Here is a 72,089-nt window from a genome sequence, read left to right as displayed (position 1 = left end):
ACAAAAAATTAAAATAAAAAAAATATATAAAAGTACATTCTCCCCCAACCTGGTGACCAGTCGCTATAGGGACATATTAATCCCAGCCATCTGGTCACCAAGGTACCGAGTAGCCTCCAGTTGCCTCCTGAGGCTATGTTGGTACCTCTCCAGAGCCACATAGTGATGGAGCTGCCGGTGATTGTGGGGGGCCAAAGAGTGACACAGCCTCCGGGTTACGGCATATTGTCTCTCTTGGACCTCCACAATGCGCCGCAGATAATCGTTCACATGTGGCTCTGGAGGGTGGGGATGTGTACTGGTTCTGGAGCGGGTGGAGAAGGATGCACTGGGGAGGAGGCACCAATGGGTGTGTCCAGGTGGGGGGATATTGATGAAGGGTGGAGGAGAACATGCCCTATAGAAACCACTGGGGAGGAAGGACAGTCAGCCCAACCAGATGCGGGCAGGTCCAGGCCTTCGTCCACCGGGTGGAGTTGAAGGATGAAGACTTCACCTGTGAAGAAAAGAAAATACATTAGATAGATAATACAATACACATTGCGTTTTCACTTCCATACCAGTTTTCCATTTTCGATATTTAGTGAGATGCACCTAATCAATTTGTGTGTAGGAGATAGTGGTGTCTGTGTCAATTCGCTGCGTCATACCAAGTTGTGCAGGAAGGTGTAGTACTACTTTACTGTACTCTGATCGGGGCGGAGCTGAGTGTCCTCCCCGGCCAAGTACAAAGGGATTCCACTCTACACATCGAGCAGTGTAAAGGGGAATCTCCCAAAGATTTTATCCAATGGTCGCACGGGCGGCTGGAGAAAATCTTAAGGTGTAATGTACGCCTAAGTGCTGACTGACCACTAACTAATCTACCTCATCCAGACTGACTGACTGTCGCAAATATGGAAGATCAGTTGCACTTGCAGAAAAACATATCAGCTATACCAGCTTTTAACATTACACTCACCAAAGAGAAGCCATACGATCTTTAAATAAAATCAAACACATCATGGTAAATGACTATGTCGCGTCGCATGCTTGACAAAAAAAATGTCCTGTACACAATGCAATGCTGACAACAACCTTGATGAGCCAGCAGCTAGCTGATCTCATCCTCCCCTACAGCAGCTAAAAGCTCCACCTCATGGGGGAGGAGAGGCACCTGCTTCCCTCTGCGCCCCCCCCAACTGCCTGCGCTTACGCGCTATGGAACTGCAAAACAAAAAGAGAAGAGAAACGGGTTCCACAATTAAACTACAATTGTAATCTGAAAATGACATCAACACATGAAACACATGTAGAATGAACCCTTAGAATGAAACAATGCAAATGGGATTTTTGGATTAGGCACATTTTTTCATGTACCACATTTATTTATTAACGAAATTTATGGTAAGAAAAACGTATGCTTTTTGCTTTTTTGGTGCACAATAAATAATAAAAGACAGAATTGGGATTGTGCCGAGTAAATGTCCATTGTCCACTCCAGTCCACCTTTCTAATTATTATTACGCGCTTGTGTGAACTGTGTATGGTGTAAAATTTCCTTTCTTGTTTCTTTTGCAAAGCATTAACCCACTTGCGGATGTGGACCCCCCATAGTAACTAAACATATGGCGGGTCCGCAAGCTGGTTAAGTCCAGCCACCGTAACACTTTTTTTTTTATATATATATTTAACTCTTTTTATTTTTCTTTTTTTTTTTTTTTTTTCCTTGTCAAAAGAAGTTTATTGAGTATACAATGTTATAAAGATACATAAAGTAAGTTTACAAGGATCTATAAAGTAAGCTCATTGTTTTACAGTAGGGTTTATATAGGTAAATATCATGAAATTTCAAATATTAAACATTGGGTTCACGTAAACCTAAATTAAAGATATATATCATTTCCTTAGTTACTTTTGTAGGTATTTAAATGATTTATACCTACTATACATATTGTTTACAAGTAGAGTGTATATAGGTCAAATAAATTCTGATAATGAGCTTTAATCGTAAGGTGGAGAAAAGGAAAGAGAAAGAAGAAAAAGGGTTGAAAGGTAGAGGTATGGTCCACAAGGTTGTCCCGCTCGTCAGTTTATTATTCTTTTTAGTTCTCTTTGAAGCCTTAGAATGGGTGTCTCTGTAAGTCATTTAATCTGTTACCATGGCAACAGGACAGAGTCATTGAAGTTTGACAGGAACTGTTGTTTTATCCAAGGATGCCAAAGTTTTTCAAATTTTGGAATTTGATTTTGATCGATGGCAACCATCTTAGCATGGGACATTGTATTATTCATTCTGTGAATTGTTTCTGCTAGTACCAATGTAGGAGATTTCCATGCCTTGGCCACTGTTTGTTTTGCAGCCGTTATTAGTTGGATCATAAGTTTGAATTGAGAGAGTGTTAACCATTCCGGTTTTAGATTAAGTAAAGTTAAATATGGATCTGGTTGTATTATTTTTTTAAATATTTTAGATGCAATCACGAAGGCTTCCTTCCAGAAGGTTTGGATTACTGGGCACGTCCAAATATGTGCCTATTTCTGGGCATCCTCGAAAACAAAGAGCTGAGGTATTAGGTGAATATTTTGCCACTCTAGCGGGTACAAGGTACCAGCGAGTTAGGACTTTATAATTTGTCTCCAGTGCTAAGATGTTGGGTGAAGATGACTTAGATGTGAGCCATATGTTAGACCAGTCCGTGTCTTCTAAAGTTCGTCCCAGGTCCTCCTCCCACCTCTGAACGTAAGAGGGTCTATTAAGATTTGCTACTCCATATAATTGATTATAAAGTGATGAAATTGTACCTTTAGCAAATGGATCTTTTGTACAGATTGATTCAAAAATGGATAATTGGGATAATGGTGTATCCCCCTTTAGGAATGGTGTATAGAAATTTTTGATTTGGAGATATCTAAATATCTCAGAGTTTGGTAGATCATATTTTTCTCTAAGCGATGGGAATGAAAGGAATGATTTAGATGCTATGAAGTCATTTAGTGTCTGAATGCCTGATGTTGTCCAAGCTTTAAAAGAATTTGGGTAGATCCATGCCGGATAAAAGGCTGGATTTCTGATGAAAGAAAGGAGAGGATTGTGTGGAGATTGTAACTGATATTTGGTTTTTAGTTTATCCCAGAGAGATAAGAAGTGTTTAGTTATGGGATTATGAATTTTAAAGCGGTCTTTAGGATCAAGCCATAATAAATTTGATATTAATAGAGGGTCATTTTCTGAAGCCTCTATAAATACCCATAATGGGATTTCCTGTTTTGCATGGTATTTGGACAGACTGGCCAAATGTGCTGCTCTGTAGTAGTTAGTAAAATTAGGGTATCCCAGGCCTCCTTTATTTTTGGGAAGATGTAGTGTGTGTATAGGTATACGTGGTTTAGAAGAGCCCCATATAAACGAAGTTGCTCTTTTTTGTACTATTCTCAAAAAATAGGAAGGAATTGGAATAGGGAGGACTCTGAATAGATAAAGCAATTTGGGTAGAATAGTCATTTTGATTGCATTAATCTTCCCTATCCAGGATAAAGGAAGTTGCGACCATTGTTTTATTAGATTTGTGATCTGTCTTAATACAGGAGGATAATTGGTTGAGAATAAGTCAGAATGAGATGCTGTTAAATGAATTCCAAGATATGGGATTGATTTTTCTGCCCATGTGAATGGGAGTGCAGCCCTAGCCGGGATCAATTCCATGTTTGTGAGTGAAATATTAAGCACTAGGCATTTCTTAGGATTAATCATAAGGCCGGATAGGGCTGCAAATCCATCAAGAGCTGGTATTAAGTTAGGACCAGAGACCTGTGGTGATGATAGAAAAAGTAATATATCGTCTGCAAATATACATAATTTGTGTGTAATACCTCCTACTTCAATGCCAGTTATAGTTTGGTTTGTTCTGATGTATTGGGCCATGGGTTCGAGTATAAGGGCAAATAATAAGGGAGATAATGGGCAACCCTGTCGGGTACCTCTTTCGATATTAAAGGTTTCAGATTTGTATCCAGCATATTTTATATAGGCTTTGGGTTTATTATATAATGCTTTGATCCATGTTAAAAAGTGGGGTCCAAAACCCCATTTTTGTAATGAATAATGCATATATTGCCAGGATACTGTGTCAAATGCCCTCTTAATATCGAGAGAGAAAACACAAAGGGATTTTCTGTTTTTTAGCAATATGTGCCAATAACACTGCCCTGCGTATATTATCTCCTGCCTGTCTATTTGGCATGAAGCCTACTTGATCTCTATGTATTAATTTTCCTATAATGCTATTGAGGCGTTTTGCTATTATTTTTGCTAATAATTTAATATCGAGGTTTAACAGAGAGATAGGCTGATAATTCACACAGGAAGTATCATCAGAAAGGGGTTTTGGGATCATACAAACAATTGCCATTAGTGTTTCTTGCCGAAAAGAATGTCCATCTAGAAGTTTGTTAAAAGTTTCAGTGAGAATGGGAGAGAGTATTTCTGAGAATGTTTTATAGTATAAAGCCGAGTAGCCGTCTGGGCCTGGTCTTTTGTTAAGTTTTAGGTCTTTTATGGCGTTAGCAACTTCATCTATAGTTATAGGCTCATCCAAACTGCTTTTTTGATTCTGAGATAACTCAGGTAAGGTTATTTTTGAGAAGAAGGATTCAGCCTCTGTATGATTAAATTCATTGTTTGTCTTGTATAAAGTTGCGAGATGTGAGTGAAATTCATGGACTATTTTAACTGGATTACAAGTGTAAACATTTTTTGATAATTTCAAACGTATTGGTTTGAAAGATTTGTTAGTTGAATTTAATGCCCGAGCCAAATATGTACCTGGTTTGTTTGTATTCATGTAGAAATTGTGTTTGGAGCGTTTGAGGGATTTATCAACTGACACAGTGAGAAATAGATCGTATTCCAATCTAGATTTTTCCAGATGAGATTTTGTACTCTGAGATGGATTATCTTGAAATGATATGTAGGCTGCATTAAAACTGAGTTCTAGTTTTTTTGCTAGATTTTTGCGTTCCCGTTTAAATAGTGCCATTTGTCTTTGTATTGTACCACGCAAGACAGGCTTATGAGCTTCCCACAGTGTTATTGGGGAGATGTCTGTTGTATTATTAGTTGATATGTATTCCTTTAAAGCTTGTTCAATGGCCATCTGATGTAGTGGGTGTTTGAGCATTATGTCCGGTAAGTACCACGTTGGGTCATGCGCTTTTGGTATGGCTGAGGCTATAGTAGTGTATACTGCATTATGGTCAGACCACGGAATCGGAATTATATCTGATGCAATAATTTCTGGTATCATTCCTATTGTTAGAAAAATATGATCTATTCTGGTGAAGGTTTGATGAGGGTGCGAGAAATAAGTGAATTTCTTTTTCATTGGGTTACTTTCTCTCCACGAATCTACCAGATTGTATTTGGAAAGAAGTTGAAAAAAAGGTAATCTAGAGGTTATTTTGGATGGTGTAAAAGGTGATTTATCTAGAAATGGGAGGAGGACCTGGTTTGAATCCCCACACATTATCACTGTTCCTATTTTGTGTGTATTAATCACTTGTAATATATGTGAGAGGAATGGTGTAGGTTGTTTGTTAGGAGCGTAGTAGGAAATCACCGTGATTGGTGTATCCATTATATAACCCATGAGTATCAGGTATCTACCTTCTGGGTCTTTAATTTCTGATGATAAGGTGAAAGGTGTGGATCGGTGAAATGCAATTAGTGTTCCCCTTTGCTTGGTACAGGAAGAAGCCATGTAAATTTGTTGAGAAAAAGGAGAAATATATTTTGGAGTAGAATCTTTGGTGAAGTGTGTTTCTTGGAGGCATACTATGTGAGCCTTTTTGTTATGGAAAGTACGGAAGGCTTTGGTCCTTTTTTGAGGGACATTTATTCCCTGAACATTCAGGGAAAGTATATTCAGTGGTGCCATGGCAATAGATCAAATAGTTTTGACTTACTTTTTGTTCTGCAGAGCTGACTGCGCAGATCAACCTGTGTGGACTGAAGAGATGAATAGATAGAAAAGAAACCAGTGAATTCTGGAGTAAAGAGTAAACAAAAAACATATGAGATTAGATGATACATTGTATAAATTATTTTTTGCAAGTAATCACAATTTACACGTGAAAGAGAATAAATATCTCTCTCAGGGGAATAAGTGCCTTCGTCACACTCCCGCATAATATGGTTGGGAGAATGAGGAGGGCTAATGGGGGTACACGGATCTTCCGCTTACAGGAGAGAAGTGCTATGTCAGACATCAAAATGATGTTTCATTAATTGGAGTGCAGAATATAGTTTTTGTTGAAATTATTTATTCCAGGGTGGTTGTATATGGTTAGTCTTGCCCTAGGCTAAATAATTCAGTTAGAAAGGTACTGTTAATAACTTTGGTATTGATGAAGATAGTTTGAATTATTTTGGGATTTTAACCCTTTTAGAGTAAACAATTACATATTTTATTCATATGTAACTGTTTAGATATGTTAACTCATAAAATTGAGGTTGTATTACTTCAGATTAGAATAAACAAAAACATAATTCTAGGAACTAGTTAGGTAATAATATATTTGTTTTAAGAAAAGAAAGAAAAAGCTTCCATTACTTCTGGGTTATTGAACATATTTGTCTTAAAAAGTAATAAATCTATTGTTATTACCTGATAATATATAACTGAACAAGAATTTCCTTATTTCACTTATATATTCTAAGGCTATATGAATCAGAAGTAATAAGAAATATAACTGGAATGTAACATGATCCCACACAGTGTGTGACTATCAGAATGCAGTTACATTCAGTTATAAATACAGGTTTTTTATAGAGAACCATCTCTTAGTATAATAAATGAAGAGATACCAGGAATTAGGATGTCAGTCCATTGAATCTTCTTGGTCCATGGATGATGTGGCATAACGGCCTCTTTTGTGAGAATGATGATTCCCATTTTGTTCTGAAATTTTCTGGGTGCTGCCTGAAGGTGAAGATGATGCCATTCTTCTGCGTGTGGGAGTGTTGCTGCTTGTGGGTTCTGTCAGATTTAATTTTAAAAGGGTTTGTTGTAGTTCATCTGCTGATCTGCTTCTGTAAATTGTACCTTGGTAGTTAAATCTGACTGAAAAGGGGAAGCCCCATTGATACATAATGTTGTGGTGTTGCAGTTCCATTAGTTGGGGTTTCATGGATCGTCTTTTAGTAATAGTAAGTTGGGATAGGTCAGCAAAAATTTGATAATTGTGTCCTTGAAAATTAAGTTCCTTTTTTTCTCTTGCAGCAATTAGTATTTGTTCTTTCGTTCTGTAATAATGAAATTTTGTGATTATATCACGTGGGGGTCCATCTTTCTTTTTGGCTGTGAGGGCTCTGTGTACTCTGTCCAGTTCTAAACGTTCAATAGGGATATCTGGCTTTAGTTCTTGTAATAGAGCAGTAATAGTAGATTGCAGGTCTGTCACAGTTTCAGGTATTCCCCTTATGCGCAAGTTTGAACGTCTGGCTCTATTTTCGTAATCTTCGAGCTTAGTTTGAAGTATTAAATTCTCTTTTTTTAATTGTTCCAATTCTGTTATATTTTCTTGGGTTGTAATTTCAATTTCATCCATTTTTATTTCTAAGGCTGCGGTGCGGTTTCCCAGCTCTCTTATTTCTTTGGTTAGGCTTTTTGTTATTTGGTCTGAGGTTTGTTTTAAAGCCTTATGAAGCATCTTTTCAAATTGTAATAATATTATTGGGGATGCTGAGGAGGCTTGTGGAGAAGTTTGTGAGAGGATTTGTTCTGTATCTGACTCAAATGGAGAGTCTTGCTGTGACATTTTCTGTCTGTGAGAGCGCCCTGATGCTGTATATTGTGAGGTGACTGGAGCTGCTTCAGCTGCAGTGAGTGCCTGTGAGCTCTTTGTGAGGTGATTTTTATTTCTGCCACGGTTTCCTCCCAGTACCATATTTCCTGCCCAAAGTTTCACAGTTTGTTCCCTGGGGCAAAAAGGTTCAAATGGATACCTTTTAAGCCTGCAGGCTCCGCTTTGTCCTTCTCTTCTCTCCTCAGCGGTGTGGAGCTCTAACAATGCATGTCTGCTCTGCTAGGCTCCGCCTCCTGCCCCCAACTCTTTTTATTTTTCAATAACAGAAAATGTAAAACCCAGCGGTGATCTAATGCCACCAATAAAAGCTCTATATGTAGCGGGAGAATAGCATAAATTTCAATGGGTAGTATATCGCAGGAGCGTGCAGTTTAAAGCTGCAACGCGCTAAATAGCAGAATATGGCCTGGTCAGAAAGGGGGCGTAACCTACAGGTGGTCAGGTCAAGTGGAACTTAAAAGCACTTACTGCTCAGTTTAGTGATAACTAAGAACAAATAACGGCCGTGGAAATATTCCTCTTAAAATGATCATGGCGATAATATATTTAACATGTGCAACTGCAAACTATGCTTTCATGTGTAGGCTAGGCACACCTATGCGCAAATTTGGTTTTTCACAGGAGGGAGGATAAATTGAAAAGGATTTATTCCTTTTTAAAAAAAAATTTCACTTAACTTTACTGACATCACATGTGATAGCAATAATATATGTTTGTGTGTGTGTCTTATTTTTGGGCATAATATGTGATTTCATTTTTAACCACTTGCCGACAGGCTCACGCCGATATATATTGGCAGAATGGCACGGCTGCGCAAAGTAACGTGACATCGGGAACCGCGGACTCGATGTCCGACGGGTGTCGGCGATCGTGTCACGGAGCTGAAGAACGGGAAGATGCCTATGTAAACACAGCATCTCCCTGTTCTGCCTAGTGACAGGACAGTGATCTTCTGCTCCCTGTCATCGGGAGCAGTGATCAGTGTTGTGTCACTGGTAGCCCATCCCCCCACAGTTAAAATCACTCCCTAGGACACACTTAACACCTTAAGCGCCCCCTAGTGGTTAACCCCTTCCCTGCCAGTGTCATTTTTTACACAGTAAAATCAGTGCATTTTTTGAGCTTTGATCATTGTATAAATGTGAATGGTCCTAAAATGGCATCAAAAGTGTCCGATGTGTCCGCCATAATGTCGCAGTCACAATAAAATTCGCTGATCGCCGCCATTACTAGTAAAAAAAATTATTAATAAAAATGCCATAAAACTATCCCTATTTTGTAGACGCTATAACTTTTGCGCAAACCAATCAATAAACGCTTATTGCAATTTTTGTTACCAAAAATATGTAGAAGAACACATATCGGCCTAAACTGAGGAAAAAATGTGTTTTTTATATATTTGTTGGGGATACTTATATAGTAAAAAGTAAATAAAAACCGCAGAGGTGATCAAATACCACCAAAAGAAAGCTCTATTTGTGGGAAAAAAAGGACGTCAATTTTGTTTGGGAGCAACGTCACACGACCGCGCAATTGTCAGTTAAAGCAACGCAGTGCCGAATTGCACAAAGTGGTCATTTGGCAGCCAAATCCTCCGGGGCTGAAGTGGTTAAAATGTAAAAAAAAAAATCAGACACGTTACTTACCGTTTTATGTCGCTGAATTTTTTGCGACAGGCAGTCGGGTCACACCGTCCTCAACCCTTCTGGAGATCTCCTCCCACTTCTCCCGCTTCCACTCCTGAGTGGTTTCCCTGGAGCGGGGGCCACACAGCTGCATCCAGCAAGGAAGCGTTTCCCTTACAAGGACCTGGGACTCAATGTGAGTCCACGTAAGGTTACGCTTCCTGCTGGTTGCAGCTTGTGTCCCCCTCCTGCGCCCATTTTTGGATGCTGGTGTTGGGGATGTTGCTGCTGCTGCTGCCTCCATAGAAGGCCCAGGAACTTCCTCCTCCATGTCTTCATTATGGGTTTCTGCCATATCTGAAACAGATACAGACACAGCGTCGGATTTTGCGGCCGCCATTCCACTTGCGATTGAGAAACGAATGTGAAAGTTTGGTTGGCTGACTGCTGGGGCAGAGTAGACCAATGACCATGAACGATGAAGATTCGACACAGAAACGAAAAACATACAAACGTGAATCTTTGGCTCATGGTGTCTGTCGAAAGTTATAAGATTCGACGGAGCAGCTAAACAAACTTTACGATGCTGCAATCGTACATTTCCGGTGAAATCTACGATTGCGGCGTCGTACAGTTTAGCTGCTCCGTCGAATCTTCTTTGAACATTTGACAGACACCATAAGCCTTCAATGACAGATTCGACCTTAATTTCGATTTTCGGATGAATGCAAGTTTTTAACGAAAAACGAAATAAAGAAAAACAAATTTCGGGAGTAACTAAATAAATTTATTTTTCGGACGAAAACGAAATTCCGAAACGAAATATTTCAGTGTGCACATGTCTATCACATTCTATGTATTTCATGTTCGCTAATGTATTGTATTAATTTCTTCATTCCATAATTACAATTATTGTAATATGCTGTGAACGTCCTCTTTGTCCCCATGCATGCTGTAAGCATTTAATGCTCCTTTTTTGTCCTTCATGCATATTTACCTTCACTAACCTCCCCAGCATGCTATCCTGGGCCCATACAGACCTAGCCTAGTAACGTAACTTAACTTGTATTTTTTCAGGTACATTTTAGTGCTTACCCTAAACACCCCCTAAAATGTGTACAAATGTTATTGTTGTCCTCAAATTCAGGCAGAGTGCAAGAGGCTATTTTTTTGTGGCCCAAACTCATTTTTGAACCCTTACTCCCCCCAACTGCTAAATGAAACGATAACAATAATCTATCTGCTGACTTTGCCAAACCCATACACACTGTAGCTCTTTTGTGGTCATATTTCTAGATTAATTCACCAAAGCATGTAGTGCAACGGCTTGCCTGAATACTTTCAATGGTACTGTTGAAAGTTTTGTTCTCCTATTATCTTGATATGTAATTTCAAAATGTAAAAATGTGCTTCAATTTGGACAGTGTGTATCAATATTTTTGGATTATGACACTTGTTACCTGTCCAGTGGGCTGCCAATAGTGTAAGTAAGGAGGGGCTGGCTAAAGTAACACACATTATGCATTCAGCTCTCATGGAAGTGGAGAGGGTTACCTGTCCAAAACATCTATCCACCCCCCCCCCACTATAACATTTTTCCAATGGGCCACCAGAGCGGGTGGGGAATCTGATAGTTTGACCTTATACTTTTCTCTTTAAATACTAATTTTAATAAATGTTATACTCATGTTGGCCAAGAATGTTTGTGTGTAATCCGCTTGCAATGTTATGTGCAAAAGTACTCATTTTTTTTCTTGTTTGACTCCACAGTTTCCTTCCAACCCACAGGAATGGCAGACTGTGGCTTCCCAATTTCACCACCAGTGGAATTTTTCACAATTGTGGTGTTGCTATTGATGGGAAGCATGTGAGGATTGTCCCACCACCCAACTTGGGCTCTTATTAATATAACTACAAGGGCTTTTGTAGTATTGTCATGTTGGCGGTGGTGCCGGCCAATTACGAGTTCTTATACCTGGACATTGGCAATAACAGCCGAAACTCTGATGGAGGAGTTATAGCTCAGACAGAGTTTTCCTGGCGGCTACAAAATGGCACCTTGTGGTTGCCACCTCCTGAGGAGAATGTAGAGGGCCTCAACTTTGTTTTTGTAGCCGATGAGGCCTTTGCTCTGGGGGAACATCTCATGAGGCTGTTACCCATGAGAACCTGACCCCAGAGCAGAGAATTTTTAATCACCGGCTGTCTCATGTCAGAAGAGTGGTGGAAAATGACTTTGGCATCATGGCAAGTCATTTCCGGATTTTCATGACCGCAATGAACCTCGCAGAATATAAACTTAACAATGTGGTGTTGTGCAGCTGCATTCTACACAACTATTTAAGGAAGAATGCAGCCAGCTATCTGGCCTCTGTTTCGACTGAGGCCGACTTTACAGCAGAAACAGTAAAACAGTAAAACAGTGATGACAGCTCTAGAAAGTGCCCGTGCTGTCTTACCCGCCCAAAGTGCCCACAAAGTCAGACGAAAATATGTGGATTACTTTGTGGGTAGAGTGGCAATTGCTTTACAGCAAAATGTGGCGGATGTCCGATAAAACTTTTTTGTAAAACTAAACTCATATTTCATTTGAATTACTGTTTGTGTTTCTTATCTGTCTCCTAGGTTCTCAAATGGCCTTTTAATTTTGGCCATTTTCTTCAATAGTGCAAACATAATTTATTTGATACATGAGGTGGCAATCTCTTCTTCAGCTAACTATTATGTTGTGCTGTGGGTCTGCTACACACACACAATGTTATTGTTGTTAATATATGTAATGCATTAATGATAAAAATATATTCATCCTTTTCAACTCCTTGAATTAATTGCTTGGAGTCCCTAAACTGGCCTGATTTTGGCACATTTTATAGCATATTGTCACTGTAACTACACCAACTTAACAAATACACTGTTATTGAGCAAATAAAAAATAAGAAGCCACACATTGTTGAGTATAAAACATTTTACTCCAAGCACATTCACATATACGTTATAAATGGTTTTTGAACAATCCAACATCTTGGTGTGTAGCAGTGATGGCGAACCTTGGCAGATGTTTTGGAACTACATTTCCCATGATGCTCATGCACTCTGCAATGTAGTTGAGCATCACGGGAAATGTAGTTCCAAAACATCTGGGGTGCCAAGGTTCGCCATCACTGGTGTATAACATGTATATTTGACATTAATTTGCCTTTTTAGGGGCTAAACAGGCATGTTTAAAAACATAACATACACATCCCCAACTCAGGAACTTACAAAGTTCGACTTTGCTAAAGTGAAGGCCATATGAGACATTAGTATGTCAAAACTGTGTTGATCTTGCCTTCATCAGATAGGGTGATCTCACCCCTCTAAAAGCCAAATTTTGAAGATGCGCACAAATTGGGATTAGGGATGAGCTTGATGTTAGGGTCGAACATGAGTTAGACTCGAACATCAGATGTTCGCCGAAGAATGAACATTATGGGGCGTTTGCAGCAAATTCGAGCATCCGCGGAACGCCCCCTAATGCACTGTGAAATCGCAGTGCATTGCTGTATGATGATTGGCCAAAGCATGTACCTGACCTGCATGCTTTGGCCAATCCCAGCGTCCTCTGCTAAGAGAGTCATATTTGGCCAAAGGCAGGGTGCCTTTGGGCAATCATGGCTCAGGGGGACTAAGTCGACGCCCTACACTATATAAGGCTGCCTGCACTGTGGTCCTGTGTAGTGTTGTTGGCATGGACGGAGACATAGCTTGATTTAGATTAAGCAGGCAGGTTATTCAGTTAGTGACAGTGTATTTGATATATAGATATATATATATATATATATATATATATATATATATATATATATATATATATATATATATATATATATAGTATCTCACAAAAGTGAGTACACCCCTCACTTTTTTATAAATGTTTTATTATATCTTTTCATGTGACAACACTGAAGAAATGACACTTTGCTACAATGTAAAGTAGTGAGTGTACAGCTTGTATAACAGTGTAAATTTGCTGTCCCCTCAAAATAACTCAACACACAGCCATTAATGTCTAAACCGCATTTTTAATCACACTGATCGCTGTATTAATGCTATAACTTTTGCGCGAACCAATCAATATACGCTTATTGCGATTTTTTTTTACCAAAAATATGTAGAAGAATACATATCGGCCTAAACTGAGGAAAAAAATTGTTTTTTTTATATATTTTTGGGGGATATTTATTATAGCAAAAAGTAAAAAATAATGCGTTTTTTTCAAAATTGTCGCTCTTTTTTTGTTTATAGCGCAAAAAATAAAAACCGCAGAGGCGATCAAATACCACCAAAAGAAAGCTCTATTTGTGGGAAAAAAAAAGGACGTAAATTTTGTTTGGGTACAACGTCGCACGACCGTGAAATTGTCAGTTAAAGCACTGCAGTGCCGAATCGCAAAACGTGCTCTGGTCAGGAAGGGGGTAAATTCTTCTGGGGCTGAAGCGGTTAAGGAGCGCTTGCAGAAGCATCCTGTACGTTTGTCTCCGAGCTTTGCAGCCCCACCCGTGCCTCCCTCACCTCCCATGACTCCTGGTACCGAGTCGGGCAGTGAAGGTGAACCCATGCACTTGAGTTTCACGCGTCTCTCTGCGGATGAGAGAGCCTTTAGAGGGAGGGAGAGATTGTGCCTTTATTGTGGAAAGGCAGGTCACTTTTTGAAGTCCCGTACTACCCATTCAGGGAACGCCCGAACCTTGAGGTCCTGTCACGGACAGACCTTAGGTGGCATTGCTCCATCCCCAGTTATCCAGAAGGATAAGCCCCTGGTTTTGGTCACCCTTTCTTGGACTGAGTTGTCCATCGAGATACAGGCTATAATCGATTCTGGGGCTGAAGGCCTGTTCATTGATTCTGCCTTTGTATCGAAGCACTCGATTCTGCTGCAGCCGCGTGACACTCCACTTGCCATTGAGGCTCTTGACGGGAGACTCCTACAGCCTGCCCATGTGACTCATGAGACTGTTCCGTTGTCCATGAGATAATCCAATTCCAAGTTATTTCCTCACCTAAGTTTCCGCTTGTTATTGGTTATCCTTGGTTACAGAGGCACAACCCCTCTTTTGATTGGCTCCTTGCTGAGGTTCTCTCCTGGTCACCACAATGCAGTGAGACATGCTTCCAGAAGGTAGGTAAGGTCCTGTGCACCTCTCCTCTCTCCTCCCTGCCGGAGGAGTACCGCGATTTTAGCGATGTCTTTGACAAAGGTGAAGCCGGTAGTTTGCGTCCACACCAGCCGTATGATTGCTCAATTGACCTTCAACCTGGTGCCATACCCCCTCGTGGCCGAGTTTACCCTTTGTCGGTCTTGGAGGATAAGGCCATGGAGGAGTATGTTGCAGATGCACTATCTCAAGGTTTCACCTGCAAATCCTCATCTCTTGCTGGTTTCTTCTTTGTGAAGAAGAAGAGTGGTGAACTGAGACCTTGTATTGATCATAGGGGTCTCAATCAACTCACGATTAAGAATGCCTATCCTATTCCGTTGATTTCAGAGTCATTTGACTGCCTCAAGGGAGCAAGGGTTTTCACGAAGCTTGATTTGAGAGGGGCATACAATGTCATTTCACACAGGGGGGGCCGGGATCTGGGGGTCCCCTTGTTAAAGGGGGCTTCCAGATTCCAATAAGCCCCCCGCCCGCAGACCCCCACAACCACCGGCCAGGGTTGTGGGGATGAGGCCCTTGTCCTCATCAACATGGGGACAAGGTGTTTTGGGGGGCTACCCCAAAGCACCCTCCCAATGTTGAGGGCATGTGGCCTGGTACGGTTGAGGAGGGGGGGGCCACACTCTCGTCCCCCCCTCTTTTCCTGCAGCCTGCCAGGTTACGTGCTCAGATAAGGGTCTGGTATGGATTTTTGGGGGGACACCACGCCGTTTTTTTTTTTTTGGCGCGGGGTTCCCCTTAAAATCCATACCAGACCTGAAGGGTCTGGTATGGAATTTAGGGGGAACCCCACGTCATTTTTTTTTTAAAATTTTGGCTGGGGTTCCCCTTAATATCCATACCAGACCTGAAGGGCCTGGTATGGAATTTAGGGGGACTTCCACGTCATTTTGTTTTTTAAATTTTGGTTCGGGGTTTCCCTGTGTTGAATTCCCATGCCGTTTTATCAATGAACTTCTATGTGTATTGTCGGCAATGCAATATCCGCGGGTAGTTTTAAATGGAATTTTTCCTTCGAAATGTCATTTTGCTGTCAGACTGTTCTAAACACGGGAAACATGCGCCCCTTTATAGGCATACTATAGACACCCCCTAGCTACGAAATTTAAAGGGATATTACACTTTTATTGTTTGACTTTAAGCATTATTAAAATCACTGCTCCTGAAAAAACGGCCGTTTTTAAAACTTTTTTTTGCATTGATCCATGTCCCCTGGGGCAGGACCCGGGTCCCCAAACACTTTTTATGACAATAACTTGCATATAAGCCTTTAAAATTAGCACTTTTGATTTCTCCCATAGACTTTTAAAGGGTGTTCTGCGGCATTAGAATTTGCCGCGAACACCCCAAATTGTTCGCTGTTCGGCGAACTTGCGAACAGCCAATGTTCGAGTCAAACATGAGTTCGACTCGAACTCGAAGCTCATCCCTAGTCCTCAGGAAGGATGTACTGGAAATGGAGCGAGTACAAAGAAGGGCAACAAAGCTAATAAAGGGTCTGGAGGATCTTAGTTATGAGGAAAGGTTGCAAGCACTGAACGTATTCTCTCTGGAGAAGAGACGCTTGAGAGGAGATATGATTTCAATTTACAAATACTGTACTGGTGACCCCACAATAGGGATAAAACTTTTTCACAGAAGAGAGTTTAATAAGACTTGTGGCCACTCATTACAATTAGAAGAAAAGAGGTTTAACCTTAAACTACGTAGAGGGTTCTTTACTGTAAGAGCGGCAAGGATGTGGAATTCCCTTCCACAGGCGGTGGTCTCAGCGGGGAGCATTGATAGCTTCAAGAAACTATTAGATAATCACCTGAATGACCGCAACATACAGGGATATACAATGTAATACTGACACATAATCACACACATAGGTTGGACTTGATGGACTTGTGTCTTTTTTCAACCTCACCTACTATGTAATTATGTAACTCTGGTTTCCTCCCACACTCCAAAGACATGCTGGTAGGTTAATTGGCTTCTGTCCAAAATTGGCCCTAGTATATGAATGTGAGTTGGGGACCTTGGATTGTGGGCTCCTTGAGGGTAGGGACCGATGTGAGTGTGCGATGTATGTGTAAATTGACGTCGCTATATGGGCACCTTAAATAAAAATAATAATATAATAGATGAGCATCCTAATGAGATGCAATGTACAGGGATAGGGATAATTGTAGACACGCACACTCACTCAGGTTGAACTGGATGGACTGGTGTCTTTATTCAGCCTTATTAACCACTTCAGCCCCGGAAGGTTTTACCCCCTTCCTGACCAGAGCACTTTTTACAATTCGGCACTGCGTCGCTTTAACTGCTAATTGCGCGGTCATGCAATGCTGTACCCAAACGAAATTTGCGTCCTTTTCTTCCCACAAATAGAGCTTTCTTTTGATGGTATTTGATCACCTCTGCCGTTTTTATTTTTTGCGCTATACACGGAAAAAGACCGAAAATTTTGAAAAAAAATGATATTTTCTACTTTTTGTTCTAAAAAAAATCCAATAAACTCAATTTTAGTCATACATTTAGGCCAAAATGTATTCGGCCACATGTCTTTGGTAGAAAAAATGTCAATAAGTGTATATTTATTGGTTTGCGCAAAAGTTATAGCGCCTACAAACTAGGGTACATTTTCTGGAATTTACACAGCCTTTAATTTATGACTGCCTATGTCGTTTCTTGAGGTGCTAAAATGGCAGGGCAGTACAAAACCCCCACAAATGACCCCATTTTGGAAAGTAGACACCCCAAGGAATTTGCTGAGAGGCATGTTGAGCCCATTGAATATTCATTTTTTTTGTCCCAAGTGATTGAATAATGACAAAAAAAAAAAAAATTACAAAAAGTTGTCACTAAATGATATATTGCTCACACAGGCCATGGGCATATGTGGAATTGCACCCCAAAATACATTTAGCTGCTTCTCCTGAGTATGGGGATACCACATGTGTGGGACTTTTTGGGAGCCTAGCCGCGTACGGGGCCCCCGAAAACCAATCACTGCCTTCAGGATTTCTAAGGGCGTTCATTTTTGATTTTACTCCTCACTACCTATCACAGTTTTGAAGGCCATAAAATGCCCAGATGGCATAAAACCCCCCCAAATGACCCCATTTTGGAAAGTAGACACCCCAAGCTATTTGCTTTGAGGCATGTTGAGTCCATGGAATGTTTTATATTTTGACATAAGTTGCGGGAAAGTGACAAATTTTTTTTTTTTTTTGCACAAAGTTGTCACTAAATGATATATTGCTCACACAGGCCATGGGCATATGTGGAATTGCACCCCAAAATACATTTAGCTGCTTCTCCTGAGTACGGGGATACCACATGTGTGGGACTTTTTGGGAGCCTAGCCGCGTACGGGGCCCCGAAAACCAATCAGTGCCTTCAGGATTTCTAAGGGCGTACATTTTTGATTTTACTCCTCACTACCTATCACAGTTTCGGAGGCCATGGAATGCCCAGGTGGCACAAACCCCCCCCCCAAATGACCCCATTTTGGAAAGTAGACACCCCAAGCTATTTGCTGAGAGGCATGGTGAGTATTTTGCAGCTCTCATTTGTTTTTGAAAATAAAGAAAGACGAGAAAAAAACATTTTTTTTTTCTTTTTTCAATTTTCAAAACTTTGTGACAAAAAGTGAGGTCTGCAAAATACTCACTATACCTCTCATCAAATAGCTTGGGGTGTCTACTTTCCAAAATGGGGTCATTTGGGGGGGGTTTTTTGCCACCTGGGCATTCCATGGCCTCCGAGACTGTGATAGGCAGTGAAGAGTGAAATCAAAAATTTACGGCCTTAGAAAGCCTGAAGGCGGTGCTTGGTTTTCGGGGTCCCGTACGCGGCTAGGCTCCCAAAAAGTCTCACACATGTGGTATCCCCGTACTCAGGAGAAGCAACAGAATGTATTTTGGGGTGTAATTTCACATATTCCCATGGCATGTTTGAGCAATATATCATATAGTGACAACTTTGTGCAAAAAAAAATAAAAAAAATAAAAAATTGTCTCTTTCCCGCAACTTGTGTCACAATATAAAATATTCCATGGACTAGACATGCCTCTCAGCAAATAGCTTGGGGTGTCTACTTTCCAAAATGGGGTCATTTGGGGGGGTTTTGAACTGTCCTGGCATTTTATGCACAACATCTAGAAGCTTATGTCACACATCACACACTCTTCTAACCACTTGAAGACAAAGCCCTTTCTGACACTTTTTGATTACATAAAAAAATAATTTTTTTTTGCAAGAAAATTACTTTGAACCCCCAAACATTATATATTTTTTTTAAAGCAAATGCCCTACAGATTAAAATGGTGGGTGTTTCATTTTTTTTTTTCACACAGTATTTGCGCAGCGATTTTTCAAACGCATTTTTTGGGGAAAAAACACACTTTTTAAAATTTTAATGCACTAAAACACACTATATTGCCCAAATGTTTGATGAAATAAAAAAGATGATCTTAGGCCGAGTACATGGATACCAAACATGACATGCTTTAAAATTGCGCACAAACGTGCAGTGGCGACAAACTAAATACATTTTTAAAAGCCTTTAAAAGCCTTTACAGGTTACCACTTTAGATTTACAGAGGAGGTCTACTGCTAAAATTACTGCCCTCGATCTGACGTTCGCGGTGATACCTCACATGCATGGTGCAATTGCTGTTTACATTTGACGCCAGACCGACGCTTGCGTTCGCCTTAGCGCGAGAGCAGGGGGGACAGGGGTGCTTTTTTTTTTTTTTTTTTTTTTTTCTTTATTATTATTATTTTTTTATCTTATTTTTAAACTGTTCCTTTCATTTTTTTTTTTTTTAAATCATTTTTATTGTTATCTCAGGGAATGTAAATATCCCCTATCATAGCAATAGGTAGTGACAGGTACTCTTTTTTGCAAAAATTGGGGTCTATTAGACCCTAGATTTCTCCTCTGCCCTCAAAGCATCTGACCACACCAAGATCGGTGTGATAAAATGCTTTCCCAATTTCCCAATGGCGCTGTTTACATCCGGCGAAATCTAAGTCATAAAATGCTCGTAGCTTCCGGTTTCTTAGGCCATAGAGATGTTTGGAGCCACTCTGGTCTCTGATCAGCTCTATGGTCAGCTGGCTGAATCACCGGCTGCATTCTCAGGTTCCCTGTTGAGACAGGAGAGCCAGAGAAAAACACGGAAGACGTTGGGGGGGGGGCATTCCCTCCCACTGCTTGTAAAAGCAGTCTAGAGGCTAATTAGCTGCTAGGATTGCTTTTACATGAAAGCCAATCGCTGGCTGAAAAGAATGATACCAAGATGATACCTAAACCTGCAGGCATCATTCTGGTATAACCACTCAAAGTCGTGAATGGCGTACCTGAAGACAAAAAAATGGTTAACAATAAAGCACAGTAAACGGTAAGGTATAAAAAATTGCATATCTGAAAAGCAAACATGATAAAACATAACAACAATAAAACATTGCAGAATAGAATACAGTAAAAAAGAGCAGAACAATAGAGAGAGAATAGAGAGAGAGAACAATAAAACGACAACTATTTTTTTTTTTATTTTATATTTTTGTTTGTGTTTTTTTTTTTTTTTTTACACTTTTTTTTGTAACTAACTTTTATAACTGTAACCGGTTCCAGGTTCGGGTCTCTCAAAATGTGATGGCATCTTGGGAGACCCTGTGAAAGTGTGCCTAGTCTGTGCAATGCTGTACCCTACGCTAATACTCAACTAGTGAATGGTAGTGTTCAAAACATTCACCAATGCAAAGACCAGGATTGTCAGGACAGGAGGGACAATAATAGCGGGTGTCACGCCTATATCCGCGCTTGCTGCAGACACGACATCTTTTTTGGAGGGGTTCGTTGGGTAGGGGTACTCGGGAGGACATAAAGAAAATGCCTCTCATGCAGCCGACTGCATTTGGTTGGGGATGTGAATGCGGGAAGTACGGGCGCTGCAGAAGTGGTGGGTTCCCAATTAGGATTGGCGAATGCAGCAGGAAGGGCACTATGGACACGACGGGCCTGTGTTTGTCTTCTTGGTGGCAGCGGGACACTACTTGTGCTTGCCACCTCACCAGCTTGAACTGCATTTATGGGACTCGCCATGTCACCAAGTGTTACTGCAGTGCTGGTTTGACTACGACCGGGGTGTACTAGGCTGCTGGTGCTTGCCAGTTCACCAAAACGCTACCAAAAAAACTGTTAGCGATCGCAGGGATCAGGCCTGACTCTGCGAACGCTGCAGTTATGCGTTTAGTGTTTTGTAAGTGTCAGTGATCGATCGATACTGCACTTGGGTGGGCTGGGCCGGGCGGAGGGGCAAAACGCAGGTGCTAGCAGGTATCTGGGCTGATCCCGCTAACACTGCGTTTGTGGGAACCCTAAACTGCTGGGGACGCTAGTATAGATCTGATCAGATCAGATATTGATTCGTTCAGATACTATACCACTAAGGGAGGTGTACGGTGTGTGCGTGGGTGTTAGCGGTACTGGCGCTAACCTGATGCTGCCTGGGGCTGGTGCTTGCCAGTTCACCAAAACGCTACCAAGAAAACTGTTAGCGATCGCAGGGATCAGGCCTGACTCTGTGAACGCTGCAGTTATGCGTTTAGTGTTTTGTAAGTGACAGTGATCGATCGATACTGCACTTGGGCTGGGCCGGGCGGAGGGGAAGAACGCAGGTGCTAGCGGGTATCTGGGCTGATCCCGCTAACACTGCGTTTTTGGGAACCCTAAACTGCTGGGGACACTAGTATAGATCTGATCGGATCAGATATTGATCCGTACAGATACTATACCACTAAGGGAGGCGTATGCTGCGTGCGTGGGTGTTAGCGGTACTGGCGCTAATCTGACGCTGCCTGGGGTGACGCATATCACTGCCGGGCGATCAGAGGGCTAAACCTTTATTAGGTAATAAACGGCGGGTCCCCTGACACTATAAAAAATAAACGAACTAACCAGCGTCACCCGTAACGGTTATACGGTGATCAGTGGTGAAAGGGTTAACTAGGGGGCAATCAAGGGGTTAAAACATTTATTAGGTAGTATATGGGGGTCCCTGTCACTATAAAACGCTGACAGCGAACCTAAATATTTACGTTCCTAACTAGCGTCACCAGCGACACTAATACAGCGATCAGAAAAATGATCGCTTAGTGACACTGGTGACAGGGGGTGATCAAGGGGTTAAAACTTTATTAGGGGGGGTTAGGGGGGTATCCTAGACCTAAAGGGGGGTAATATTCACTGCCCTAACACTGTAACTGTCACAAACTGACACCATGCAGTAATCAGAAAAAAAAAAAAAAAAAAACTGCTTGCTGTCAGTTTGTGACGGGGGGGGGGGGTGATTGGGGGGGGATCGGGGGGCGATCGGGGGGGGGATCGGGGGTGTAAAGTATGCCTGGCATGTTCTACTGTGTGTGTTTGTGTTGTGTGCACTTACATGTCTTCTCTCCTCGGCGCTGGGACGGAAACTGGCAAGCCGAGGAGAGATGACATCACATCCTCTGCCTGTGTGAAACTACACACAGGCAGGGGAGGATTCCGATTGGCTGGGAGCGATCGCGAGGGGGGGGCCACGATCGGATGGTCTCCCCCTCGCCTCCTGACGCTCCCAGTCAAATGCCGACCGCCGCTGGCACCGGGGGGGTCCGATCGGACCCCCCGCCCGCGGGAGGCAGATCACGTACAGGTACGTGATTCTGCCTGCCCGTGCCATTCTGCCGACGTATATATACGTTAGGCGGTCGGCAAGTGGTTAACTATGTAACTATGTAACAGCCACCCCACCCACCACAGCACCACAGCAGCATGGTGGAACGTGGCCAATGCAGCAACAAGGCCACTGGGCTGGGGATTATCACCACTATAATTTATCATTTTATTTTGGTTTAATTTTATTTTTTATTTTTTTTGTGGCAGAGAATGCATTTTTGGTTTCATTTCTTTAATTTGTGTTGAAGGAAGTGTTGAGAAAGATGGCCTGGGTTCGGTCTGATCTGGCAAAAAACACAGGCTGTGGTAAGACCACAGCCTGGGGACATATATGTCATCTGCTGCTGCTCCCGATCTCTTGGAGTCCAGGACCGTATTGTGCTCCCTATTAAATGGAATCCTCAGGTTACCAATTTTGAAATTCAAATAATTGATGTCTGCCTTGCGGTACAAACGCTTCACCAATTCCAACTGTTTCTCCATCCTCTTGATTTTTATAAGACCTTGTGCTCCCTATTGAATAAAACTATTTTTGTTTGCAAAATACTTGGCTATGTCTTTTACTTAAAAAAGGACAGTTTGTTTGTGAGTAGGCAGGTACATTTCAAAAATACAATGTCAAATTAACAAGGGACACCAACATAGTTGTATCTTTGAGCTTTAAAAAATAGGAGATAATAATGGTGATGTGGTAGCTTGACACAAAAAAAACAAAAAACAAAAAACAATTATTCTGGAGATCACTATAAAAAAAATAAATGAAATACATTTGTCAGAACTCTGTGAATATCACCAGCAAAGCAGCTTCATTATTATACCATTATAAAGAAGAAGAGAATGCGCTGCATTGAGAGATTTCATAATTTGCCACGTCACGAATGTGATATCTCCATTACGATCGCTAGTTTTACAAGACCGAGCACTTCCAGCTCATCCTTGCTTCTGAACATGCGTGTTTGTACTTTGGACTTTTGTCCGACGGACTTGTGTACACACGATCGGAAAATCCAACAACACACATTTGTTGGCGGAAAATTTGAAGACATGCTAGCCAACATTTGTTGGCGGAAAGTCCGACAACAATTGTCCGATGGAGCATACACACGGTTGGATTTTCTGCCAACAGGCTCACATCGAACATTTCCCGCCGGAAATACCCTTCTGATTAGGCTGGAATGGCATTTACCTTACATACTTTGACATGGTTATCTCTTTCGGTGCATGGCTTTAAATTATTTGTACTTAATGAATAACTGGTTTTTGATGCTTATTGTTCAGTAATGCTTTTTTCAAATAAAGTATATCATATCTATGTACATACACCATACGCTGTTTCCCCCTTAGACATACGGGAATTTATTTATTTCTGCAACAGGTCCTTGTGCTGCGCAGCATAATCCCTCTATTATGCTGCGATTGCTCTATGCAGGTTATAGCTGGAGAGGGGCAGTGTTTTCTTTACTTCTAAGGGAGAACTCCACAGTGTTAAAAAAAAAATATTATAATATTATACAATTGCTACTCAAGCCATGTAGTATTTTATTAAATAACCTTCCCAATTCAAACTGTGCAGCTGTATACATTTCCTAAGCTCTCCAGGGAGACAATGTAACAGTTGTTTGTTTGCTAACCCTAAGGGGTTAACTACTGCTAAAGGAAGACTGACACTGAATGTTCTCTCATCAGAGCATCACTAGAACAGGTGATTCATTAAACAGAGCCTCTAACACAGAAAGAAAAATCTTGCTGAGGCCGGGTTCACACTGGTGCGACAAACGCTCCAACATTGGGAGCTCATGTCGCATGACGTGTGAAAATCAATGTTTCCCTATGGGAGCTGGTCCGACTTTGAAAATGCTCCCTGTACTACTTTGGTCCGACTTTGATTCTACTTCAGCCCATTGACTATCACTGAAGTCGGATCAAAGTCGGATTGCCGTCTTGCATGATCCGAATTTATACTTATAAAAAAACAGCACGGGTTCCCCCTCCAAGAGCATACCATGCCCTTGGGTCTGGTATGGATTTTAAGGGGAACCTCCCTACGCCGAAAAAACGGCGTGGGGTTCCCCCTCGAATCCATATCAGACCCTTATCCTAACACGCAGCCCGGGCGGTCAGGAAAAGGGGTGGGGATGAGCGAGCACCCCCCCTCCCGAAACGTACCAGGCCGCTTACCCTCAACATGGGGGGCCATCATGCCCCGGGCCGTGACATCATAAGGGAGCGGGGTCACCGGGTGACATCACCCGGTCACCATGCCCATATAAGTAGTTGCGCAACGCGTGCACGGCATTACAGCGGGAGAGAGCGTTGTGTCAACATCGGAAGAAAAGAGGGAAGGAGAAGACCAGGCCACCGCGGGCTAAAGAGCGGGCAAAAGAGCAGAAGATAGCGGAGGAGCCCAGCAGAAGATGATACCGGAGAGCGGGAGAAGAATCAGAGAGGGCGGAGAAGAGGCCGGAGAACGTGGAGAAGTCAGAAGAGACCCCCGAAGTTGGAAGAAGACCCCCGGAGCTGCTTAATAAATTACTTTAAAAACCTGTCTAGTGTGTTTTTTTATTGACACTTTTTTCCTAGGTGAATGGGTAGGGGTACGATGTACCCCATACTCATTCACATAAGGGGGGCGGATCTGGGGGCCCCCTTATTAAAGGAGGCTCCCGGATTCTAATAAGCCCCCCACCCACAGACCCCGACAACCAACGGCCAGGGTTGTCGGGAAGAGGCCCTTGTTCTCATCAACATGGGGACAAGGTGCTTTGGGGTGGGGGGGCTACGGGGCGCCCCCCTGCCCCAAAGCACCCACCCCCTCATGTTGAGGGCATGCGGCCTAGTACGGTTCAGGAGGGGGGGTGCTCGCTTGTCCCCACCCCTTTTCCTGACCTACCGGGCTGCGTGCTCGGATAAGGGTCTGGTATGGATCTAGGGGGGACCCGCACGTCGTTTTTTCAGCGTAGGGGGGTTCCCCTTAAAATCCATGCCAAACCCAAGGGCCTGGTATGCTCTTGGAGGGGGAACCCATGCCGTTTTTTTATTTAAAATTTGGCGTGGAGTTCCCCCTCAAGATTCATACCAAACGCAGTGCCTGGCATTGGCGAGGATCCAAGTCGGATCCCCGTTCATTGAAAGTCGGACGTATGTCGGCTTCAAGTCTCAGGGCAAAGTCGGATCCAAAGTAGGACGGTTGTCGTGTCACATCAGTGTGAACCCGGCCTTAAACAAACAGTTATCTGTTCAGGACAGAAGGCAACTGCACCAAACTTTGATAAAATGCTGCAATGCACATCAGAGCATAGTCATCTCCATGTGTTTTCATTTTGTTTTTTTAACATAAGTGGAGTTATTTTTTAGTAGGGATGGGCCGAACAGACCCCTGTTCGGTTTGCACCAGAACTCCCGAACACCGCAAAAGTTCGGACCCGAATAACGGACCCCATTAAAGTCAATGGGACCCGAATGTTAAAAATCAAAAGTGCCCATTTGAAGGCTTATATGCAAGTAATTGGGCATACAATGGTTATAAGGGTCCGGATCCTGCCCTGGGGGACATGTATTAATAAAAAATAAATTTGTGAAAAATGTCATTTTTAAATGAGCAGTGATTTTTTTATTTTTAAAGTGAAAGCCTAAAAATTAAAAATTCCTTCCAATATAGTGCCTGGGGTTCCCCTCTTAGTCTACCTGTAAAGTGGCAGATCTGTAGCACATCTAGAATCTGCTGCAGCAATAATTGCATTTTTTAAAGCCAAACAAAATTACATTTTCCCTGCAAGCTGCCTTTATTTTGCTCAGCAACAGCTGGGGAACCAGTGTGTATGATGAGGCCACGATGTAGTGCATTGGGAACAAGATTAGAGATTTTTTGGATACATTTTGGTGTCACTTTGACTTTGAATAGAAGTAACGGGTGCGTAAAAATTGGTCTTTGGGTGTCGGTGGCACCTTTCCACCGTAACCCTATAGAGGTACTCTTAATGAAAGCAAGAATTGGCCTTGCTGTGGAAAATTGCAATGATATGCACCTGTCAGATGCAGAAAAATTACTCTTTGTGTGTTGGGGGCTCCTTCCCACTGTAACCCTATAGAGGGGCTCTTGATGAAAGCAAAAAAATTGCAATTATTATTATTATTATACAGGATTTATATAGCGCCGACAGTTTACGCAGTGCTTTACAACATTAGGGCAGACAGTACAAGTACAATACGATTAGGAGAAGCAGAAGAGTGAGGAAGGTAATATGAGAATATGATTTGTATGAGGGGACATGCTTCAGTATTCTGGGGGGTATGTTAGCGAGTGGGCTTAGAGTTAGAAAGAGGTGATGAGTGCAGTAATAGGGGGAGGGGAGAAGTGAGGGTGATATGTACAGATTGTGGGGTGGAGCAGAGGGATGTAGAAAAGAGAGTTTAAGGAGAGAGGCAGCAATTGTGAAAAGGAGGAGAGGTAAAGAGTGCATGTTTCAGAGAGGAAGATGATAACATTTGGAAATGGGGTCACCTGCAGTCTTTTATAGTTAGCTCTGTGCAAATCTCTGAAGTGCAAGAGCAGAAGATATGCATATGGTTGGTGTTTTTGCCACGTTTGATGTGCCTGAGACACAGTTTGCAGATAGCAACAGTGCGATCTGCTGCAGAAGTGCTGAAAAATGCCCAGACAGCTGAGCTTTGGGTAATGGGCCGGGACATAACAGCTGCAGAATATGATGGAATAGGGTGGCTGCTCTCTACTCTTTCTTGATGTCGGCCTTCTTCGGGTTGTGCCGCCTCACCTTCAGTTTCCTCCTCTGCTCCACTGAAGACAGCTTGGCATTATGCTGCGGCTTGAGGAACATGAAAGCTAATTTGTTTACCAGTGTTCCTCCCTCTCTCTAGGCTCATGTTCCTGTCATCCTCAACCTCAGAACCAACATCTGAATCCAGTAATGGCTGGGCATCATCAAGGAGCAAGTGGCTGATGCTGTGGTCAAATAACTCAGCTGACTCCTCAATGGCTGATGTTGGGGCTATGGCAGGAATAGATGTAGATGTAGGTTTATCCACTCTGGCAACTGCAGGGAACTGCACACTTGTCTCTGCTTGCGTGACAGAGGATGAGGAGGATGAGAAAGGTTTATTAAGCCAGTCCACCACCTCCTCTGCATGCTGTGGCTGGATAGCATGGGCTAACTCACTAAACAGAGGAAATGATGCCCTACTACACAGACACACTCCACGGATACACTATAATATATTGCAATGTAATGCACTTAACGTACAGTGACGCACAGAACTATATGGCATTAAACTGGCAGTAATGCACACAAAAGTAAATGGCGTTAAACTGGCAGTAACGCACACAGAACTATATGGCGTTAAACTGGCAGTAACGCACAAAACTATGTGGCGTTAAACTGGCAGTAATGCACACAAAACTATATGACGTTAAACTGGCAGTAATGCACACAAAACTACATGGCATTAAACTGGCAGTAACGCACACAGAATTATATGGCGTTAGACTGGCAGTAACGCACACAGTAACGCACACAAAACTATATGGCGTTAAACTGGCAGTAACGCACTCAAAACTATATGGCGTTAAACTGGCAGTAACGCACTCAAAACTATATGGCGTTAAACTGGCAGTAACGCACTCAAAACTATATGGCGTTAAACTGGCAGTAACGCACACAAAACTATATGGCGTTAAACTGGCAGTAATGCACTCAAAACTATATGGTGTTAAACTGGCAGTAACGCACACAGAAGTAAATGGTGTTAAACTGGCAGTAACGCAATCAAATAGACGGTGTTCAACCATCACTACACTGACGCTATGTGAACTGTCCCTACTCTAGCTATACACTAATGTAAAGATTACTGACACGGTCTCACTACACTACACTGAAACTATCTGAGCTGTCCCTACTCTAGCTGCACACTATGCAAAGCTGAATGGTGGTCCTCTTCACTACACTCACACTATCCCTAGACTGACACTAAACTAATATTCTACACTGACAGTTGAAGCAAAATAGCACAGTATAGCACACTAACTAACTAATAGCACTGAACAGAGCCCTGTTCTATCTCTATCCATGGTGAAATCACACTGAAAATGGTTGCCATTGAAAGAATACTTTTATACTGTGGGGGGGAATGAGCCATGATTGGATAAAGTCATGATGACAGTGTCCAATCATGACTCTGACAGTGCTATGTGCCCTGATTGGCTGAAGCTTTCACTGCTTTAGCCAATTAGGGCTTGCAAAGCACTGATCAGCGCCGCAATGCATTGTGGTTGGTTCAGGGGCCGAACAAATGGTTGAATGACCCGTTTGTTCTGCTGTTCGTTGAATGTCCGAACAGCTACAGTTCGGCCTGAACTTATGTCTAGGCTGAACCATTGAACCATTCTCTAGCAGCCCGCATGGTGTCTGGTCCCTTCTACTGACCTCAAGCCAAACATATTCACAAATCCTGAACCTCTTCCACAGTCCGCAGGGCAACCCGGATCCCAGAGGTAGGAACAGCAGAGCACACCATCATGCTGGGCACACTTTAGAGGTCACCCGCTGTTAGCAGGGCATCCAACCTGGCATAAATGCTCGCCATTGGCAGAGCCTCTGTCTTGCATGTATCGATCTTCTGCGCACGTGTGCCATACACCACCCTGCAACCCTGGGTACTTGGTGACTACCGGAGCCATTCCCAGAAGACTTCTGAACACCACAGGACACCACAGGATGCTCCCAACATCCACACATGCATGAGACCCATTTGTTAATTCAAAATGTAGGAAAACTTTATACAAAATGGTCCTATGAGTGAGGAGGATAAAAAAGGAACATGGCCTCTGGCTCAGCCTGAAAATTTATGGGAGTGGGGTTCTATGGGGTAGGAGCAAGGGCGGGGCTACCCAAACGTATACTGCCATGGAGCCTGTCAGGAATGAGGATGTTTTCCCAGCCTTTTAAAACGTAATGCCGCGTACACACGGTCGGACTTTAGGGCAGACTTTGCCCGGCGGACTTTTCGACATACTTTACGACGGACTTTCTGAATGAACGGATTTGCCTACACACAATCCACCAAAGTCTGTCGAATTCGTACGTGATGATGTACGACCAGACTAAAACAAGGAAGTTCATAGCCAGTAGCCAATAGCTGCCCTAGCGTGGCTTTTTGTCCGTTGAACTAGCATACAGACGAGCGGACTTTTCGACCGGACTCGATTTCGATGGATTAATTTAAAACATGTTTCAAATCTAAGTCCGTCCAACTTTTGAGAAAACAAAGTCCGCTGGAGCCCACACACGATCGAATTGTCTGATGAAATCCAGTCCGCCGGGCAAAGTCTGCCATAAAGTCCGCTCGTGTGTACGCAGCATAACAAGACAATTACTTTCCTAAGCCCTGTGGAGAAAGTAGTAACTTATAAATTGTATTATATAAAAATAAGCCGAACAAAGCATCACAGCAAAACAGACCTTGAGAGGGTTTTTTTTTGCATTGGACTTGTTTACCAGGGAGAAGGTAGTAACTTACAAATTGCATATACATTTCTCCTGTATTAACTGATTGAACTTTTAGGAAAAGTTGCATGTGCCCTTATTGGAGAGGTTCGCCTTCACCTTCTAAATGAATGAAAATGAATGATAAATGAAAGGAACTGTGTGAAGATTTCACCAAAGTAAGGAAAAATCACAGATTTAACTGTTATCATTGGAACAGGTACCTCCACTGAAAGATTTTTTCTTATTTCAGTGTAAAATGTAAAAATTTGAACTTCACCTCCTTTTAGTAAGCTGGTGACAACAAACAGTGAATCTAACTGTGGGTAAAATAAAAAAAAATTAGAAATTTTGTTTCTTTTCTCTGTGAATTTTGCCTAGATAATAGATAATAATAAAAGATAATAAATCGTTATTATACATAAATATTTACATACTTGCCTTCCAAACTAATCTATGGGATTAAATTATTTACATTTAGCTCAGTTTAAAGAGTATTCATTTCATAAAATAAATGCTAGAACAGTTTTTTAATAGAAAAAAACTCTCAAATATGTAACATATTTCTCAGACAAGGAAATCACTTAAATTGATTATTTGCTAGTAAAAGATTCTTTTTAAGTAAAAACTGTTTTACGTGAAATGTATTTTCTAACCTAAAAACTCACCAACATTTGATTTCAGTTTGTGTTTTCGAAGAGGCGGCATCATTGCTCTTTTCCTAGAAAAGGTTCTTGAGTGAATGTCATTTTGCTTATGGTTGAGTCTTCCTAGAATTGTTATGATGGCAAGAACACACCAAATTGAACTGCAGATGGGCACACTTGAACGCCTGCATTCACGTAAATTAAATCAGGGCAGAGGTAGCTAATACACTTGTGTATTCACTGTATGTCTACATGTGCCCATTTCCCTGACTTTTTCAATTAGAATTTCAAGGTTACTTATTGAATTTCCCATACTAAACACATTGAATCTAAAAAATCTACTATGCATACAAGCTACTGTATATACTGCTTCGGAGAATTAAGATCACAAAGTGTATACGTTTTGTTGATATATTTTTTTAAATTCTTTATTCAAAGGGGTCTTGGAGCTTGTAAGATACAGATAATTGAGTACAGATGGATCTCATACAGTTATAGTTACCCTCCCATTAGAACACACCATGGCAGGTAGTGAATAGATTCCAGCATAAACGTCTCAGAGCAAATTCCACCTGTATGAGTAGGTGTAAACAAACATGTGTAGCAATATCGCTGTAGGGTCGCTGGTATTACCTGGATCTTCCGTAAAAAAGTACAGAGGCTGCCCACCACCGCAGTCCACCACCAGTCCATTTACACCGCCTTCAATTACAGAGTAATGAGTAAATGTGATTGTTGGCCAGTCTAAACCCCCACAACTGAAGACCAAGATGTAACTTTCTGCGCAGGCTGCTTTCATTCTGAGGCGCTTTACAGGCGATATAGCGCTAAAAATAGCGCCTGCAAAGTGCCCGTAAAGCGCCTCTTCTGTCACTCCAGTTTGAAAGCCCAAGTGCTTTCACACTGAAGTGGTGCGCTGGCAGGACGCTTAAAAAAGTCCTGCAAGCAGCATCTTGGAAGCGATTTAGGAGCAGTGTATACACCGCTCCTAAAGCGCCCCTGCCCATTAAAATCAATGGCAGCACCGCTGAAGCAGCGCTTTGTTGGTGCTTTTAACCCCTTTTCACTCCGCGCCGCGCCGCTAAAACAACGGTAAAGATGCCCCAGTGCCTCAGTGTAAAAGTGCCCTTAGACTTCACAGCTTGGGAGTATAAGGCAAGTTTTTTCGATATCTGGTTACCTTGTGCTTATACGCAGCTACTGGTAGCTAATGTGATTTCCAGAACACTATACAGTCACATTTAGGGTTTTTACTCACAAGTCCCCAGGAAAGCTGCCACCTTCCAGCTTCCTCTGAACACAGTCCAGTGAGTGAGACAGTCCTTCTCCAGACCAGGACTCTTGTGGTAAGATCCAGCAATCAGCTTCTAGGAAGACCTATCCAGGCCCCCAGCTTGACAAGGCTGATGACTCTGGAACACTCCTGAGGAGAAGAGCTCTCCAGTGCTTCAGATTATTTATCGGCTTTCCAACCACCCTCTGGACACTCCTCTCCAGAGATTGGCTAAAGCATGATAAATATTTAGGCTGGTTGTTTGCATCTCCCTCCCTAAGCTCTGGAAGCTTCTTCCAGAGGTAGGGGGAAGCAATCAAACTCTCAACCATGGGAAATCCTGAACAAACCAGGACAAAGAACCACTGCTCCTTTGATTGCAGAGAGGGTGCTACATCTGCATAGGTTTCTTTTCCCTTTTTCTCAGCTTCCCTTCTTCTTCCTTTTTGTCACTGTATCCCAGTGATGATAACTAGGCATCTTTATGCTGTGCAGTCCTTTTCTTTTTTATTTTCTTCCCTTTAAGGCAAGGTGTCTGTAATTGTGGAATGGTACATACATTTTATATTGTCAGCCACTGCCAACTAATTTGTGTTTTGATCTTCCTGGCAAATTGAGGCTGATTTACTAAAGGCTGTTTACTTTGCAGTGGAATTAGCACTTTGCAAGGGAATTTATTGTTAGCCTAGTGAAATAGCTCTGCAAACGTCTATCATCCAATGATGTGCAAGTAAATTATTATTTTTTATTTTCACCACATTCACTAAGCTAAGGTTAAACTCTTTTACAAAGTCAACAGGCTATTTGCTTTAGAAAATAAACCCTTATGTTTCTTGCTTGATTTACTACAGGCAAATACACTGCTGACCTTGCAAGCGAAGATGCACTCTGCAAGAGATTTTTCCCCAGGCCCCAGTGAATGTGATGACGCTTCACTTCAAAGAATACCCAATCACATGCAAGGAAAAAAAGTTAATTTTGCTTGAATGTGAATGGATGATGGAAGCGAGCAGAGCTTCCCTTCATTCACTAAGCTCTTGGAATAAGTCCCTTGCAGAGTGCAACTGCACTTTCAAAGTGAACAGCCTATTTCCCTTAGTAAATTTACCCAAATTAATCAAAAGTGACTGTTTTACTAAATGACCTTAGAAACTTCCCACAATACATTATATGAATAGTCACTGCAATTATCCAATTGTGAGAAGCAATTTCCTGTTTACTTATTTCATCTGCCCACAATTTATTGTGTGAAGATAACAAACTTTTTGTTTCCCCTGCATAACATAGAAAGGTCACACATTTAATTTAGAGTAAATGATCACCTTGTAAAACAATCCATTCAGTTTAACCACTTGCCGACCGCTGCACGGCGATATGCGTCGGCACAATGGCAGCGGTGGGCAAATGGGCGTAACTGTACGTCCCCTTTAATTGGCAGGGCTAGCAGGCTCGAGCTGTGCCCTCCGCGTACAGGGTGAACGTGCCCACGGGATCAGCGGAATTGATGTCCGCCAGTCTCCCAGCGATCGTGTCATGGAGCCACAGAATGGGGAAGTGCCTATGTAAACAAGGCATTTCCCCGTTCTGGCATGTGTTATGACAGAGATCACTGCTCCCTGTCATCGGGAGCAGTGATCGCTGTCATGTGAGTTGCAGCCCATCCCCCACAGTTAGAATCACTCCCTAGGACACACTTAATCCCTTCATCGCCCCCTAGTGGTTAACCCTTTCCCTGCCAGTGTCATTTACATAGTAATCAGTGCATTTTTATAGCACTGATCGCTGTATAAATGACAATGGCCCCAAAAAAGTGTCCAATGTGTCCGCCATAATGTCGCAGTCACGATAAAAATCGCAGATTGCCGCCATTACTAGTAAAAAAAAAATAATAAATTAAAAAATGCCACAAAACTATCCCCTATTTTGTAGACGCTATAACTTTTGCGCAAACCAATCAATATATGCTTATTGTGATTTTTTTTTTACCAAAAATATGTAGAAGAATACATATCGGCCTAAACTGAGGAAAAAAATAGTTTTTTTTTATTTTTGGGGGATATTTATTATAGCAAAAAGTAAAAAATATTGCTTTTTTTTCAAAAATGTCGCTCTTTTTTGTTTATAGCGCAAAAAATAAAAACCGCAGAGGTGATCAAATGGTGTGTGCATCTGCTTAGTGTGGTCAGTTTGTGATAGGAAAGCAAGGGGACTAGCAGGAACACCAGGGATGTAAATAGCATCAGTGGCGCATTGCGATGGTTTTAACCCTTTCTCGGCCGCTAGCAGGGGGTAAAACTGGCCTGCTAGCGGCCGAATACCGCCGCTAAAACAACGGTAAAGCGGCGCCAAAAATAGCTGTATTGGAATGTTTCGCCTACGATAGCTCCACAAAATATGTGAGTCTACACAATATTTATCTGATTGTATATGCTATACAGGCATACCCCACTTTTAAGTACACAATGGAGTTTATTTACTAAAGCTGGAAAGTGCAAAATCAGGCTCACTTCTGCATAAAAAACAATCAGCTTCCAGGTTTTATTACCAAAGCTTAATTGAATACGCCGAGGCTAGAAGCTCATTGGTTTCTATGAAGAAGTGAGCCTGATTTTGCACTTTCCAACTTTAGTAAATAAAACCCATTGCGTACTTAAAAGTGGGGTATGTCTGTAAACGATGCTATTTACTATATATTTTTATATATCTTGTGTTTGACTTTTTATTAACACTACATTGTAGATATGTGATTGACCTTCTTATAAACACCCTTGAAGAAGGAGACATAGATACCCTGAAACACGTCGGCTGAATTACTTTATAGAACTTTATAGTCAATTGTTATGGTTATGTTGTACTTTGTACACAGTAGTTGTAACCATTCCAATATACTTTGTTTTTATCGTATGTATCATGTTTAATAAAATATGCTTTTTCTATAAATTATGTTAGTGCCTCAAAAGTCCACTTAGGGGATACCTTCTTTCTGTCTAGTTAGTTTGAATGTGGCACCTTACAGGGACACCCTCATCAATATAGTTATTGCTTAACCTTGGATTGAGAGCAACTTGGTTTAAGAGTGTTTTGCAAGACAAACAATTTTTTTTATAGATGTTGACTTGATAAATGAGCAATGTCTTGATATACAAGTAGTGTCATGTCACAACTGAGTATAAAAGAGAAGAGCAACATTTAGCAACATTTAGCAACTCACATGGTTGATGATTAAAACAGGCACATCTAAGTGTGCAGGCATCCAGGTTAAAGCTGTCCTCATAGATCGTCCTCCGCACTGCCCTCGACATCATCCCTTCCACCCTGCTCTTCAAGCCTCGCTTTCAGATCTCTCTACTGCTGGGTAGTCTTCCCATTCATGATTGCAGACTGACAGCGGTGAGAGCCGGCGGTGTTGAGGATGGTCTATATGGACAGCTTCACCCCGGATGCCTGCATACTTAAACCTCGACACGGTTGGATTTTCCGCAGACAAAACTGCAGACTTTTGTCTGAAGGGCATTGGCCCAAACTTGTCTTGCATACAAACGGCACACAATTGTCGGCCAACAAACACAAACGTAGTGACGTACTACGTGTTTTTTCAGCTCTTTAGCGCCATCCTTTGGGCTCCTTCTGCTAATTTCGTGTTAGTAGAAGTTTGGTGAGTGTTGATTCGTGCTTTTCAATTTGCAGTTTTCATTTTGCGCTTTTCATTTCGTGCTTGTCATTTTGTGCTTTTCAGTTTGTTTTTGAATGGCCCTTCGTCAACCAGCCATGTTGCAGAATCGGAGGAGATAACGTGTTATTTATTATTGGCCTTGGAGTTATTGCTTTGACCCAAGTCCAGTTCAGGAACAGGAGGAGGAGGATTTCTTGGACCAAAAATTGGTTGCTTTATTAACCGTGACCAATTATGTCATATGCCTTTGCTGTGGGAGCTCCAGGAGAATAATCCAGTTGATTTTCGGAATTATCTCCGGATGACGGACCCCTGCTTTCACCAACTCTTGGCATTGTTGACCCCCTATATTAAGAAGCAGGACACATGCGTTAGGCTTTTATTTTTTGGTTGAATAATGATTTGATTTGGTATATTTTCTATATTTTTGGATGCATAGAATGCACTTTTTGGTTATGTTCTATTGGCAGATAGCATGTCTAATTTTATTTGTTTTCTTTTTTTAATGCACAATAAAAAAATTGTGGAGAATAATACTTGGCTATATGTTTTACTTCAAATGGCAGTTTGGGAGTAGGCAGTTACATTTTAAAAAATACAATGTAAAATTAACAAGGAACACCAACATAGTTGTATCTTTGTTCTTAAAACCTACGGGATAATGGTGTTGTGGTAACTTGCACCAAAATAAAAATAAAAAAAATAATATTATTCTTGATATCACTAGAAAAAAAAAGCCTTTGAAAAATTGTTTGCAATAACTCCATCAGTATAACTAGCAAAGCAGCTTCATTATTATCCCATTAAAGAAGAAGAGAATTGTGCGCTGCATTTTGAGTTTTCATAGTTTGCCGAGTCACAAGTGTTAATTCTCCATTACGAACACTAATTTACAAGACAGATCGCTTCTGGCTCGTCCTTGCTTCCGAGCATGCGTGTTTGTACTTTGGACTTTTGTCCGACGGACTTATGTACACATGCTCGGAAAATCCGACAACAGACATTTGTCCGCAGAAAATATTAAAGCCTGCCAGCCAACAGCCTGTCATCACACAATTACCGTCGGAAAATCCGATAGTGTGTACGAGGCTTTAGATGTACCTGTTTTAATCATCAACCATGTGAGTTTCTAAATGTTGTACCTTCATTAAATGTAACCATATTGCTACACTTAGAGGCGCCTCTCTTCTCTTCTATACTCTGTAGCTCCTGCTGGGTTTTATTTCTAATCTAATAATTGTTTTATATGGACTATAAACTGAAGGATTTATGAATATATGGTTGTGGAACCAATCATCTGAGTTTCCATTATTTCTTATGGGGAAATTTGCTTTGATATATGAGTGCTTTGGATTATAAGCATGTTTCCAGAACGAATAATGCTCGCAATCCAAGGTTTTACTGTAATATATAAACAAATACCCCCCTCCTACGTCCTCTTGTGCAGCATCTCAATCAAATAACAAAAATAAGTAAAAAAAAAAAGCAGCATGGCAAGACAAACTTTGAGAGAGTTTTTTTTTTTTATACCAGGGAGAAGGTAGTAACTTGCCTATGCTGTACATGTCTCCTATATTACCCGATTCAAATTTTAGGAAGTTATTGCTGCATGTTTCCCTTCACTTTCTGTCCCGGATAATGATAGGATAATAACTAAGGAAAAATCACACATTTGACCGTTATCATTGAAACAAGTACCTCTATTGGAAGATTTCTTCCTACTTTTCAGTGTCATCTGTAAAAATGTGAATTTCACTTCCTTTTGGTATGCTGATTACAACAGTCAACAGGATAAACAGTGAATCTAACTGTGGGTAAAAAAAAAACAAAAAAAAACATTTATTTATTTCCTCTGTGAATATTGGCTAGAAGAAAAAAAAATGTTACATATATACTGCTATTCATACCTGCCTTTCAAACTAACTTATAGGCTGAAATAATATACACTTAGCTCAGTTTAACCACTTGACCACTGGGCGCTTAAACCCCCTTCCTAACCAGACCAATTTTCAGCTTTCGGTGCTCTCACATTTTGAATGACAATTACTCAGTCATGCAACACTATACCTATATGAAAATTTTGTCCTTTTTTTCACACATATAGAGCTTTCTTTTGATGGTATTTAATCACCTCTGGGGTTTTTTTTGCGCTATAAAAGAAAAAAGACCGAAAATTCTGTAAAAAATGCATTTTTTTTAGTTTCCATTATAAAATTTTGCAAATGAGTAATTTTTCTTCATAAATGTTGGCCAACATTTATAATGCTACATTTCTTTGGTAAAAACCAAATCTGTGTATATTATTTGGTCTTTGTAAAAGTTATAGAGTCCACAAGCTATGGTGTCAATCTCTGAAAATTGATCACACCTGATGTACTGACGGCTCATTTCTTGAGACCCTAACAAGCCAGGAAAGTACAAATACCCCCCAAATGACCCTTTTTTGGAAAGTAGACATTCCAAGGTATTTAGCAAGAGGCATGGTGAGTTTTTTGAAGTTGTAATTTTTTCCCACAATTCTTAGCAAAATCAAGATTTTTTTTCTTTTTTTTCCCACAAAATTGTTATAGTAGCAGGTTATTTCTCACACACAGCATTTGCATAGCACAAATTACACCCCAAAACACATTCTACTACTCCTCCTGAGTATGGTGATACCACATGTGTGAGACTTTTACACAGCGCGGCCACATACAGAGGCGCAACATGCAGGGAGCACCGTCAGGCGTTCTTGGAGCATAAATTACACATATCATTTCTTGACTACCTCTTACACTTTTGAAGGCCCTGGAGCACCAGGACAATGGAAACGCCCCAAAAATGACCCCATTTTGGAAAGAAAACACCCCAACGTATAATCTATAAGGCATAATGAGTCTTTTGAACATGTAATTTTTTCTACAAGTTTCTGGAAATTGTGTAAAGAAAATGAAAACGCTTTTTTTTTTACACAAAGTTGTCCATTTATACAATATTTCTAACACATAGCATGTACATAGCAAAAATTACACCCCAAAATAGATTCTCCTACTCCTCCTGAGTATGGCTATACCACATGTGGGAGACTTTTACACAGCCTGGCCACATAGAGAGACCCAATATGTAGGGAGTGCCATCAGGCGTTCTAGGGGCATACATGTCAAATCTAATTTGACTACCTATTACACTTTTGTGAGGCACTCTAGTGGCATGGATGTGGCATGGATGAGAACTGATGTGGCATGGATGAGCAATGATGGGGATGGATGAGCCATAGATGGGGATGGCTGAGTATGGATGTGATGACTGAGCATGAATGAGGATGGCTGGGTATGGCTGAGTATGGCTGGGTTTTGCTGGGTATGGCTGAGTATGGCTGAGTATGGATGGGGGTGGATGGGATGGCTGAGCATGGATGGATAGATGAGTATTGCTGAGTATGGATAGATAGATGAGCATGGATGAGTATTGCTGATTATGGATGGATGATTGAGTATGGGTGGATGGATGAGCAAGGACAGATGGATAAGTATTGCTGCATATGGATGGATGGCTGAGCATGGTTGTGTATTGCCGAGTATGGATGGCTGGCTGAGCATGGATGGATGGATGAATATTGCTGAGTATGGATGGATGGATGAGCATGGATGAGTATTGCTGAGTATGAATGGCTGGCTGAGTATGGGTGGCTGGCTGAGCATGGATGGATGGATGGATGGCTGGCTGAGCATGCATGGATGGATAGTTGGCTGAACATGGATGGATGGCTGGCTGAGCATGGATGGATGGATGGATGGCTGGCTGAACATGGATGGGTGGCTGGCTGAGCATGGATGGATGCATGGCTGAGCATGGATGGCTGAGTATGGATGGATGGATGGCTGGCCGAGTATGGATGGCTGGCTGAGTATGGATGGATGGCTGGCTGAATGGCTGGAGTGGGCACAAATCAGCGCTGTGGGCAATACACATCCAGCCCACAGCGCTGCAGCAGCATCTGATCTTTCCCCTCTCTGTACTGATCTGTACAGAGAGGGGAGAGAGGAACTGGACGTGACACCGGTTTGTTTACAAGTGGTCGCTCCGTCATTTGACGGAGCGATCACGTGGTAATCGGCCGCTGTCAGCGGCCATTTACCGTGATCCGTGATCACGAATGTTCCCGGGTGCGTGCCCCAGGGGGCGCGTGGGTGCAAGTTATTGAGCCGCGCTGTAGCCGTCATTTGGCTATAGTGCGGTTGTTAAGTAGTTAAAGAGTATTGATTTAATAAAATAAATGCTAAAACTGTGTTTTTTTTCATAGAAAAAAATCTCAAATGTGCAACATATTTTTCAGAAACAAAGTGATCACTTTAATACATTATTGTAGGGCTGGTCTCAGCCCTCCCTTCTCTGAGCTGGCCGCTCAGCTGTTGGCTAATTGCCAGTTCTTATCTCTCCACAGTGACTCACCTGTTGATGATCCTGCCCGTTGGTCCTGCCTACTTAAGCCATCCAGTCCAGATGATCTCTGCGTTCGCCTTGGTCACATCTCTAGAGACGCTCTCCTGTGTTCCTCTTAAAGACTTGCTTGGCTGACATTCCTTCTGGCTCCCTGACGTTTTGGCTTGTCTGACTATCTGTTCCGGTTCCTGAACTCTGGCTGTGTGATTTAACTGTACTTCTGTCTCAGTCTGATTCATGGTTTCTGACAGTAGGCGACAGTAGGCGACAGTAGGCGACAGTAGGCGAAGGCCATGAATTCAGCAGATGCAGCCAATCCATTTGTTGGTAATATTTTTTCCAGATTGGATGAGCAAGTTCACCGCATGGATCAGTTTGCCATGGTGTTACTAACGCTCTTGAGTCGCACGCCTCACCTGGAATCTCCCACTGTGGCTGCTCTGGTACAACCTGTGTTGCAGGCTGTCCCTGCTGCTGTTCCAGTGTCTGTTCAGGCACCCACCTCGAGAATTACCTCTTTAAGAGGTATGTCTGGTTCCGCTCCACTTTCCCCAGCGATTTGGGGGTGATCCAGTCCAATGCAGAGAGTTTCTCAACCAGGTTGAGATATACTTTGAGATGGTGCCCCAGGCGTTTCCCACGGACAGTAGCAAAGTAGGTTTCGTGATATCTTTGCTTTCAGAGAGAGCCTTGGCCTGGGCAAACCCTCTATGGGGGATGCAAAAACCTGTTGTCTTGAGTTACCCAGAGTTTGTGGCTTCTTTTAAAAGGGTATTTGACGTTCCCGCACGCTCCGCTTCTGCTGCCAAGTGCCTCATGTCCATCAAACAGAGTACGAGAACTGTTGCCGGTTACGTAATTGAATTCCGTACTCTGCTAGCAGAGGTTGCTTGGAACAATGAGGCCCTCGTGGCTGCTTTTTCTCATGGTCTCTTGGATACCATCAAGGATGAGATAGCAGCCCGAGATTTACCCACTGAGCTGGAAAAGTTGATCACGTTTGTCATCCTCATTGACTCCAGACTCAGAGAAAGACTCTCTTTTAAGGAGTGCTTGCGGAAGCCTCCTGTACATTTGTCTCCGAGCTTTGCAGTCCCACCCTTGCCTCCCTCACCTCCCATGCCTCCTGGTACTGAGTCGGTCAATGAAGGTGAACCCATGCACTTGGGTTTCACGCGTCTCTCTGTGGATGAGAGAACTTTCAGGATGAGGGAGAGATTGTGCCTTTATTGTGGCCAGGCAGGTCACTTTTTGAAGTCTTGTCCTACCCGTCCAGGGAACGCCCGAACCTTGAGGTCCTGTCATGCACAGACCTTAGGTGGCGTTGTTTCGTCCCCAGTTATCCAGAAGGATAAGCCCCTGGTTTCGGTTAGCCTTTCTTGGGCTTGAGATACGGGCTCTAATCGACTCTGGGGCTGCAGGCCTGTTCATTGATGCTGCCTTTGTAGCAAAGCACTCGATTCCACTGCAGCTGCGTGAAACTCCACTTGCTATTGAGGCTCTTGACGGCAGACCTCTACAGTGTGCCCATGTGACTCATGAGACTGTTCTGTTGTCCATGGCCGCTGGGGCTCTTCCCCATGGGATCATCAAATTCCAAGTTATTTCCTCACCTATGTTTCCGCTGGTTATTGGTTATCTTTGATTACAGAGGCACAACCCCTCTTTTTATTGGCTCCATGCTGAGGTTCTATCCCGGTTGCCACAATGCAGTAAGACATGCTTCCAGAAGGTAGCCAAGGTCCTGTGCACCTCTTCACTCTCCTCCCTGCAAGAGGAGTACCGCGATTTTAGCGATGTCTTTGACAAAGGTCAAGCCGGTAGTTTGCCTCCACATCGGTAATATGATTGCGCAATTGACCTTCAACCTGGTGCCATACCGCCTCATGGCCGGGTTTACCCTTTGTCGGTCTTGGAGGATCAGGCCATGAGACAGTTCCATGCTTGTCTGAGCAGACTACTGGCACACATAGGATTTGAAGCTACCTGTAAGAGTTTTTTTTGCTATTTTATGCTTTGTATAGTTTGGTACGCTGGAAGCACCATTAAAATGTGAATACCCTGATGTTCTTTTTTTAATTAAACTTACAAACAAATGATAATACACTATCCATCCTCTTCTTATTTTAACATTGAGGATATCCTCTGTGGATGTAAGCATGGGATCCTGCTGAAAACTTTTTAACTCAGAGCCCAGGAGTGGTTCAAGAGCTTATGTTCGGTCACACTGCTTGAGGTGAGCGCAGTCACATGGGGGGGAGGGCTGACGCTTTGTCACGACAATTTTCCTCCACTTCCAAGATGGAGTCGGTTACGGTTCCTGTGATTCCTCCGGATCATATTCTGGCTATGGTTCGCACCAGTCTCACTTCTCCTTTGGGTGACAAAATTCTTGCTGCTCAGGTCCATGCTCCTTCTGAGAAACCTTGTGACCGGTGCTTTGTCCCAGAGAGTCTCTGCAATGCCATGCTCCAGACTTACCATTCTCCCAAGGCTGCTGGCCACCCTGGGAAGGATCAACTCTTTTGGGCCGTTTGCCAACAATTCAGGTGGCCTAGTCTACATGCTGAAATAACCACGTTCGTAGCTGCCTGTTCCATGTGTGCTCAGAGTAAGACTCCATGACACCTTCTGGTGGGTCTCCTACCTAATGGAGAGAGGCCCTGGACCCACCTGTCTATGGATTTCATTGTGGAGTTACCCAACTCCCAGGGCAACACAGTTATCCTTATGGTGGTTGACCGGTTCTCGAAAATGTCTCATTGTATTCCACTTAAGAAGTTGCCCACTTCTAAGGAACTAGCTTCTAATTTTGCTCGGGAGATCTTTCGCTTACATGGACTACCCAAGGTGATTGTCTCGGACAGGGGTAGTCAGTTTGTGTCCTGGTTCTGGCGAGCCTTTAGTGCACAGTTGGGAATTCAGCTTGCTTTCTCCTCTGCATATCACCCGCAGTCTAATGGGGCCGCAGAACGAGCCAATCAGCCCTTGGAGCAATTCCTACGTTGCTATATTTCTGACCATCATAACAACTGGTCAGACCTCTTACCGTGGGCAGAGTTTTCTCACAATAGTGCCTTGAATTCTGCTTCCGAATTGTCCCCCGTTTATGGCGAACTATGGTTTCCAACCTTCCATGTTGCCTGACTCTTTTGTTCCGCAGAGTATTCTTGCACTAGAGGAGCATCTCCGTGGTCTTCATTCCACTTGAGCACAAGTCCAGGAGGCTTTGTGACATGCTAATGATAGGTACAGACTCCATGATGACCGCAGACGCCTGCCTATGACTTCCTACCATGTTGAGGACAGGGTCTGGCTATCATCTTGCAACCTCCGACTTTGTGTTCCCTCTCTGAAGTTTGCACCTCGGGCCTTTCTGTATTCTTCGCAGGATTAACTCAGTGGCTTACGCATTAGACCTTCCTTCTAATATGCTTCTCAAATGTATTTCATTCTCCTTATTAAAACCTTTGGCCTGCAACCGCTTTACCACCCCGGTGCCACGTCCTCACCCTGCTCAGGTTAGGAACCATGAGGAGTATGAAGTACAGTCAATTGTTGACTCCCGTAGGCTCCACGGGCACATACAGTACCTGGTGCATTGGAAAGGGTACGGTCCGGAGGAAAGCTCTTGGGTCCAATCCTCAGACTTACATGCCCCAAGCCTGGTGGTCCTCCGAAGGGGTGGGGTTGTTGAGGGGGGGTACTGTCAGGGCTGGTCCCAGCCCTTCCTTCTCTGAGCTGGCCGCTCCTATCTCTCCACAGTGACTCGCCTCTCTGATGATCTCTGCCTTCGCTTTGGTCACATCTTTAGAGATGCTCTCCTGTGTTCCTGTTAAAGACTTGCTTGGCTGACATTCCTTCTGGCTCCAGATCCTGCTTGCTCTTCTACTACGCTCATCTCTTGCTCCCTGACGTTTTGGCTTGTCTGACTATCCGTTCCGGTTCCTGAACTCTGGCTATGTTTTGACTATGTTTACTCTGTTTACCTTTTTTCTATTATTATTAAACATTTTGTTATTTTGTTATTATGATTTAACTGTACTTCTGTCTCAGTCTGATGCATGGTTTATGACAATTATTTTCTAGTAAAAGCTTTTTTTTTTAAAGTAAGAAACTATTTTATGTAACCTAAATCAATGAGTCAACAAAATTTTGTCTAGACCTGAAATCTGAATGTGGTCACAGACCTATTCAAAAGATGCTCAAGGGCTCCTGCGGAAAAAAAATTAAAGTGAGCAGCTACAAATACTGTAGCTGCTGACTTTTAATATTAGGAGATGTACCTGTACAGAAATCCAGTGATGTCTTCACCCGAGCCGATTTTTCAATCGGCTATCGGGTGCCACTGCCGCCATCTCCGCAAAGGGAAACCGGCAGCCGGATCCCTACTACACATGCATGAAGCAGGCTGCACTCTCTGGTTGGGCCGGCTGCAGGGTAAGAAGGAGGGGGACAAAGTTTCCATCTGAGTTTGCCATGGCAAACTCAGTCCAAAGTAGGAGCGGGTACCTGTCAAAACCAGGTACTGCTCCCCCACAAAAGGTGCCAAATGTGGCAGGCAAGCGGAGCTTCCCCTTTTAAAGATGTAAAAAATATATAAATATTGATGCGCTCTAATAAATATTTAATCATTGTGCGTCTCACACCATGTGGAATACTAAAAATGTGCAGATACAGGATGTGATCAATAAAAATTCAAACTGTGCTTGGGTTCACTCAATAAATACAAATAAAATAGAAAATGCAATAAATAAAGTGCATATACTGTATGACTATAGAGATAAGGACAAAGTGCATATATAACTAAAGAGATAAGGACAAAGGCAAAACAGCACAGTGATACACTCACGAGCGCCAGGTTAGTCAAGGCATAGAGGCATACAGATTGCAGTCAGCCACTGTGGACGAGGCTCATTCAGAGAGCCGCTGCTGTTAACCTGATGTGTCAGACAGCAGTGAACGTCACTGGCTCCTCCCACGCATTACGTCACAGACCACGTGAGTTTCTCAAGGATCAGGTTAACAGCAGCGGCTCTCTGAATGAGCCTCATCCACAGCGGCTGACTGCGATCTGTATGCCTCTATACCTTGACTAACCTGGCGCTCGTGAGTGTATCACTGTGCTGTTTTGCCTTTGTCCTTATCTCTTTAGTTCATTGCGCAATGATATGCTTTCTTGTTTACTTTGTATAATCCATCACATGCTGAGACTACAAAGTGAAACAAAGCGCAAGTTACCAATATTGTTTCGTTTGGAATAAGAGCCTTTTAATGATAAAGCTATGAATAGGATTGACAATTAATATAGTAGTTAACCCCCAACTTCAAATGATTGATGGACTGCTGGGCTAATTATACTATCATCCTTAATTTTTGGACTATTATTTTTCCTCTTTTTCTGTATTTCTACACCCTTTGAAGTGCACTTTTCATATGTATTAGCTGATTTTAGAACGGCACTTATTGTATTACCTCATTTTGTAATTTTATGCTTGACAGCTACACTTCATATTATTGATCACTATTGGGATTGGCTTTAATTAATTTATTAGCACTAGTGCAGTAGGCAGATTATAGGGAATTAAGATGCATATATGCACTTTATTTATTGCATTTTCTATTTTATTTTTATTTATTGAGTGAACTCAAGCACAGTATGCATTTTTATTGATCACATCCTGTATCTGCACATTTTTAGTATTCCACATGGTGTGAGATGCACACTGATTGAATATTTATTAGAGCGCATCAATATTTATATATTTTTTACACCTTTTAGTATGGATTCTGACCACTCTTATGATTGATAGCAGCTTAATTTATTCTTTTCAATCACATATTATTTATTTCCATCACCAATTATTTGTTTGTATCACTATTTGTCCTATACCCATTTCAGCGCTTGGTTTTTATACTTCATTACTATTCCCCTTTTAAAAGAGATTTCATTACAATATGTATAATTTTTTTTTTTTAAGAAAATCACGTTCACAGTTATAATTTCCAATCCAGCTCCTTCTAATTTTCTCCACTAACCATTAGAAAATCAAACCAACACAGAAAACAAAAAATTTCCAGTGAAATTTTTCTGGTATATGGCCAGCATAAGTTGTGTCCCTGGTACACAGTAGTTGATTTAATAGAACAGGAGGGAGCAAAATCTACATAGAAACTAATCAGCTTTGTTTTTTTTTTTTTTTGTCAAAGCTTAATTGAACAAGCTGAAGTTAGAAGCTGATTGGCTACCATGCACAGCTGCACCAAATAATGCACTCTCCGGTTTTAGTAAATCAATCCCACAGACTACCAATGAAGAGAAGTGGTTGTTTTATACTACAGTATGCGGTGCAGGCATGGTTTACTGTTGTCACCATCAACTCTAGGGGTTTACCCCTCAGGTAAACAGTATATATTACAAGGATATTGGCAAACTTTACTGCATAGTGACTGCTAAATGGTAATATCTATCTATCTATCTATCTATCTATCTATCTATCTATCTATCTATCTATCTATCTATCTATCTATCTATCTATCTATCTATCTATCTATCTATCTATCTATCTATTTATAAAGTTTTATAGGGTATTTTATGATATCTGATATCTAATCTAATTTATGCATATGTTTGCCTGAATTGGAGCACATATTACTTTTTTGGTAGATAGGGGATAGCGCAGGTGAAAATATTTTGTATAATATTTGCAAATAAGTTTGTCATCAAGATAAAAAATCATGTTGCAATGGATGCCTGAAATTTTAGTTCAAGCTAACGTACAGACTACAAGGAAAAGCAGTGAACCAGTCATACAAAGAAGAAAGACATTTCCTACCATATTTGCAATAATACAACATTTTAGTTTCTTGGCACTGTTTTGAAGATTCAGATTGGCAACAGATTAAAATGGAAAGGTAATTTTAAAGTAAACTGCAAAAGCCCCATGTAGATACTTTTAATAAATCTTGTAATATACAAAGCACTTGTTTTACCAGAGGGACCCAGAAGGAACTAAGCAACCTTCAATCACACTGGCCCATTAAGACACACTTGAATGTGACTTATTAATATTTCTTTTGAGTATTAATAAATTTAGTATTTTGTACTGTGTTCTAAAAAGTATTCCTAATCAATTTTATTCTTTTTATTAAAATTTACTTAATGCAGAGTGGCACTTATGCCTCAAATTTATCTTTTATTAACACCTCTACCAAACACACTTGCAAATAGCACACATAATTAATCTTTCATGAACATGGTTTTCTGTTGAGTTAAATTTCTGCCCCCTATGGTAAAAATTAATTTAAACCCTAAATGATTATTTTAAAGTACCCTTTGTAATACGAAGGGCATGATTCCTACTGTCAGCTGCTAAATATTTATTTTAAATGTGTTAAACAGCCACAAAAATATTCATGTCACGGATTCTCCTGTTACACTCAAATGGATCACATTTACAGGGCCAAATTATTACTACAAATTAAATTTGCATAATTTGGATGATTCCTGTAAAGTAGGTTGTTTGCTTGTAGCCTGCTCTTAATATATGCATTTAAGAACACAACACAATACTATATTCTCAGTGGACTCATTAGTCTACATTTTTTTAAATTAAAGCAAACATTGTTTTTTTCCCCCTAAATTTAGGAATTAAAAATGGAATTGATTTACTCATTTGCAATCAGTAACTTGTTTGTTGGAAGCAAAATCATGTAGAGGTCATTGCTATAATGTTTAATATAGATTGTATTGTGGTTAAAAGCTTCTATAGTTGTGCAGATTTGGAAGGGTAATTAAGTGGCTTTTAACTGTTTATCTACTATAAGGCTCAGCAAAGTAATACATTGTGTCTTTCATTCTTTATTAGCGATAAAGGATACTGAAACACACCAGTCAAATTTAAAAAAAGAAGGTTACCATCAGGCCTGGTTTGACAACCTAGCAACTCCAATGTTGGGGTAAAGGCTTTGTGTGAACCCCTGTAATAAATCTTTAAATCCAGACACAAAACCTACATAGTTACGCAGTTTAAAATTACTTTCTTAAACATTTTCTCTCTATAGCATTCTTTATTATTGCACAAACTTTTTAAAAGAACATCAGTACCAATTATATCTATTTTTCACAACCTAAAATTATATAACAGCAATTTTTAAAGTCCAGATGCAAACTGGTATGTGGCTACTTATGCTCCTTGAGATAACACAAGAGCTGTGCGCAGGACAAAGGACAGCTCTGAATGTTGCTTTATTTTTCACTTATATAACAGTAATAATAAACTGCTATCAATTTATCAAATTTTGATTTAACAAACCAAAAAGGATCAAAAGGGAGAAGTGCATTGATAGGAATTACATACTTGTAAATAATTTACTGTAAACATGCTAAAATGTTTACCCTTCCCTACTCCTTATGTTTTAGGCCTCATACACGTTTAAACAGCGGCTTTTTTGAGCTTTTTTTGCTGCTTAAGAACGCCACTCCATGTTATTCAATGGGCTCATACACACCATGGCATTTTTGAACTGTAGCAGGCATGGTCGTTTTTAAGCTCCAAAAAAAAAACAAGGACTAGCGTGTTCTGAGGCCCCAGCGCTAGAGCTGTTTTGACGCCGAATAAAGCTCAAAAATGCACATTAGCGCTATACCAACGTTTTTTAGTGTCAGCGTTTTTTAACTGTAAAAATGTTTATGTGGGTAATTTGGGAGTGGAAAATAGCAGAGGGATTTTTTTTTTTTAACCGCACCTTAGCGTCAATGCTTACAAACAACGTTAAACACGCATTGACGCCAAAGCAAAACGCTAATAAAATCGCGTTTTTAACACTGCTTTTTTTCCAGGCATTGTTACTAGCTTTACAGCCCATTTTTTAAAACGTCCGTGTGTATGAGGCCTAAGTGTTTCATTCCCTTTGTTACAAACACCCTCTTTGCTGTAGCAAGCTGGTATAAGCATGGAAATACACTGCTTGTGGCTGATGCAGTTGCCTGTGCCTGAATGCTGCAGTATTTGTTAATTCTGAAGACAGATATGTTACAGCAGGGATCATTCATTGCTACCATAAACATAGGTGTCAGTAATTGTTTTCCCTGCCACTAAGGTGAATACTGTAATCAAAGTGCATCCAGTATTTGGTGATCTGCCAAACAATACTAGTACGTATGGTCACAGTGGAGGTCATTGGTCTCTATGCTGACAAATGTGTTAGGAACAGTCTGAATAAAGTGACACTAGTAGGATAAATTTTGTAAAAACTGGGTAAAAAAGTTAGGGGTTTAATTTTTCCACAGGTAGGTGAAGACTTCCCCTAGTTTTTAGATATGCCATCAAGGAAGCTGCAATCTGCTTGTACAGATTTTGTTAAAGCCCAACTCGCTTGGTTACTGCAAGCAATGACTATTGCAAAGTATTAAAATGTAACAACCTCAAATGATTAATCCCATGTGCTTTCTTTTGCTACACATTACAAGTTCTATTGTAAAAATATTGATGAATGTCAAAGAAAATGGATTACTGTGGTACTTAATGTTAACTTGTGACAAATAGTTTGTGCTATCGAGAATCATGGTAACTTTTGTAGTGAACTATACTAATTCTTATAGCTGAACTCCAGGGAAAAAGAAAAAATGTAACCTTGAAGTGGGTCTGCTCCCACACTGCAAGGGTTAACAGCTCCCTTAGGTCTAGAGAAACAGGAAAAGCTGTTTTACCTAATTACCCCATTTTTTTCTGCTACAGGCTCCCTCCACACTGTAAGACCAGTCCCCACTGCCTCTTCTCCTCTTTGCCCCTAGAAATCACGAGTCCTCTGATGTCATAAAGACCAATGCAACAGGAACAGTCCACCTCTGTAGCTTAGGGGAGTGCTGTGGGGGCAGAGGATCGGCTAATTTAAACTGTTTTACCTGTCCTCCAGACCTAAATGAACATTTCAGGACAGCCCCACTACAAGGGAAGATTTTTATCTTCCCTGGATTCAGGCCTTAAGCAATTAGAATCTATCATGTATCTCTCCATCTTCATTAGATTGAATTCTGATTGGTTACATGGTTATTGGATTTAAAAAATCTTCATCCAGAATTCAAATATTCTTCCAATTGAATCCAATTTGAAAAATGTGTCAATCTTGGGTGAAAGCTGTGTGAATTCTTTGGCTGAAAACGTTTATAAAGACAATCTGAAGTGAACATGTTGGCATAAAATGGACAGTAATACAAACAGTTCTTCAGGACTCTTTTATAATAAGGTCTATATTACCCAATATATTTGTAAAGTAAAATTTTATCTTTTAGAAATTATTCCTTGCTGTAGTTAAGATAGTTTCTTGATAAAGGCACATGTATGCTAAAAAAAAATCCACAGTTATCATTTAGTTGTCCCTAGGATGTTTATGCATCATGGCTAAGGGTTTATCTCCTAGAGTAAACAAAAACAACTTTAACATCTTATGCCATATATACACATAAATTGCTATATTTTTTATTTATCTGCAAGCAGTCATTTTGATAACATTTTCTATTAACATATGCTTACAACCAACCCTCATACTTTTCCCCAAGTTTCATTTGGGCATTAATTTAACTACAAAAATGGCATTAAATATTGTGATGTCTAATCTTTTACTGTACACTATTACTAAAATATTGAATTTGTTTCTGAAATTATCTTATTAAATTTCACTAAATATTCCTTTTGTTGCATGACCTTTCTGCCAGTTGTCTGCAAAATCCCCATGAAGTGAATATGTATTGAATACAGATTTGATCTCTGATTAGAGTTTGCCGCTGTCTAGTGAGCTGGAAAGTTTGATCCCACAGGGTCATTAGCAAATACATTCAGAAAATAGTCTTAAAGTGGTAGTAAACTCTGAACTACCACTTGTACCTACAGGCATGCCTATAATAAGGCTTAACTGTAGGTACTGTGAATATCTCCTAAACTTGCACAGTTTAGGAGATATTCAGAGTGCATACAGCCGTTGACATCATCAGCGCATGCACTCTGAAGGTCCGCCTTATAGTGCCAGACCTTCAGAGCCCGTGCCAGAAACAGTCTGGCCAGAGGCCGCAAACCCAGAAGGAAGACAGGGGAAGATGTCAGCTGTCTCAGTGATGACATTTCTACGCTGGAGGGCTTCGTTCTCAAGTAATTCTACCATAATGTGCTAGTATATGATGCATACTAGCACATTTTGACATTGCCTTGCAGGGAATTTTTTTTTTGTAATCACCTGCGGTTTACAACCGCTTTAAAGTATACCTAAAGGCAAAACTTTTATTTTTGAATAGAGTGGAGAAGGATTACAGCCCCTGTCAGTTTTTATTGCAATCCCTGCCCCGTTACGTAGATTCACCCTCTCTATTTGTCCTGTTTACCATTAACATTGAAAGAGAAAATCCCAAATTTTGGGTTGTCCCCAGAAAAGTAATAGAGGGGAAATTTTCCAATGGGGACACTATTTCTGGTGACCTGAGGGTCCCCAAGGGATTTTCTTAATTTGCAGATTTTCTCTCACTTTCTGTTTGTCTGCGGGACAGGGCATGAGGGGAAATCTCCGAAATAGGACACAGATGGCGAAAAATCTTTTTTACAGGGGTTTCTCTATCCAAAATGAAAAAAGTTTTGCCTATAGTTCTACGTTAAGGTTTTAGAGCTGCTGCTTTTAAGATTTGATCTGGGATTTTAACAATAATTTTTAGTATGTTTTTCATCATGTATTACAAAGACAGCACACAGAAGTAAGAACCAAAAAGTTTCTGCTTCACCAGTGCAAAGATATTAGAGGTAGAATTACAGAATGTTCAGCAAATCCATATTAGGGTTAACCGCAATGTGATACAATACATGTTAAGGGTAAGAAGTCTCTGTACCTTTTATAATGACAAGCTAGGTGATTAATGGGTTCAGTCCCATCTACTGTTGCAGAGGCAAAGACAGTCAGAAGAATAAGAGTGGGGGAATCCAGCTGAGGTAGACTTATCAGCAAATACAATGGTAAAGAGGTGTTGAATAGGCTGTGTTAGTAAAGATAGCAAGGATAACTTGCCACAAATTTTTTGGCAGTGTTGAATTGTAAGTCTGTTAACTTGCTGCACATTTTCACTGGCAAGTTGTACACATGCAGAGCACTTGAAGCATAAGTTCTAGTTTACACTTTTCCAATTTGTACCACGTTTGCATGGCAAGTTTCTAGCAAGAGCAAAGTTGCAGTGGTGAGTCTACAGCAAGAGCTCTGCAAGTCTACAGCATGAAAATTCAGCCACAGTGACCCCTGTGGTGGGATGACTATTGCACCGCATATCTGAACCAGAACTTGCAGCAGACTTGCAGAGTGTTTGCAAAGAAAGTTGATCTGGAGTCATGCAATGCGAACTTTCTGCAATTGTGCAACAAACTTGCGAAGCCTGGCATGCCTAACAATAGCTTAGTAAGTCATTTTAACACTTGAAACACAATTGCTTGCTATCTGGGAGGTTGGTACAGTCAAAGCAGACCCATAGCTCCAGCTTTTCCCTGTTGGTCCTTCTCTTCACAGTTTTAACTACAGGCTCTGCAGATTTGAATTTTGAACCATGCAGTGATTAGAGGAACCAAATACTTCACGGGGAACAAAGTGGTAAGCATTCTTTATGAGTTTACATTGTAATGGTTCAGTGTATTTTTGTCATGGTGGAACACATAACGTATCATCGATCATTTGGAAGTTTGTGGTTAGGAAATGCTTTGTAAAATCCTCAAGGATGATGGTGAGAGAATCTAGAAAGGTCTATTCTATGCTGATTTGAATGAATGATAATTTAATACCTCCGTGATGCAGGCTTGATGTGGGATGTAAAACACAAATGGGAATAAAGGAGGAAAAATCTGAAAGTGAACAAAAAGCCTTGCAGTTCATGAACAGTGACTCTAGATGAGGACTGTCTCTTCTTCACTTTCCCCAATACCTCCTTTACATGGTCTGCGTGGTGGAGTTGGAAGCCCATTAAATGTAGTACATTGTCCAGAATAAAATCAATAAGACAGGTTTTGGTGAACCAGCAGATAATGCAAGTCAGTATTTGTGTTGTTAAATAGTAGTAGTTCATGCAGTTTGTTAGCCATTGAGCAGAGATACGACAGCTGTCTCACATCGAGTGATGTTCAAAATCCCCACTGTTTGGACTTTGCCAGCACCCTGGCACTATTTCCCCGCTGGCATCTCCTGTGTCTCCTCCAAGACCCATACCGAGGTTTAGCTCCTCCAGTTTAGATCTCCCCAAAATAGCTTACATTGTCGGTGAAAACATGAACATGGTTTGTGCAGTAAGCTGTTGTATGTTTAACAGTTTGTCTCTGTTGTATTTAATCAGAAAGTAAGAGTTGGACATACAAGCAAAAATTGAAAAAAGCACAAGAGAGCACAACACCAAGCCAGCCATTTGTGGCGCCTGCAGGAAACAAGCATCAGGGCTGTACAGCAAAGTTGATTGATATGTGTCAAAGCTAAAGTGTTGAATGCTTTAAGTCCATCCAAAATTCATTTATTTTAAAACTTAATGATACCCCAATTAGTGGTATAAAAATGTCCTCTCAATGACAACTGCCTTGTTTGCAGCTTACAACACAATTAATAAATGTATATACATGCAATAACTTTGTTACACTAACATGTGGGTTATTTCTTGACCATTTACATATTTAAGGCTGGCTCCAGTATTTAGAGAGGAAGTTGTTTCTTCATTAAAACAGGAAGGCTGAAAAAGAAAATTGATCTGTCCGGAAGGGGGTGAACCTTCCTGGTTGTGAAGGGGTTTACCATTGTGCACAGTTGTAAATTCTATAATGCCAATTAAGATATCTTGATTGGTGTGGGCAGATAGAATTATATAAGCATTATTTGTTTATCAGCTACTTAACAGCTGTGTGAGGAGAAATATATGTTATTACACAACCGAAAACCCCTTGATGCCTAGCATCAGACCCATAGAATTATTTATATTTTATCTTTTCTAACAGCCATAATTTGCTCAATTGTTAAATATAGTTGCTTGGTGTGCAACATTTGTCTCCGAATGGTTAGCAGCACTTTAGACAAACTGCTCCTGCTGTTTTGTGTATGATCGCTTCATGAATAAATCATCAGCTTTATATTCCCCATTTTGCAGAATCAACGGAGCTTATTATCTTTGTCAGTGTTGCCACCTGAGGCTACTTAGGCCTATACATGTTTAAGCTGAGAAAAAGAGTAGGGTAAAACAATCAGCCTTTGTTTACTTCTAATGTATTTTATACAAATAAAGTTATCAGCACAGAAGTTTGCGTCTCTGCCCCGGTACACCACGGTGACTTTTATGGTTTACAAATTAATGACTGTCTGTAGATCCTTATGTGACCCTCACCTGCTTTGGGTCAAAGAAGAACATACATTTAGGTTACCTAAATTATATAGCAGTCAAACGTTATGGCAAGTAGAAAATATGAGTTAATGAGTACACTGGCCCACATAAATGGTATGACTGTGCATTTCCGAATGAACAGACCCATGGGGGATTCTTTTTTCACTTGACATGTACAGTGCCTTTCAAAAGTATTCACCCTCCTTGGCTTTTTACCTATTTGTTACATTACAGCCTTTAGTTCAATGTTTTTTTTAATCTGAATTATATGTGATGTATCAGAACACAATAGTCTAAGTTGGTGAAGTAAAATTAGAAAAATATATACATTTATTTATTTACGGTACTTATATAGCGCTGTCAATTTACGCAGCGCTTTACATATACATTGTACATTCACATCAGTCCCTACCCTCAAGGAGCTTACAATCTAAGGTCCCTAACTCACATTCATACATACTAGGGACAATTTAGACAGGATCCAATTAACCTACCAGTATGTCTTTGGAGTGTGGGAGGAAACCGGAGTACCCGGAGGAAACCCACGCAGGCACAGGGAGAACACGCAAACTCCAAGCAGGTAGTGTCGTGGTTGGGATTTGAACCAGCGACCCTTCTTACTGCTAGGCGAGAGTGCTACCACTATACCACTGTGCCGCCCATATACATAAAACTATTTTTCAGAAATAAAAAACTGATAATTGGCATGTGCGTATGTATTCACCCCCTTTGAAATGAAACCCATAAAAAGCTCTGATGCAACCAATTACCTTCAGAAGTCACATAAATAGTGAAATGATGTCCACCTGTGTGCAATCTAAGTGTCACATGATCTGTCATTACATATACACACCTTTTTGAAAGGCCCCAGAGTCTGCAACCCCTAAGCAAGAGGCACCACTAACCAAACACTGCCATGAGGACCAAGAAACTCTCCAAACAAGTAAGGGACAATGTTGTTGAGAAGTACAAGTCAGGGTTAGGTTATAAAATAATATCCAAATCTTTGATGATCCCTAGGAGCACCATCAAATCTATCATAACCAAATGGAAAGAACATGGCACAACACCAAACCTGTCAAGAGATGGCCGCACATCAAAACTCATGGATCGGGCAAGGAGGACATTGTTCAGAGAGGCAGCACAGAGATCTAAGGTAACCCTGGAGGAGCTGCAGAGTTCCACAGAAGAGACTGGAGTATCTGTACATAGGATGACAATAAGCTGTACGCTCCATAGAGTTGGGCTTTATGGCAGAGTGCCCAGAAGAAAGCCATTACTTTCGGCAAAAAACAAAATGGCACGTTTCGAGTTTGCGAAAAGGCATGTGGGAGACTCCCAAAATGTATGGAGGAAGGTGCTCTGGTCTGATGAGACTAAAATTGAACGTTTTGGCCATCAAAGAAAAGGCTATGTCTGGCGCAAACCCAACACATCACATCACCCAAAGAACACCATCCCCACAGTGAAACATGGCGGTGGCAGCATCATGCTCTAGGGATGTTTTTCAGCAGTCGGGACTGGGAAACTGGTCAGAGTTGAGGGAAAGAGGGATGGTGCTAAATACAGGGATATTCTTGAGAAAAACCTGTACCACTCTGTGTGTGATTTGAGGCTAGGACGGAGGTTCACCTTCCAGCAGGACAATGACCCCAAACACACTGCTAAAGCAACACTTGAGTGATTTAAGGTGAAACATGTAAATGTGTTGGAATGGCCTAGTCAAAGCCCAGACCTCAATCCAATAGAAAATCTTTGGTCAGACTTAAAGATTGCTGTTCACAAGCGCAAACCATCAAACTTGAAGGAGCTGGAGCAGTTTTGCAAGGAGGAATGGGCAAAAATCCCAGTGGTAAGATGTGGCAAACAATGGTATTTGTGTTAACAAATTAACCCACATTCCAGACATGTTTGATCTGCAGTTTGGATGGCTACACTAACTCCTCCACTGTTTCTACAGAGTGAGTCATCTTGCCACCCAAGGACAAGAAGTGTGTTATTCACAAGATTACTGGGTGAAAATAAAGGAAAAAGGCCTAAAAAAAACAATGCAACCACCACATCTAAGGATTGTTAAACTGCAATATATTACATTTTTGTTTTTAGGCGTAGATATGCTACAACAACACAAAAATATGGTTGCTGGTTCCATAATGCCATATGCTGTATTCTCCCATTTTTCTAAAATTAAAATATATTTCTGTATATTTTTTTTAAATAAAATGTATATCTGTATACAGTATATACATAAAATAGTGTTTGCTAGTTAACTGCAAATAATAGATGAAAATTAACATTAAAGCAGTAGTAAACTCCTTTTTTGCACCTATACCTTCAGTACAGGTAAGCCTCGCCTCGCCATGCTTTCCGGCCCCCGCTTTTCCGTCTGCGTTCCCAGGAGAGAGATGCTGGGTGCTGGTGGCTGGAGCGGAAGGAGGAGAGCGGACACATGTCTGCTCTCCTCCCCTTCTTGTTATAAACTGGAAAGTGATGTCGCTAACATAACTTCCAGGTCAGGCTCTTGCTGCCCGTGGCTAGCTTAGCCAGGAAAAGATGTTTTGCAATGCGATCTGCAGTTCAAAACATTCAGTGGAGCGCAGGGGAGAAGTGCAGGGACTTTTAGACCCTGCATATCTCGTTAAAGAGAACCTTTGACCTAAAAAGCATCACATAGGGGACCTTATGTCCCCTATGTAATGAAAAACAAAAAAGTTAAGTAAAACATTTTTACTCCCACTCTCACATATACACACATACGAACATAAATGCATGCGTCGGGGACACCTACGCATGAAAACGTTGAATGTGATACTCATGTTACATGTCGCCATGCACACCAGAGGGAGAGCAATAATTCTAACACAAGACTCCTCCGTAACACTAAGCTGATACCTATAGATGGGTTTTGAAGCATCGCCTATAAAAAATATAGGGTACTGAAGTTTATCACCATTTCACGGGCGCGCACAAATTTAAGGTTGGACATGTTGGGTATCTATTTACTCGGCGCAACCTCTTTTATATTTTACTAAAAATGTGGATAGGTAATTGCGTTTGGACCTTGGACAGAGGGGTGGTGGTGGATGTGGTATATTTAGATTTTGCTAAAGCATTTGACACAGTTCCTCACACACAGCTAATGTGTAAAGTAAAGTCTACAAGGAAAGATCAGTTTGTAAATGGATAGAAAACTGGCTAAAAGACCGAATTCAGAAAGTAGTGGTTAATGATTCTTACTCTGAATGGTCTAAGGTTATCAGTGGTGTACCCCAGGCATGTACTGGCCATCAGGACTATCGGGAGGTTTCAGTGACAGCGGACCACCGCCTCCTCTGCTTCTCTTGTCCCCCCGCTTCTCTGGTCCCCCGGCCGCACTCACCTCCTCTCCCTGGCTAGTTGTGCAGTGCAGGCTGAATAAAGACATGATCCTCAGGAGTCAGCACTGAGATGCTCATCATACGATCTGGAAGGAGGGCAGCCACACACAGCTGTAACATAAGCTTCCTTGGCACTCACTCTCCTGGTCTTTTCTTCCCCCGCTCTCCATCTAGATTCCCCGCAGCAGCAGACAGGATGGAATGCGGGGGAAGGAAAGACCAGGAGAATGAGTGCCGGGGAAGCTTACATTACAGCTGTGTGTGGCTGCCCTCTTTCCAGATCATATGTTGAGCTTCTCAGTGCCGACTCCTGAGGATCATGTCTTTATTAAGCCTGCACTGCACAACTAGCCAGGGAGAGGAGGCGAGTACTGCGGGGGGGGGACAAGAGAAGCGGAGGGGTAAACAGAGAAGCATGGGGGACCAGAAGAGCACGGGGGGACCAGCGGAGCATGTGGGGGACCAGAGGAGAATTTGGGGGACCAAAGGAGCATGGGGGGAATAGAGGAGCACAGGGGACCAGAGGAGCATGCGGGAGACCAGAGGTGTATGTGGGGGACCCGAGGAGCATGGGGAGAATAGAGCAGCACAGGGGACCAGAGGAGCATGTGGGGGACCAGAGGTGCATGTGGGGGACCAGAGGAGCACGTGGGGGACCAGAGAAGCACTTGGGGGAACAGAGGAGCAGAGGGGGACCAGAGGAGCATGGGGGGGACCAGAGGAGCACGAGGGTACAGATGAGCATGGGGGGACCAGAGGAGCATGGGAAGGAAAAGAGGAGCAGGAGGGGAATGCAGAAGCATGTGGGGGACCAGAAGAGCACAGAGGGACCAGAGGAGCACAGGGCACCAGAGGAGCAGGGGGGGTACCAGAGGAGCAGGGGTGACCAGAAAACCACGGGGGGGTCACAGGAGCACGGGGGGGACCAGAGGAGCACGGGGAACAGAGGAGCAGGCAGGGAACACAGGAGCAGGGAGGGACCAGAGGAGGATAGCGGGGGACCAGAAGGAGCACAGGGGAGGGGACAGACAGCTGACTCAACAACTATGGCCTGGGAGTTTCCCACTTTCTTGCCTAATCTTGTCCCAGACGGGGGGGGGGCACCAAAATGTAGGCTAAGAAGAAACTGAAGAAATTACACTTTGCTACAATGTAAAGTAGTGAGTGTACACACAGCCATTAATGTCAAAACCGCTGGCAACAAAAGTGAGTACACCCCTAAGTGAAAATGTCCAAATTGGGACCAATTAGGAGCCTACGACGGTGATGTCATCACGTTCTCGGATGGGCTTGCAGTACAGGAAGTGAATCGTGATACACGGAGACACCGCCGCTCTGTTTGATACCTCTTATGCCACACACTTTCTGCAAAATTGTAAGTGCAATTCTTTTATTTTATTAAAATCTTTTTATCATACGTTATTGCGCTATGGAAGTGTTTCGTTTTGTATTTCCGGTTATGATCGATTGCTAAAGCTACTGGTCCCGCATTATACCCTTGGTTTTGGGAGACCATAATCCCTATGCTGGGCGAGACTGCCATAATAGCAGTAATCGCTGTCCGGTAAGCAGATTCTACTTACACACTTATTGGTGGATCATCTACTGGCACTTTTGTCACATCTCTCCTGGATGGGTGTTTTTCATTTATCTGTGGACTTATTATATCTTTTTGGACTTTTTTCAAATCACGTTTTTTAGTTCACATGCATTTGTGATTTATGTCCTTTTTTTTCCACTGACTGATTTGTTAATTTATATCTACTGATTGATGTTATGTCACTTGGTGGGACTTCACTTCTCTTTATGACATATATGTATTTTTAGCGCTGCACTTTGCTGTTTACCAGAAATGTAATACTTACTGGAGAGAGAATGAACTGGAGAAAAAATGAACCCGCCATCCCCATACATATGATCAGAGAAAGAGACATAGTATATAGAAAAAGAGATACCTGTGGTAAAAAATAAGAAATGTGTGAATATAAACTCCATAATAACATCAAAGATAATAACTAGAATACAGTAAATGATTATAAGACCGTGGAAATTTCAATACCTTCGTTTAAACCACCGGGCGAAAGGACATCAAGAGTGTAAATCCAGAATGTCTCCCTCGCGCACAGTTTTTTAAAACGTTCTGCTGCGGTGAGTGATTTGGAAATTTGTTCAATAACCCAGACTTTTAGGCCAATAGTGGACTTTTTGTGGTGCTCAGCGAAATGCCATGGGACGCTGTGCATGTCCTTGCCTCCCTCGATCAGCCGGCGATGCTGGCCAAAGCGTTGCCTGAGGGGGCAGATAGTGCGACCAACATAAATTAAGTTCAACGTGGCACCTCATGGCAAAGGACTCTCTGAGGATCTGAAAAAAAGAATTGTTGCTCTACATAAAGATGGCCTAGGCTATAAGAAGATCGCCAAGACCCTGAAACTGAGCTGCAGCACGGTGGCCAAGATCATACAGCGGTTTAACAGGACAGGTTCCACTCAGAACAGGCCGCGCCATGGTCGACCAAAGAAGTTGAGTGCACATGCTCAGTGTCACATGCAGAGGTCGTCTTTGGGAAATAGACGTATAAGTGCTGCCATGGTACTACCATACTGTACATACTGCATTGTGTAATAAGTCCAAAAATGGAACCTGGCGACTGGGATCATAGGAAATACACATATCAAGCACATTACGGTATTATTAGTGACGGCTGTGCCAATAACTACGTTTTGTAAAAATGGACCCCAAAGAGTATCAGCAACACAACTTTGTTTTACATTTTGTAGCGATGGAGTGGCCAGAGCTCTATGTGAGGAGAATCAATGCAGTGCATTGCATATTATTCTGCTGCTTGCTGTGTGTGTGGGGATCACATCCACAGCACGGCCCTCACCGTCCGCCTCTACAACTTTGCCTTTTGCTGCGTTGGAATGCCACACTGAGGAGGGGACTTTGCTGGCAACATGCTGCCATAGCTGAGCAACATAGATGACCTCCAGGAACAGGCACAGCACTAGATGGTATATTTATAAGATGGTAGCAATCTCAATACTCTCGTTTATACCCTCTGGCGAGAGTACATACAAGGTATAGATCCAGTAGGTCTCGTGAGCGCGGAGCTTCTTGAATCTCTCGGCAGCTGGAAGGGACCTAGGGATCTGTTCAATGACCCAAACCCTAAGGCCCACCGTAGAGCTCCGGTGGGCCATAGCAAAATGTTTTGGGACACTATGGGGGTCCGTACCTCCCTCAACAAGTGCTGTCATTCTGTTCTCCAGCCCTGTTCCCACATATTTTAACTACCTAATCTACATTACAGGTTGGTCCTTTCTTTGATTCTCCCTTTATGTGTGGGTGGTGTAAGTATAGACCATATATTGCCCCCTACAGTCTCAATTGACCTTGTGTTGTTTTAATAACTTTTCCCCTTTACTGCATTGCCCATATGAGTTTGATTACAATCTATAAATGACCCATATACACATACTGGATTTTTTAAAATGAGCACTTCCATGTCTACTGTTTCCATAGGTTGTACATGGAGGTGACTCACTATGTATGCATATATGTATGTGTTCTTTTCATATTGTTGACCTTGACCATACTGCTGAGTTTTTTAATATTGCTGTTTTAATAATTCTTTATTGATAAGAATCTTTTGAAATATTTGCATGTACAGATATATTTTAGATATATATATTTCTTATTGTTTATATTTATATTCATGTGTCTATATTAGTTTTTAAAATTTCCATAAATATGATATTTCCCAGACGTGTGCATACTGAACCGGACCAGTTATAGTGGTTTTACTTTGGCCACCCCGGCCTTTTTAAGCTAGCATCACGATCCATCTGTAGCTTGACGAAGGTGCGCGGCTACTGCAACATCATAGCCCGTACGCTCAGGAAATGCGTCGCTTACCAGTGACGTCACAACTCCGCGCCTGCCTTCCATCAGCATTTCTGGCCTCGTTTTGAATTTCATCACCACTGCGGCCGGCTTCAGCGGTGTACAGCAAGCCACACGCACGGCAAGCAAACAGAGGTTATTGTGACTGACCTGACGGACTGTTCTTATGATGGATCATCTCTTGATTCTACCACATGCCGTTTTTTAATCATCCAAATGTGAGTTGTTTGCACATTGATTTTTAAAAAATTGGTTCTTATACTACACCCAGAGGCGCCTTTCCCCTTGTGTTTTTTCCTTCAGATCCCGGAGTTTGGTTTCAGTTCTTTTGGAAGGCAGCCCTGGTTGTGGATCCCATACCACTAGTTTGTTCCCCCATGTTCCCTACATAGACTGTCATGGACTAATATATCATTCCCCTCCCTTCCAATATAATATTATTATTATTATTATTATAATACAGGATTTATATAGCGCCAACAGTTTACGCAGCGCTTTACAATATAAAAGGGAGACAATACAGTTATAATACAATAAAATACAAGAGGATTAAGAGGGGATTAATATATTATATATACTTATAGTATTTGTGTTTAACATCTGCCAATTATGATGGTTTTATAACTTTCCAGTTTTTGCGCCTTTACTTGTGTATAATGTACAGAAGATTAGTGTGGAAGGTATTATGAGGGTGGTATGTACAGGAGATGAGTGTGGAGAGAAAGATAGTTGTCAGTATGTACAGGAGAGGAGTGTGGAGGGTATCACAATGGGCAGTATGTACAGAAGAGGAATGTGGAGGGTATGACATTGAGCAGTATGTACAGGAGAGGAGTGTGGATGGTATGACAGTGGGCAGTATGTACAGGAGAGGAGTGTGGAGGGTATGACAGTGAGCAGTATGTACAGGAGAGAAGTGTGAAGGGTATGACAGTGGGCAGTATGTACAGGAGAGGAGTGTGGAGGGTATGACCGTGCGCAGTATGTACAGAAGAGGAGTGTGGATAGTATGACAGTGAGCAGTATGTACAGGAGAGGAGTGTGGAGGGTATGACAGTGGGCGCTATGTACAGGTGAGAAGGATGTAGGAATCTGGGAAGGAAAAATGTAAAGGTTTGTGGAAGGATGTTTAGGGACTGAGTAGTGGTTATGCGGGCCATACACGAATTGAAATTTAAGCCAATTAAGCAGAGACCAGCTATAGTCAATCTATGTATGGGCTAGCTGGTTGTACACAAGTCAATCTATTAATCGACTTGAGTACAACCAGCCTGTCAGGTTTTTCCCAAAACAGTCAGTGCTGCCAGCTATAGTTAGCAACACTGATAATTGTATTCTGTGAGTTGGGAAGGCTCCTCACTGGCAGAACACAATAACACTGCGAGATTGATTCCCCCATCCACTGCTCAGCAGGTGAGAAGGTGTGTGGGGACAGGTTGGGGAGAGAGGTCTGTCAGAAGGGGGTTGTGAGGTGGCCATGGAGGGATATCAATCAGCGGGTGGGGGGAGTAACTGGGAGTGAAACCTTTTGGAGTAGGGTCTGTCATCTGCAGGTTGGGAAATGGTCACCTGTGATATAAGTTAAAGGGAGGTGGCTAACATGGAAAGTGGCTGGGGACTGACCTGGTTGGTGGTGAGTGGATGATGTGTTTCAAGTTTCTTTCACATTTGCAGTAATGCTTACTGCCCTCTGAAAAGTGATCTGTGGTGTATTGCTTTTCAACGAGTGGTATAGCAGCAGCTGACAGGCGTTCATGAGGTGCTACTGCCATCTCTTTTTTACATTGCTGAATGGCAGTTTTACATTGTGGGACTATGCTGCTACTGCGAGTGAGTTTGACAGGCAGTGCTGCCTGTCAAACTCTGCAGGCTCCAAGCTATCCATTGAGCTCAGTGTCTCTGACAAGAAGTGAGGAGAGGCACTGTGAGCTCATCCTCTCAGTCTGCTGCAAACAGAGTGTGCCAGCTTGTATTTAAACTGGCCGCTCTGTATGTAGCTTCTGACAGGCTGCGCAAGGAGCCCCGTATCTCCAGGACCATAGGTGATAGGAGCCCCAAATTTTGACCAGTAGTGGGGTACACCTTCAGCTACCTATCCCATAAATGGGCTCTATGTAACCCCTGGTCGCCAAGCCACGACCCTCGAAGTCAATCGTTTTTTTTGTTTTTTTGTGTGATTTTTTTTAGTTTTTTAAATGGGCCTATCTTAAGGTAAGGGGCCTGGAGCTGCAGCTCCAATAGCCCCTATGTTAATCCGGCCCTGTTCCCAGCCAGTGTCATTAGTACAGTGACAGTTTATATGTTTAGCACTGATCACTGTATTAGTGTCACTGTTCCCCAAAAAGTTACAAAAGTGTTAGTTCAGAATGTTTGCCGCAATATCGCAGTCCCACTATAAGTCGCTGATTGCTGCCATTACTAGTAAAAATAAATACAGTAAATAAAAATATACTATAGACGCTATAACTTTTGCGCAAACCAATCAATATACGCTTATTGGGATTTTTTAACCAAAAATATTTTTTCATTTTGTTTTTAATGGATATGTTTTAAAGCAGAAAGTAAAAAATATTGTTTTTTCTTTTCAAAATTGTCGGTCTTTTCTTGTTTATAGTGGAAAGAATACGCAGAGGTGATCAAATACCATCAAAAGAAAGCTCTATTTGTGGGGAAAAAATGACATGTACGTTGTGCACGTAGTTCTGTGAGTGCACGTAGGTCTGCGAGTGCACGTGGGTCTGTGAGTGCACGTAGTTCTACGAGTGGTCTGCGAGTGCACGTAGGTCTGCGAGTGTCCTGCGAGTGCACGTAGGTCTGCGAGCGCACGTAGTTTTGCGAGTGCACGTAGTTCTGCGAGTGTCCTGCGAGTGCACATCGGTCTGCGAGTGCACATAGTTCCGTGAGTGGTCTTCGAGTGCATGTAGTTCTGCGAGTGTTCTGCGAGTGCACGTAGGTCTGCCAGTGCACGTAGTTTTGCGAGTGGTCTGCGAGTGCACGTAGGTCTGCGAGTGCACGTAGTTCTGCGACTGTTCTGCGGGTGCACGTAGGTCTGCGAGTGCACGTAGGTCTGCAAGTGCTCTGCGAGAGCACGAAGGTCTGCGAGTGTTCTGCGAGTGCACGTAGGTTTGTGAGTACCTGTGTATTGTCTTGTTGAGTACCTGTGTATTGTCTTGAGTATTAGTGTCAGGAAGCTAGTTGTTAGGTAATTTGGACAGGGTATAATCCCCAATCCTCATTAAATTTAATAGGTACAATGCCCGGCGGGTGTGGAGAGGCGACTCTTTGTACATCTTGCGGCATGTATGCGTTTCTTGATCATCCGATCGAGGGTGAATACTGCTGTGCAAAATGTAAGCACATTGTTTCCCTGGAAGCCCAGGTTCTGAATCTGTGGAAGCCACCGTCAGCACTGAGAAATCCCTCCATACTAAAGGAGAGCCAGGAACGTACACAGCAGGTGCCGGCAGGGGCGGGTGGAGACAAAGAGGTGCAGGCACTAGCAAAGAGTAGATGGGTGACAGTCAGGAAGGGTAGAGGGGGAAGTGCCAGGGAGGCCGATCCAGGGCTGGAGCATCCCAATAAGTATGCTCCATTGAGTGACATTGGTGAAACCAGTCAGGGACCAGCATTGCTGGAGCTGAGGGACTCTCCTAGCTGCCAGGGGAAGAACTCCTCCAGTGAGAGTGGGGGGAAAGGAAAGACAGATTCTGGTGGTAGGGGACTCAATTCTTAGAAGGACAGGGAGGGCAATCTGTAACAAAGACCTGAAGTGCCGAACAGTATGTTGTCTACCGGGCGCTCGGGTTTGGCACATCACGGATCTGGTGGACAGGGAGGGGCTGGGATAGACCCAGCTGTCATGGTGCACGTTGGCACCAATGACAAAGTCAGAGGCAGATGGAGTGTCCTAAAGAACGATTTTAGGGACTTAGGAGCTAAATTGAGGAAAAGGACCTCCAAGGTAGTATTCTCAGGAATACTACCGGTACATCGAGCCACACCAGAAAGGCAGAGGAAGATTAGGGAAGTAAACAAGTGGCTGAAGAGCTGGTGTAGTAAGGAGGGGTTTGGGTTCCTGGAGGACTGGGCCGACTTCTCAGTCGATAACCGGTACTATAGAAGGGAAGGACTGCACCTAAATGAGGAGGGTGCAGATCAGCTGGGAGTGAAGATGGCCAAAAAGTTAGAGGGGTTTTTAAACTAGGTGATGGGGGGGAGGGTCCAGAGGTAGAGATAGTTAGCACGGAACATATTCCAGAGGGCAGTATTGGGGGCATTAGTGGTAGGTTGACCAAAGCACAAAAACCCAAGGTAAGTATAGTAACAAGTCCTACTTGCAATCTTGGAACACCCAATACGAGGACAATATGCGACCGGTCTAAACTATGTGGCATGTTCACCAATGCCAGGAGCATGGCGGACAAGATGGGTGAACTAGAGATACTGTTGTACGAGGAGGATTTGGATTTTGTGGGAATTTCAGAGACCTGGTTCAACAGCTCTCATGATTGGCTGGCAAACATTCAAGGGTATACCCTTTACCGCATGGAATGGATAGAGAGGGTAAAAAAGGGGGAGGGGTATGCCTATATATCAAGGATAATGTACAAGTGAACGTGAAAGATGACATCACTAAGGGAGCTAGGGAGGAGGTGTAATCCTTATGGGTAGAGCTCCAAAGGGATGAAGCTAAAGGGAAAATAATATTGGGAGTGTGCTATAGGCCCCCTAACCTGAGGGAGGAAGGAGAGACAGATCTCCTATCACAATTTGGATTAGCAACAAGGATGGGAAGTGTTATCATAATGGGGGATTTTAATTATCCAGACATAGACTGGGCGGAGGGAACCGCGCATTCATTTAAGGCTCGCCAGTTCCTTAATGTCTTGCAGGACAATTTTATGGGTCAGATGGTAGACGCACCAACTAGAAATAAAGCATTACTGGATCTACTGATTACCAACAATACAGATCTGATCACGGATGTGGAAATACAGGGCAATTTATGTAACAGCGATCACAGGTCAATTAGTTTCAGTATAAATCACACAAATAGGAAACATAAAGGGAATACAAAGAAACTGAGTTTCAAAAGAGCCAACTTCCCTAAACTACAAACCTTGCTAAAAGGCATAAATTGGGATAAAATATTAGGAACAAAGAACACGGAGGAGAGATGGGTTTGCTTTAAGAGCATACTAAATAAGGGCATTAGCCAATGCATCCCATTGGGTAATAAATTTAAAAGAGCGAACAAAAGTCCTGGATGACTTAAAAATACAAGGTTGAGGGATCATCATCAGCATTCAGACTTAATAAAGAATGCAACAAGAAATGTAATGCCACGTACACACGAGCGGACTTTACGGCAGACTTTGTCCGGCAGACTTTTCGACGGACTTTACGACGGACTTTCCGAATGAACAGACTTGCCTACACATGATCAACCAAAGTCTGACGGATTCGTACGTGATGACGCACGACCGGACTAAAACAAGGAAGTTCATAGACAGTAGCCAATAACTGCCCTAGCGTCGGTTTTTGTCCGTCGGACTAGCATACAGGCGAACGGACTTTTCGACCGGACTGAAGTCCGTCAGAAAGATTTGAAACATGTTTCATTTCCAGGTCCGTCAAACTTTTGGGGTAAAAAAGTCCGCTGGAGCCCACATACGATCGAATTGTCCGACGGACTCCGGTCCGCCGGAACAAGTGTGCCGTAAAGTCCGGTCGTGTGTACACGGCATTAGGGTGCAATAAGGACGGCTAAGATAGAACATGAAAGACACATAGCGGAGGAGAGCAAAAAAAATCCCAAGAAATTCTTTAAGTATGTAAACAGTAAAAAATGGAGGACAGACCATATTGGCCCCATAAAGAATGAGGAAGGACATCTGGTTACAAAGGATGGGGAGATGGCGAAGGTATTGAATTTATTCTTCTCCTCAGTCTTCACAAGGGAATCGGGGGGCTTCAGTAACCAAAACTGCAGTGTTTATCCTCATGACACATCACAGGAAGCACTTCCATGGTTAACAGAGGACAGAATTAAAATTAGACTTGAGAAACTTAACATTAATAAATCAACGGCACCAGATGGCTTGGATCGGAGGGTACTTAGGGAACTCAGTTAAGTGATTGCCAGACCGTTGTTCCTAATTTTTACAGACAGTCTACTGACTGGAATGGTGCCAGATGATTGGAGAAAAGCCAATGTAGCACCAATATTTAAAAAGGGCCCAAAAAACATCCCTGGGAATTACAGACCAGTTAGCCTAACATCAATAGTATGTAAACTCTTGGAGGGGATGATAAGGGACTATATACAAGATTTTAGTAATGAGAACGGTATCATTAGCAATAATCAGCATGGATTCATGAAGAATCGTTCTTGCCAAACCAATCTACTAACCTTCTATGAGGAGGTGAGTTGCTAGCTAGATAAAGAAAGGCCCCTAAACGTGGTGTATCTGAATTTTGCAAAAGCATTTGACACAGTTCCCCATAAACGTTTACTGTACAAAAGGTCCGTTGGCATGGGCCATAAGGTGAGTACATGGATTGAAAACTGGCTACAAGGGCGAGTTCAGAGGGTGGTGATAAATGGGGAGTACAAGGGATGATCAGGGGTGGGTAGTGGGATCCCCCAGGGTTCTGTGCTGGGACCAATCCTATTTAATTTGTTCATAAATGATCTGGAGGATGGGATAAACAGTTCAATCTCTATATTTGCAGAGGATACTAAGCTAAGCAGGGCAATAACTTCTCCGCAGGATGTGGAAACCTTGCAAAAAGATCTCAACAAATTAATGGGGTGGGCAACTACATGGCAAATGAGGTTCAATGTAGAAAAATGTAAAATAATGCATTTGGGTGGCAAAAATATGAATGCAATCTATTCACTGGGGGGAGAACCTCTGGGGGGAATCTAGGATGGAAAAGGACCTGGGGGTTCTAGTGGATGATAGGCTCAGCAATGGCATGCAATGCCAAGCTGCTGCTAACAAAGCAAACAGAATATTGTCATGCATTAAAAAGGGCATCAACTCTAGAGATAAAACGATAATTCTCCCACTCTACAAGACTCTGGTCCGGCCGCACCTGGATTATGCTGTCCAGTTCTGGGCACCAGTCCTCATGAAGGATGTACTGGAAATGGAGCAAGTACAAAGAAGGGCAACAAAGCTAATAAAGGATCTGGAGGATATTAGTTATGAGGAAAGGTTGAGAGCACTAAACTTATTCTCTCTGGAGAAGAGACGCTTGAGAGGGGATATGATTTCAATATGCAAATACCGTACTGGTGACCCCACAATAGGAATGAAACTTTTTCGCAGAAGAGAGTTTAACAAGACTCATGGCCACTCATTAAAATTAGAAGAAAAGAGGTTTAACCTAAAACTACGTAGAGGGTTCTTTACTGTAAGAGCGGCAACGATGTGTAATTCCCTTCCACAGGTGGTGGTCTCAGCGGGGAGCATCGATAGCTTCAAGAAACTATTAGATAAGCACATATAGAAAAAAAAAAAGAGCAAAGGGCGGGACTTTAAATGAGGCACACGGGAGCAAATACAAAAATTAAGTAAAAAGCAGGTTTTATTATATTCAAAAATGGTCATATATTAACATACTCTTATTGCACATAGCTACTATTAATACTCTATATTTCATCAAACAATACATTCCAACAAGGACTTATATTGCAAGTACATGAATACTTAAATAGCTAAAAATCACAAAGGTACGGGATATATGACACATTAAAGTGTCAATCAAAAGAGGTTACAGAACGGAAACACAGATGAAAATGGAACGTTCATACATAATTGTTAATTGGGTACACCTATGGGTAGTTGTAAGCTCTACGCGTTTCGGGACCTTTTAGCCACTCGTCAGGAGGAGCAAAACCACAATGGTGCTTGGGCTGGTGTTGTTCGCCCGGATGGGCTCCCTCAGCTCCAGGGCGTGGTATCATTGGCTGGCCTGACCCGCGTGGCCGCGCCGTCTATGCGCAGATATATGTGTGTAAGTTTGGGGGTTAAATGTACATGTGTGAAGGGACATACTTTACATTTGCCCACCATTTTCCATTAATTCTTCCCTTTTAAAATACGACTGTTTTCCATATCCATAGGTAACCATTGTGGTTTTGCTCCTGACAAGTGGCTAAAAGGTCCCAAAACGCGTAGAGCTTACAACTACCCATAGGTGTACCCAATTAACAATTATGTATGAACGTTCCATTTTCATCTGTGTTTCCGTTCTGTAACCTCTTTTGATTGACACTTTAATGTGTCATATATCCCGTACCTTTGTGATTATTAGCTATTTAAGTATTCATGTACTTGCAATATAAGTCCTTGTTGGAATGTATTGTTTGATGAAATATAGAGTATTAATAGTAGCTATGTGCAATAAGAGTATGTTAATATATGACCAATTTTTAATATAATAAAACCTGCTTTTTACTTAATTTTTGTATTTGCTCCCGTGTGCCTCATTTAAAGTCCCACCCTTTGCTCTTTTTTCCTATATATCGAACCGGGATGGAGGAGGGGATTTGAATGCCCCCTACAACCTCATTTAAAGTCCCAAATTTCTGGTCTGTTTTTATTAGATAAGCACCTGAATGACCGCAACATACAGGGATATACAATGTAATACTGACATATAATCACACACATAGGTTGGACTTGATGGACTTGTGTCTTTTTTCAACCTCACCTTCTATGTAACTATGTAACATTTTATTTGGGTACAGCGTTGTATGGCCATGCAATTGTCAGTTAACAAATTGCTGACCACCCCACGTACATGTATTGCGGGGCGACGGCTCTCCTGCGCGAAATAACGTATAGGTACGTGATTTCACTCTTCCGAGTCTGAGACATAGCGGGAGCTGTGATTGGACACAGCAAGAGCCAATCAGTGGGTCCACCGGCACCCGACAATTGTTCCCGAGAGAGGCAGAATGGCGGTCTGCCTATGTTAACAAGGCAGAATGCCATTCTGCTAGTAGGGAAGACTGTGTTTCTACTAAGAAGAAACACGAATCTCTGTCTTCCCACAGTGCAACCATCCCCACATAGTTAGAAAGCACCCCCTAGGGACGCATTTAACCCTTTGATGGCCCCTGATGTTAACCCTTTTCCCTGCCAGTGTCATTAGTACAGTAACAGTGTTTATTTTTTAGCACTGATCACTGTATTCGTGTCACTGGTCCCCAAAAAGTATTGGTTAGGTGTCCAATTTGTCCGCCGCAATATCGCAGTCCCGCTATAAGTCGCTGATCGCTGCCATTACTAGTTAAGAATAAAAATAAAAATATAACATAGTTTTGGTGTCACTGGTCCCCAAAAAAGTGTCAAAAGTGCCATTTAGTGTCTGATTTGTCCGCCGCAATGCCGTAGTCCCGCTATAAGACGCTGATCGCCGCCATTGCTAGTAAAAAACTAACTAACTAAATAAAAGTTCCGTAAAACTATCCCATAGTTTGTAGACGCTGTAACTTTTGCGCAAACCAAGCAATATACGCTTATTGGAATTTTTCTTAACAAAAATATGTAGTAGAATATATATTGACCTAAATTGATGAAGAAATTTGATTTTTTTCCATTTTTTATAGGATATGTTTTACATCAGAAAGTAAAAAATTTTTTTTTTTTTTTTCAAAATTGTCAGTCTTTTTTTGTTTTTAGTGCAAAAAATAAACAACGCAGAGGTGATCAAATACCACCATCCATGTCAGACTGATGATTCAGGGACAATCCGATCACCTTAGGGGGCCAGAAAGGAATTTTTTCCCCTTTGGAGACCATCTGACCAAGAGATTTTTTTTGCCTTCCTCTGACTCATCGGAAGGTTTAGAGGGTTTAAAAAAGGCCCCACCTCTGAGGAGTCAGAGGATATGTAAACAAGGCAGATCGCTGTTCTGAGAGGAGGTAAGAGATGGAATTTGTGTCCTTCTCTTCTCCTAGTAAAAGCACCTCACACAGTACACAAGAATACTGGCTGGGCACACAGTTAACCCTTTGATTGCCCCTGATATTTAACCCCTTCCCAGCCAGTGTCATTGCTTCCCAAAAAGTATCAAAAGTGTCAGTTAGTCTCAGAATGCCTGCTGCAATATCGCGGTCTCGCTGATCACCGTCATTACTAGTAGAAATAAATAAAAATATACCATAGTTTGTAGACACTAAAACTTTTGGGCAAACCAATCAATACACACTTATTGGGGTTTTTTTTTACAAAAATATGTTCTGTGTTTCCCCGGTAAGACCTACCCCGAAATTAAGATCTAGCGCTATTTTCCAGGAGGGCTGCAATAAAAGCCCTACCCCAAAAATAAGCCCTAGTTTGAGGTGCTTGTGTACTCCTATAATCCTCTCTGTTACGGCAGTGTGCTGTGTGTGTGTCTCTGATCTAGCAGCGTCAGGTGTCTTTGGTACAGAGCGGCGCTCAGCTGATCTCCCACCTGGTCTTCTCATCTTTTCCCGGCTGTTGGCGAGGGATCTCGGCCGAGATCCCCCGTTT

Source organism: Aquarana catesbeiana, linkage group LG01, assembly GCF_042186555.1.
Source record: "Aquarana catesbeiana isolate 2022-GZ linkage group LG01, ASM4218655v1, whole genome shotgun sequence".
Taxonomy (NCBI): Eukaryota; Metazoa; Chordata; class Amphibia; order Anura; family Ranidae; genus Aquarana; species Aquarana catesbeiana.
The sequence above is the reverse complement of the archived record's forward strand: the minus strand, read 5'-3'. Positions refer to the sequence as shown.